A 72089-nucleotide genomic window follows, 5' to 3' on the forward strand; every position below is an offset into this window, starting at 1 on the left:
CGTAGTCTTCTATCTATGGTGATACTGAGTTGTATCAATGCATCCAGGGTTTTTGGCAGATCCGCTCGGGCGAGCTCGTCTTTAACGGCCTCTGATAGGCCAAGCCTAAATTGGGTTTTCAGAGATGCATCATTCCATTCTGAATCAAGGGTCCATCTCTTGAATTCTGCGACAAAGTCTTCTACAGGTCTCCCACCTTGTTTCAAGGATCTTAATTGAAGATCGGCAGTACTCTGCCTATTGGGATCATCATATAGGCTAGTGAGTTCTGCTAGGAACCAGGCATAGGAGTTGAGAAGCTGATCGCTTTTCTCAAAAAGAGAGTCTGCCCAGGCCCGAGGATCGCCTGTTAGGTAAGAAATAATAGTACAAACCTTAATGTGATCAGTAAGGCAGGTACGGGGTTTTAGCAAGAAAAGTAACTCACATGCGTTTTTAAATTCGCGAAATTTTTTGCGATCGCCTGTAAATACCAAAGGAGGATTTGTTTGGGTTCAGGGGACTGAGCAGTGGTAAGTTGTGTCAGTCTAATTACCTGCTGCGACAGAGCCTGATTGTCTTCTTTTAATTCAGCAAGTGCGTGTATTAACGCAGTTACTTGCTGTTTTAATTGTGTCATCTGAGTGGTTATTTCTGCTGAATCCATTTGTGGTTCGTTCAATCTGTAACGCTCCTGCGTTTTATGTATGATGTGGATTTTCAGCTGCAGAAATATTCCACTTCAGTAGTCATATAGAGAAACGCTGAGACACCAATCCCAACTCCCAATGACTCATCATGTGTGGATGATCTCAATTCAGCAAGTAAATACACACACTCAATAAGATGTTTCCTAGAGTGACTTATGTATATAGTAACACAGTGATGATAGGCTGAAGAGACAGGTTGGGTAGAGATGGTAGATGACAGACACTTGAAAGGAAATGTTCTTGAAAGTAAGATAGTAGCAGATGGGATGCAGATAGGTTTAGCAATCATGTATGGTAGCAGATGACAGAGTAGCAGGTGGACATACAAGAGAGATCAACCCAGTGCAAGAACAGGTGGTAGTAGGCTCAAGAGCTAGCAATCTTAGATAATGCAGATGTAGTAATAGTCCTTAGTATGCAGAGCTAGATAGTGTAAGCTTTAGTATGAAGGTTATAGAGGTTTCCCCTGTGGGGTACTTATCACTAATAGCAATGTAGCAGAGGAGAGGTTCGGCAAGAGCGGATGATCCGGTAGCGGGATACAGGGATCAGCGCAGCGTGGTTCCGACAGCGAGGTATGCTTGCAAGCATGAGAGCTTCAAGACAGGTTAGCATCAAGGCACAAAGCAGTTTGAACGAACACATGTGAGTGAGAGCCGGCGATCTAAATAGCCATCCAGTCTGGCGCTCAGTGATGACAGCATCAGTCTTAAAGGTGTATGCGCACCTTACCAAAAGAGAATGGGGGGGCGCATACACTTATGAAAGAGTAATTAGGGTACCCAAAGGTACTAGAACATTACAGCTTATCACATGCACTCAACTTCCTCAGCCGAACATTGCAAAGAATGTTTTGAGTGGAACCTGTCCTGTTACTCTGCTGTATGGTCTTGGCCACCATGCTGAAGCTCAATTTCAGGATCTTGACAATCTTCTTATAGCCTAGGCCATCTTTATGTAGAGCAACAATTCTAATTTTCAGATCCTCAGAGAGCTCTTTGCCATGTTGAACTTTCAGTGACCAGTATGAGAGAGTGAAAGCGATAACACCAAATTTAACACACCAGCTCCCCATTCACACCTGAGACCTTGTAACACAAATGAGTCACACAACACAGGGGAAAGAAAATGGCTAATTTGGCCCAGTTTGGACATTTTCATTTAGGGGTGTACTCACTTTTGTTGCCAGCGGTTTAGACAATAATGGCTGTGTATTGAGTTATTTTGAGGGGACAGCAAATTTATACTGTTATACAAGCTGTACATTTAATACTTTACATTGTAAAGTGTCATTTCTTCAGTGTTGTCATATGAAAATATATAATAAAATATTTGCAAAAAAATGAGGGGTGTACTTACTTTTGTGAGATACTGTGTGTGTGTGTGTGTGTGTATATATGTATGTATGTGTATATATATATATATATATGTATGTATATATATATATATATATATATATATATATATATATATATATATATGTGTGTGTGTGTGTATTGTTGATGGTATAACTTTAACGTAAACCAATATACACACCTTGGGATTTCTGTTTACTAAGGACATTTAGCAGATCAATTTTGGCCTAAATATATGAAGAAATTGGATTTGATTAGTTATGTTTAATAACAGAAAGTAGAAAATATTATTTTTTCAAAATGTTGATAACCTAGCACCAAAAGAAAACTCTTATTTATATGAAAAAATTATATAAATTTAATTTGGGTACAGTGTTGCGTGATGATGCAATTGCCAGGCAAAGGAGTACAGTGCTGAATGGCAAAAAAAATGGCTTGGTCATGAAGGGGGGGACCTTCCAGAGCTGAGGTGGTTAAGCACACCTTCCAGTTCAGTATTAGTTGACAATGACACCAAGGAAAGACTCCCTGTTCAAGCTGATAGGTAGTGTGCATGTACTCAACATAGTGCCTCAACACACAGTGACACACTGTTGCATTGCCATCACCCTCTTGGCTTTCCATGTTTGTCTGGTTCTTCTGCCAAATTATGAAGCCTGAATGGGCCCGTGACTACCTTGCTGAAAAACTAATACAGTCAAGCTAATTGAGGGATAGGACAAGATTAGGGCTAGCTAAGGTGGAACTTTAACTTTCCTAGTAGAAAATACTATTTTTTTTATTGCGGAAGAGACACTGGATGTCTCTTCTACTTGAAAAACGTATTTTATTCTTACTATGAAGTCATTAAAGATTTTACACTGGACCATGCATTCACAGCTCAATTATTGAAGAGATACATCATGAATTAACAATGAGCTATGTCATCTCAGTCTGTCAAATCAAGATGGTCCGTAATTAGTGTTGAGCGAACACGGACTGTATTATTCGTGTTCGTACCGAATAATTGGATTTTTTGTACCCGAACATGGACACGGACACTTTACTGTATGTTCGGGTAAAAATCTGTGTTCGGTCGTTTTATTTCCAGGTTTTGCATGCTTTGGCGCTCTTTTCATGGCGGGCTTTCAACAGCCAATCAACAATCATTTAACTGGTGTGCCTTAAGCCATCCCAGCCATGCCTGCAAATGTCTCAGTAGCTGTGATTGGCCGTCTGAAGTATGTGACCAAGTCTTTATAAGTTCCAGGCAGCCGCAGCGTCTTCATTCTGCTGCTTAGATCATGGACAGAGCACACATCAACGTGCTGGCTGCTGATTAGGGAAAGACAGGCAGGAAAAAACCATTTGTGTCCGGATAGAATTGAGGGACAGGTCGGAGTGTTTAGGCAGGGCGAGTTGTAGGCATTTTAGGGATAGAGTCTGCTGAATTATAGGGTCAGTGTCTTCTACAAAGTACAATCGATATTGCTGTGTGGGGGGTGGGGTGACTCTGCACTCAATCCTGATCTACGATCTCTTCTCAATCCTGTTAGGGAGAGGCTGCTGCTGCTGAATTTTAGGGAAACTGTGTTCTACAAACTACAATCTATATTGCTGTGTGGTGTGGGATAGGAGATAGGCAGGTGTCAGTGATCCACATCCATTTTTCTGTGTGTGAGCTGCAGTTAACACAATCTTTTTGGGCTGCAGTTAACACAATCTTTTTGGGCTGCAGTGAACACAATCTTTTTGGGGTGCAGTGAACAACGTCCTTTTTGGGGTGCAGTGAACAAAATCTTTTTGGGGTGCAGTGAACAAAATCCTTTTTGGGGTGCAGTGAACAACATCCTTTTTGGGGTGCAGTGAACACAATCTTTTTGGGGTGCAGTGAACAAAATCCTTTGTGGGGTGCAGTGAACACAATCTTTGTGGGGTGCAGTGAACACAATCTTTTTGGGGTGCAGTGAACAACATCCTTTTTGGGGTGCAGTGAACAACATCCTTTTTGGGGTGCAGTGAACAAAATCCTTTTAGGGTGCAGTGAACACAATCTTTTTGGGGTGCAGTGAACAAAATCCTTTGTGGGGTGCAGTGAACACAATCTTTGTGGGGTGCAGTGAACACAATCTTTTTGGGGTGCAGTGAACAAAATCCTTTGTGGGGTGCAGTGAACACAATCTTTGTGGGGTGAAGTGAACACAATCTTTTTGGGGTGCAGTGAACAAAATCCTTTTTGGGGTGCAGTGAACACAATCTTTGTGGGGTGCAGTGAACACAATCTTTTTGGGGTGGAGTGAACAAAATCCTTTTTGGGGTGCAGTGAACAACATCCTTTTTGGGGTGCAGTGAACAAAATCCTTTTTGGGGTGCAGTGAACACAATCTTTTTGGGGTGCAGTGAACAAAATCCTTTGTGGGGTGCAGTGAACACAATCTTTGTGGGGTGCAGTGAACACAATCTTTTTGAGGTGCAATGAACAAAATCCTTTTTGGGGTGCAGTGAACAACATCCTTTTTGGGGTGCAGTGAACAAAATCCTTTTTGGGGTGCAGTGAACACAATCTTTTTGGGGTGCAGTGAACAAAATCCTTTGTGGGGTGCAGTGAACACAATCTTTGTGGGGTACAGTGAACAGAATCTTTGTGGGGTGCAGTGAACACAATCTTTGGGGGGTACAGTGAACACAATCTTTTTGGTGTGCAGTGAACAAAATCCTTTGTGGGGTGCAGTGAACACAATCTTTGGGGGGTACAGTGAACACAATCTTTTTGGGGTGCAGTGAACAAAATCCTTTGTGGGGTGCAGTGAACACAATCTTTGTGGGGTGCAGTGAACACAATCTTTTTGGGGTGCAGTGAACAACATCCTTTTTGGGGTGCAGTGAACACAATCTTTTTGGGGTGCAGTGAACAAAATCCTTTGTGGGGTGCAGTGAACACAATCTTTGTGGGGTACAGTGAACAGAATCTTTGTGGGGTGCAGTGAACACAATCTTTGGGGGGTACAGTGAACACAATCTTTTTGGGGTGCAGTGAACAAAATCCTTTGTGGGGTGCAGTGAACACAATCTTTGGGGGGTACAGTGAACACAATCTTTTTGGGGTGCAGTGAACAAAATCCTTTGTGGGGTGCAGTGAACACAATCTTTGTGGGGTGCAGTGAACACAATCTTTTTGGGGTGCAGTGAACAAAATCCTTTTTGGGGTGCAGTGAACAACATCCTTTTTGGGGTGCAGTGAACACAATCTTTTTGGGGTGCAGTGAACAAAATCCTTTGTGGGGTGCAGTGAACACAATCTTTGTGGGGTACAGTGAACAGAATCTTTGTGGGGTGCAGTGAACACAATCTTTGGGGGGTACAGTGAACACAATCTTTTTGGGGTGCAGTGAACAAAATTCTTTGTGGGGTGCAGTGAACACAATCTTTGGGGGGTACAGTGAACACAATCTTTTTGGGGTGCAGTGAACAAAATCCTTTGTGGGGTGCAGTGAACACAATCTTTGTGGGGTGCAGTGAACAAAATCCTTTTTGGGGTGCAGTGAACTACATCCTTTTTGGGGTGCAGTGAACACAATCTTTTTGGGGTGCAGTGAACAAAATCCTTTGTGGGGTGCAGTGAACACAATCTTTGTGGGGTACAGGGAACAGAATCTTTGTGGGGTGCAGTGAACACAATCTTTGGGGGGTACAGTGAACACAATCTTTTTGGGGTGCAGTGAACAAAATCCTTTGTGGGGTGCAGTGAACACAATCTTTGTGGGGTACAGGGAACAGAATCTTTGTGGGGTGCAGTGAACACAATCTTTGTGGGGTGCAGTGAACAAAATCCTTTTTGAGGTGCAGTGAACACAATCTTTGTGGGGTGCAGTGAACACAATCTTTGTGGGGTACAGTGAACACAATCTCATACTTCTGAAGATTTGAGGGTGCTGCCTGTTCCATACTCCTCCTCCTACTGCTCAACCATCCTTTTAGGGGTACAAACAATAGTAATTGGGGCCTAGTGTGGTGGTGTACGTGTGAGATACATACACTTTCTTTTTGATCATATTTTCTATTCCGCTATTCAATTAAAACCTTTGGGGATCAATTAAATTGTGTGATACTCTGTGTCGGTACGTGTGAGATCCACCTTTCCAAGTTTTTGGGGTTCATCTCATACTTCTGAAGATTTGAGGGTGCTGCCTGTTCCATACTCCTCCTCCTACTCCTCAACCATCCTTTTAGGGGTACAAACAATAGTAATTGGGGCCTAGTGTGGTGGTGTACCTGTGAGATACATACACTTTCTTTTTGATCATATTTTCTATTCCGCTATTCAATTAAAACCTTTGGGGATCAATTAAATTGCGTTATAGTCTGTGTCGGTACGTGTGAGATCCACCTTTCCAAGTTTTTGGGGTTCATCTCATACTTCTGAAGATTTGAGGGTGCTGCCTGTTCCATACTCCTCCTCCTACTGCTCAACCATCCTTTTAGGGGTACAAACAATAGTAATTGGGGCCTAGTGTGGTGGTGTACGTGTGAGATACATACACTTTCTTTTTGATCATATTTTCTATTCCGCTATTCAATTAAAACCTTTGGGGATCAATTAAATTGCGTGATAGTCTGTGTCGGTACGTGTGAGATCCACCTTTCCAAGTTTTTGGGGTTCATCTCATACTTCTGAAGATTTGAGGGTGCTGCCTGTTCCATACTCCTCCTCCTACTGCTCAACCATCCTTTTAGGGGTACAAACAATAGTAATTGGGGCCTAGTGTGGTGGTGTACGTGCGAGATACATACACTTTTTTTGATCATATTTCCTATTCCGCTATTCAATAAAAACCTTTGAGGATCAATTGAATTGCGGGATAGTCTGTGTCGGTACGTGTGAGATCCACCTTTCCAAGTTTTTGAGGTTCATCTCATACTTCTGAAGATTTGAGGGTGCTGTCTGTTCCATACTCCTCCTACTCCTCATCCATCCTTTTAGGGGTAGAAACAATAGTAATTGGGGCCTAGTGTGGTTTTGTACGTGCGAGATACATACACTTTTTTGGATCATATTTCCTATTCCGCTATTCAATAAAAACCTTTCTAGGGCAAGATCTTAAATTACAGAAATATGAGGAGACCGTCAAATAAGGGCCGTGGCCTGGGTCGTGGTGCTGCTGGTAGAGTTCCTGTTGCAAGGAGAGGACGTGGTCGATCTGTGCCAGCTACACGCACAAGTGAAACACCTTCCTCAAGTGTGAGTAGGCGACAGAACCTGCATCAGTATTTGGTAGGGCATCATACGCCCCTAGAAGTGATGAGGCCAGAACAAGTGGAGGCGATAGTAGATTGGTTTGCTGCTGACAGTGCCTCCAGTTCCTTCACATTGTCTCCCACCCAGTCTACTGCAGAAAGGTCACAGTTGGCACCTGCAGCCGATGTCCAACCGTCTTTCACCTCACCCCCTTGCAAATCAGGCAAGCAGTCTGAGCCCCAAGCCATACAGCAGTCTCTTCTTCTTTTTGATGACTCTGTCAGCAGGGTTTCCCAGGGCCATCCACCTAGCCCTGCCCCAGAAGTGGAAGAGATTGAGTGCAGCGATGCCCAACCACTTATTTCTCAAGATGAGTACATGCAAGGATCATCGCAGCACGTTTCCGATGATGACGAAACGCAGGTGCCAACTGCTGCGGCGTTCAGCATTGTGGAGACCGACAAGGAGGGCAGGGGTGAAGACTGGGTGGAAGATGATGTGGAGGACGATGAGGTCCTCGACCCCACATGGAATGAACGTCATGCAGGTGACCTGAGTAGTTTGGAGGAAGAGGCGGTGGTCGCACAGAGCCACCAGCACAGCAGAAGAGGGAGCAGGGTGCAGAAGCGGAGCGGCCGTGCCCTAGACACTACGCCCGCTACTGCCCAACGCAGCAAGGGAACGAGCGCACCAAAGTCAGCTCAAAGGAGTTCTCTAGCGTGGAAGTTCTTTAGAAAATGTGCTGATGACAGGACACGAGTGGTTTGCACCCTGTGCAATCAGAGCTTGAAGCGAGGCATAAACCTTCTCAACCTGAGCACAACCTGCATGATCAGGCATCTAAGTGCAAAGCACGAGCTGCAGTGGAGTACACACCTTCAAAACCAAGAAACGTCTCTGGCTCATCCTGCTTCCTCTTCTGCTGCAGTCTCGGCCGCTCCAGCCACATCTGTAGTGATACCGGCACCTGCCACCCCGCAAACAGACGATCTGTCAGCAACACCACCACCTGGGTCACCAACAACCATCTCCACAATGTCCCGTGGAAGCGTTCAGCTTTCCATCTCCCAAACACTTGAGAGGAAGAGGAAGTACCCCCCTACCCACCCGTGATCCCTGGCCCTGAATGCCAGCATTTCAAAATTATTGGCGTTTGAAATGCTGTCATTCCGTCTGGTGGAGACGCACAGTTTTAAAAACCTTATGTCGGTGGCTGTCCCACAGTACGTCGTGCCCAGCCGCCACTACTTTTCCAGGCAAGCCATCCCTTCCCTGCACAACCAAGTGGGGGAAAAAATCAGGTGTGCACTGCGCAACGCCATCTGTGCCAAGGTCCACCTAACTACCGATACGTGGACCAGTAAGCACGGTCAGGGGCGTTATATCTCCCTAACGGCACACTGGGTAAATGCAGTGGCGGATGGGCCTGAGGCGGATAGCAATTTGGCGCATGTCCTTCCACCACCGAGGATTGCAGGGCGCTTCAGTTTGCCTCCTGTTCCTAACTCCTCCTACTCCGCTTCCTCATCCTCTACCGCCTCCTCATCCGGACAGCGTAACACCTTCACCACCAACTTCAGCACGGCCAGGGGTAAACGACAGCAGGCAGTTTTACAACTTGCCTGTTTGGGGGACAAACCACACACCGCGCAGGAGTTGTGGAGGAGCATGGAACAGCAGACAAATGAGTGGTTGCTGCCAGCGAGCCTCAAGCCCGGCCTGGTGGTGTGCGATAACGGGCGAAATCTCATAGCAGCTCTGGGCCTAGCCGGTTTGACGCACATCCCTTGCCTGGCGCATGTGCTGAATTTGGTGGTGCAGAGGTTCCTTAAAAACTACCCCGATATGTCAGAGCTGCTGCAGAAAGTGCGGGCCGTTTGTGCGCACTTTCGGCGTTCTCACCCTGCTGCTGCTCGCCTGGCAGCGCTGCAGCGTAACTTCGGCCTTCCCGCTCACCGCCTCATATGTGACGTGCCCACAAGGTGGAACTCCACCTTGCACATGCTGGAAAGACTGTACGAGCAGCAGCAGGCCATAGTGGAGTTTCAGCTGCAGCACGCACGCGTGAGTCGCTCTGCGGAACAGCACCACTTCACCACCAATAACTGGGCCTCCATGCGAGACCTGTGTGCCTTGTTGCGCTGTTTTGAGTACTCCACCAACATGGCCAGTGGCAATGACGCCGTTCTCAGCTTAACTATCCCACTTCTATGCCTCCTTGAAAAAACAATTCGGGCGATGATGGAAGAGGATGTGGCACAGGATGAGGAAGAGGAGGAGGATGAAGAGGTAACATTTCCAAGGCTTTCAGGGCAGTCATTCGCAAGGGGCTCCGAGGGTGGGTTCCTGCACACACAAACGCCAGGGACACAATTGTCCAGCAGGGGCACAGTTCTGGAGGATGAGGAGGATGAGGAGGAGGAGGAGCTGGAGGAGGAGATGGAACCATGTTCACAGCAGGGTGGCACCCAGGCCAGCTCATGGCCATCACTGGTGCGTGGCTGGGGGGATACAGAGGACACAGACGATACACCTCCCACAGAGGACAGCCTTTCGTTGCCTCTGGGCAGCCTGGCACACATGAGCGATTACATGCTGCAGTGTCTCCACAACGACCGCCGAGTTGCCCACATTCTAACTTGTGCTGATTACTGGGTGGCCACGCTGCTGGATCCCCGTTACAAGGACAACGTACCGTCCTTAATTCACTCACTGGAGCGCGATCGCAAGATGCGCGAGTACAAGCGCACGCTGGTAGACGCCATGCTGCTGGCATTCCCATCTGACAGCGGAGCCGCAGTGGAAGCACAAGGCAGAGGAGGAGGAGGAGGAGGAGGAGGTCGCCAACGCAACCAGGGCACCGCCAGCACCTCAGAAGGCAGGGTTAGCATGGCCGAAATGTGGAAAAGCTTTGTCAGCACGCCACAACAAACAGCAGCACCAGCAGCTCAGATGGAACGTCTTAGCAGGAGGCAGCATTTTACCAACATGGTGGAGCAGTATGTGTGCACACGCCTACATGTAGTGAATGAGGGGTCTGCCCCCTTCAACTTCTGGGTCTCCAAATTGGGCACATGGCCTGAGCTTGCCCTTTACGCCTTGGAGGTGCTGGCGTGCCCTGCAGCCAGTGTATTAACTGAACGGGTATTTAGCACGGCTGGGGGCGTTATAACAGACAAGCGCAGCCGCCTGTCCAGAGACAATGTGGACAAGCTCACGTTCATTAAAATGAACCAGGCATGGATCCCACGGGACTTTTCCATACCTTATGCAGAATAGCAATGGATACCGACCTTACCCACCCATTGTTCCATTTTTGCTCTTTCTCACTCTTTTGGGGTGTACCCTCATTTAAAATTTGTGAAAAGAAGCAGTGTTGGCTACCTCGTCCTCCTCCTCAGGGCCAGATTAACGTAGGGGCTATTGGAGCTGCAGCTCCAGGCCCCTACCTTTTATATAGGCCCCGGGTTGGCCATATTCACTGTTACCGCTCTTCTGTCTGGCTTCTATGCTTGCTTCCCCAGGCAGCACCCTCAGAACCTCCCCACACAGCGCGAAGGCCGGACAAGGAGGGACAGTTGCCGATGCATGGATGTGTTTATGGGCTTCAGAGACAGCATCCCATGTTGAATTAGGCATGCATGGCTGCACCCTTCCTCCTCTGGGTGCATGGCAAGGCACGGCCCTTAAGGCCCTTCAAAATCCCCATGATGCTCTTAATCCGGCCCTGGTCCTCCTCCACCGCCGCTTCCACCTACACCGCCCATAGGTGTGCGCAGCCTATTGCATTAAGGTGTGCACCCCAAAGTTGAAATACACATGCATGTGTTTGCCAGCAGGGAGAGTAATGTATCGGGGCCATGTACCTGTAGGCAAAGAGAAATAGAGCAGAGCAGGTCCGAGGGAGATCTTTCCCATCTCCTCACTGGCAATGCTATGTGCCCTAGGTGATTAGGGTGTGCCCAGGCACACCCGGCACACCCTATGCGCATGCCTATGTCACCGCCACATCCACCACCACCTCAACCTCCCTCCTACTCCATATGGGCCTCGTCCTTCAGAGATGAAGAAGAACATTGTTTTATTTTTCTGTTTTTTTTGTTGTTTTAAGTTATTTCCCTATCCACATTTGTTTGCAGAGCACTTGCCATGCTCTTAATTACGTTTTGCTGCCATTTGCAGCACTCTAGCCCTTTCCTTTGGTGTTTTAGAGCCATTTTAGTGCCTTAAAGTTCGGGTCCCCATTGACTTCAATGGGGTTCGGTGTCCGGGAAAAGTTCGGTAAAAGTCCGGGACACGGACCCGGACTTTTTTTTAAAGTTCGGCCGAACCCGTCGAACACGGACATCTAGGTGTCCGCTCAACCCTATCCGTAATATGAACATTGTACCTACTGTAAGTTACGATGTAACTTATAAACAGTCTTGTATTATTCCTCAAGGCAAATGTTCCCTTCACATCTTCTGATGCCGCTGCAAGTAATGGGAAAACTGGTGGAGTTTTTTGGGATAATGTGTTTCACCTCTGCTGCATGGGTACCTTGTGAACTGCCCTTATTAGTGTTTGATAACTGCAAATTATTTTTTTGACTTTATATTTTTTTCTGATGGATTCTGATGATGAGAACCTTGAAACAGACACAATGTGTATGGTTGGATTCTGTTTTTTATTTACAGCATGGTGGCTGTTGGTTTTAAGAGACTGCTTTTCAATCTGCATATATGTACATCCACTTAAAGAAGCTATCTTGATACACAGTATGCAAGCTTGGTTTGGCTACAGATTTTTCTGATGTCATAGGAGACTTGGCCATCTGCATTATACTTTTTTAAGCTATTTATCTGTGAACTGATAACTGTGTTTGGAGAATCATTTGTGTATTTAAAGATGCTTTCTTTCAATTTGCATCAATTAAAAAAGTTATCAGGATCATAGTATGCATGCCTGTTCTGCCTACAGTTGTATTTGTTATATGATATTTAGTCATCTGTATTGCCTTTAGACTGATAATAGTGTTTGGAGGAATCACTTGTGCATATATTCTCACACATTGAGGCAGGTTCCCTTCTACAAATAAGGGGAGCGTCTGCCACGTGACATTGGATGGATTATAACGTATATTCTTAACCAGGATTTGTTAATACTTTGTTCGTTATCATCTATGTTTTTTTCATTTATATTTTTTGTTGATGTTTATAACTATAACAAAAACTTAAGCCAAGATATGTGTGTGGCATCAATCATATGCAAATTATAGCACAAAAACTTGCATTCTTAAATTATTGTTATTATATATTATTGAGTGGTTCTTGCGTAATGTGAAAAAATATTTTTTTTTCTGATGTAATGTATGCAATACCCCCCTCCCTTTAAAAATAGAATCTCTAGTATGCGCATAAAGAGTGCGAAAAGCGTTTTTGTTTTTGTGTTTAGTGCTCCTTCTTGAGAAGCCACCGGATTGTTTGAGCCCTCCTGCCCTACTCAAATGAGGACCCTCTCTGTACCTGGACGCAAGTAACGCTGACATAGAAACACTGAATTTTCCGGGTTCACACTGCACTCCTGGGCACAAAGCAAAACTCTCTGGGCACACCTGGCTCGACTCCCCTCAGTTTAGGCAGTGGGCAGGTTTAGCTCTTGGCTACAGCGTATATTAACCACTTTACCACTAGAGGATTTTGCTGTCTTACGTCTGGGCCACTTTTTGCGATTCGGCGCTGTGCGAATTTAACTGACAATTGCCCAGTCGTGCGACGCCATACCCAAACTAAATTTATGTCCTTTTTTTCCCCACAAACAGAGCTTTCTTTTGGTGGTATTTGATCACCTGTGCGATTTTTACTTTTTGCGCTATAAACAAAAAAAGAGCGTAAATTTTGAAAAAACAACAATATTTTTCACATTTTTTTATATGAAATTCCCCCCAAAAAAATGTAAAAATCAAATTTTTTTAAATTTTTTGGCCAATTTGTTTTCTGCTACCTATGTTTGGTAAAAAAATTCACAATAAGCGTATTTTGGTTTGCGCAAAAGTTATTGCGTTTACTAACAAAGGGAAAGATTTCTGTCATTTTTGGTGGGTTTTTTTTTAACGCGTAATGGCAGCAATCTGCGTTTTTTTTGTGGGACTGCGACATTGCGGCGGACAGATCGGACCCTTGACTGACATTTTTGACACTTTTGGGGGTACCAGTGACATTACTACAGTAATCAGTGCTATATATATGCACTGTTACTGTAAAAATGACACTGGCAGGGAAGGGGTTAATTTTATTGGAGAGGGAGGGGTTAATGTATGCCTAGTGCTTACTGACGTGTGTGGGGGGAGGTGACTATGTGACACAAGGACAGATCCAGGGTTCAGCTATGCTGAACCCTGCAATCTGACCCTGCCTGTCACTTAGGAGATCCGCCCGCTTGTGTTTACACAAGCAGGCGGATCTCCACACTAGATCCCCGACGATCGGGGACGAGCAGCGGCGATCGCCACCGCTCCTCCCCTGGCCCGACTCCCGCTGTGACTGAATACAGCAGGAGCGAGCCTCCGGTGGCGTGCGCCGCCGAGAAAGGGGAGTGTCTGACGACGTAGTACTACGTCGTCAGACGATAACGAGCCACTTTGCCGCAGTAATATTACCGCAGGCAGACATAAAGTGGTTAATCCTCCCAGCCCTGTTGCTAGGGACCAGCTTCCTCTTTGGCTCCAACAGTTGTGAATTAAAGTCCTAGACTGCAAAAGCAACCAGTGTAAGACTTTCTGTGCACTCTTGTCTTCTTGCATTGTCCATCAAAGGCAGGTAGGAGAGCAACAAACTGCAGCCGGAGAAGCAATGTTCTGCCGGTTGGCTTAAAGGGGCCGCCAGCAGCCAGTGCTACATGTGTATTGATATACTTAGCAAGCGACTTCAAACCTAGGTAGGGAGTTTTGCAATCTCTCTTTCTGTATTTTATGTTATTTCCTTAAGGCAGTACAGAATCATCTCAAAATAATATCAATTGTTTCAATGGTGTTTTTAGCATGCAGCAGTCACCTGCTTAGCACAATGCTAGATTTTGTTTCTGATCTACAGTGATCACCCATAGGTGGACATATGTGTATAGAGTATAATATGTTGTTTAGATGTCCACATATACAGTCAAAACACAACTTTTTTTGGTATCTGCCCACACTGATACTTCTTCTGCAGGTATATGTTGCATTATACAAAAGTCATTGAGAACATATTGGTTAAGGTGAAAAGTGCTAGACTGTTAGGTGTGTTATAGGTTGTGATGGATGGTTGGTAGAGATGTGTAGGCAGTTTTACAATCCTAAGGACCTTTGGAGTGATCTTTATAAAGTTGTGAAAAAGAGTTTTAAGGATAAAAGCTCCTCTTCACTGGTAGATGTCCAGAAAAAGTTTTATTTGTATTTGCTAGAATAAATCAATATTTTTTTGGGGTTACAATGGTACCCCCTTTATCAGGTCTGAGAGGTTGACAAATTAAAGTGGATGTAAACATGATTCATGAAATTTGACCTGGGCACATATATCTGTAGTGTTTACCTATCTCTCTCCAAAGCCCTAATTCCAGTGTTTTTCTGCTGCTCCGTTCCTCTGTTATCAGCCTGATAACTTCTGGCAAGTTCTTCCACACAGGAGATAAAAGCAGCTGGAAATTTGTGTCTGGTGGGTGCATAGAGACAGATAAGCAGAGAGCTGTTCTATTTACAGCACAGCTCTGCATGTTTCTTCCTTCCTCTGCCTATGTGGAGGGGGTGGTGTGTGCTTTTCCTCCAATCAGCTGTCACACAGTGTATGCCAAGACTCCACACTCAGTGCTGGAACAGGAAGAAAAAATTCTAACACAATGTTCCCTTTCTAAACAGTGTATAAAGCTGAAGACAGCAGATATACAAATTAAACTTACGTAGGGAGATTTGTTTCATCTCTGTGTATCATTTGGGGCTGTTAATTTCACTGGGTATATGTGGGGTTTACATCCACTTAAAGCTATTGGGGATGGACTAGTGTGAATTCATTCCAACCCTAGTTTGAAAGCCAAACCATAATTGGAACAGGTGCTACTCTGGTGTAAAGCCTATTTCAGCTTCTGTTTTGCAGTTAGTTATTTAATTTTCTGACTTTTAAGCTTATACAATGTCAAGAAGAAACAATGTATATCTTCTGAATTTTTCTGCCCTGATGAAGGGGGTCCTTGTAGCCCCTGAGACATGGTGGCTTATCCAGTTGAATACAGATAAAACTTATTGTGCACATCAACCAGTGGAGTGGAACTTTCTTTCTTGACAATATACAGCCTATATACATCTCACACATATGCCCATTAGTGATGCTGTTGTATATGACTGATTACATAAATGTTTTCCTGTTTCAATCATTTTTATTAGTATTTTGTCAGTATAAAAGTAACAAAAATACAGAAAATATAGAGCATTGAACAATCCTCGAGTGCCCTCTTAAAAGAAAGTAATGATCCATTGGTGGAAAACCTCAACAGAGAAACTCGGAAGAGGATTACATCTACTTATAGGTCGAGGATGTTTTATTGGTTGTCGAGTGTATTATAATGAACCAGTAAAGGATGCAATTTGTAGAAACATGAATATGAAAAAGAACTTGATAATCTAGTCAACAACAGTAGCTAACTGCATATCCGTCGTTTTAAGGATTCTATGTGGAGCACAAGAGCTCTAGACCCTGAGTTCAAAATTGACTCGGAATGACCCCACTGGCCTAGGGCCTCCCTAATTGAGGAGCCCATGTTCGGCGAGTCTGGCCCTTAGCAAAAACTAAACTTTTCCAAGTATTGTAGGAAACCCATCAATTGCGTAATGAAATTCCAATGTAACATTTATACCTCAAAGTAAAAGAGAGGAAGCATAGAAAATACAATACCAACATGTATCAGAAGGTTAGTAGAAGGGAATAGGGAAAGAGAGAGGACAGGGAGGAAAGTAGAAGGGTATGTCCATCTGGTGTTTCGCACACAGCAAGTAAGGTGTTTAAGCTTGTTCTTTTGGAACCTGTAGGTAGGCGAGCCAAGGGGACCATACTTTGTCGAAAATGGTTTTGTTGTCCCGCAGGATGCACACAATTTTTTCATTCAGCATAATCCAACTAAGTTTGCATGTTCACTAATGTGATATCTATGACCAGACTTTTCCATGTTGTTGCTACAGTGATTTTGGCTGACAAAAACATGAAACAAATTAAGATTTGAGTATGTCTCGGAATATTTATTAGGGCGATACTCGCATCCTTTGTAATATTGACCTGTGTAACTGTGAAGATAAAAGAATGGATATGGATCTTCATCCAGAAACGGCAAACCTTGGGGCACGTCCACAACATATGTAACAGTGTACCCATCTGTCCACAGCCCCAGAAGCAGCAGGCCAAAGCATCCGGAAACATCTCAACCAGACGCTCCGGGACTAGATACCATCTAGCCTGGACTTTGTATCCTGCTTCTCCCAAGAGAATGCCTCTGTGGATTCTGGTGCTCCATTTGCGCCAGTCCTCCACCTCAGGGGCAATAGACAGATCCATCTCCCATGCAGACTGGAAGAATAGTTTAGAGGCAGGGTTCACCTGTAGTTTGTATAGCATGGAAATACCCCCATGTTGAGAAGCATCTTGCATGCATCTATTTTCACACATCATTCGAACTGCCATGTCCGTATTTTCCTTTTGTAGAGGTTCAAGAACATGGTAAATTTGCTGTAGGTGGAAATTCTCTTTTTGGGGCATCTCTAAGCTACCTGTGTAGTAAGATGGGGAGCGTATGCCTCTATGATCAAGGAAGTCGCCTATGCGATATAGACCCTTGTTCACCAACCAGCCAAATCTATCGGGTTGCATACCCAGTGGGAACATGAGATTTCCGAAAAGAGGAGCAACAGGGGTGTGTGCAAAACACAAGGGCCACTTTCTGCAACTCATATCCCATAATTGTAATGAATGGAAAATATAGTGTTATATCATGTTGTAATGTAGGGCAGAGAATAGGGCAGAGAATAGCCTTTTGGTATATCCTTGGGATCTACAGAACCAAATGAATTGTAAGGGAGAAGCACGCTTGTGCCTCTATGGAAACCCATTCAGGGCGATAGTGTCGGCTATGGAGTTGGCGTAATTGGTTGTGACATAGTATTTCCTAAAATTGGGCACGCCTAGTCCACCAGAATCTTTGGGAGCATACATCGTGGCTTGGACTATCCTGGGGCCTTTGGGGCCCCAAATTTATTGGAAAATTTCAGATTGAAACTGTCGCATGGCAAAAGTAGGGACTTGGATAGGTAAAGTGCAAAATAATAGAGCAGAGGGTAGTACTGTCATTTTTACTGATGCAATTCTGCCCAACCAGGACAGACCCGCTTCAGACCACATTTGTACGTTCTTCAGTAGTGTGTTAAACAGTTTCGGATAAATGGCTTTGTATAGAGAGGAAATGTTTGTGGTCATTCGGATCCCTAAGTAAGGGAGGAATGTCTGCCGCCACTGAAAAGGGAACTGTGTTTAAATACTCTGCAGTTATCTGTTTTGGTAAGTTGAAATTCAACGCCTTGGATTTGTCCTGATTGACCCTGAGTCCCGAAATTTTTTCGAAACATTGCAGTTGGGACATCAGGTTTGGTAATGTGGTGTGGGGGGAGGAGATAAACAACAACAGGTCGTCTGCGAAAAGTACGCATTTATGATTCTTACCTCCACTCTCTACCCCCTGAATATCTGGATTATGGCGTATTGCAATTGCGAGGGTTTCAATAGCTATAGCAAATAAGATGGGGGATAGTGGGCATCCTTGCCGAGTACCCAATAGGATTTGTATTGGGTCCGACCTGTGTCCTCGCATGACTATCTGGGCAGTAGGTGAACTGTATAATGAGTGAAGCGAGCCAAAAAACTAGGACAAAAATTCCATCTTGACAATACTTGGAAAAGGAAGGACCATGATAGGGAATCAAAAGCTTTGCAAATGTCTAAAGACAGCAGCATTCCTGTCCTATTAGTCCCACTGTTCCAAGAAGAGTGGAGTATGGACACCAGGTCAATTGCTCTACGGACCTGGTCAGCTGCCTGCCTATGAGACAGAAAGCCCACCTGATCTGAGTGTATATAGTCTGTAATGAACATCGATAAGCGGTTTCGTTTCAGGTCGGTACTGATTAGAGATATGGATCGATAGTTACATCGCTATGGTCTTTGTGTGGTTTAGGAATGAGGGTAATAAATGTTCTGTTTGAGTCCGTGTCTAGTGCGTCGCCTTGTTGGATAGTTTTAAAAAATCTTGTTGAGGTAGGGGCCAGTAAGGGAGCGAAATTTTGTAGTAGAGGATTGTAAATCCGCCCCGTACAGGGGTTTTGCCTAAAGGATCTTGCTTGATGGTGGTCAGAATGTATCCACTGTGATTTTTCTATCTAGAATATCCCTGTGCTCGTCAGTGAGGGTTGAGATAGGAAGCTGGTCTACAAAATCGTCGAACTCAATTGGGCAAAGTTGCCCTTGCCGCTATATAGGTTTTTGTAATGTGTCTGGAATGCTTGCAGCACCAATTTAGTGTTTTTGGTATAGGAGCCATACGGTTTCCTAGGTTGTTTTTCAGCCTTTGTAGTGAGACATACATTTAATTCTATTCGGGCAGCTTTGATCTGACTATGTAAGTTTGTTGGTTGCATTTGTGTTCTTTGAGGAGAGCTGTAGGTTATCCTCTTTTTGTAAAGTGTTATAATGTTTTGTTTTGGCTAGCAGCCAATTGAATTAGAATACCCCTGATCGTGGCCTAAGTATATAGGGGGGATGTTTGTGCTGGATCGTTCAGGGAGTCTCTAAAATCTTTGAAGATGTTCATAGAGGTAAAGACCTGGTGTCCATAAGGACGTGGTCTATCCGGGAGTATGTCAAATGGACGTGAGAATAGTAAGTAAAATCGCGTTCTGTGGTATTATGTTCTCTCCAGATGTACACTAAATCATTATCGTGCAACAGCTTCACAAATCTGGTGCCCAAACTTGTGGGCTTCAAGATTTGGGACCCTGGAGGAAGCATTTTGTCTAATGATGAGTCCAAAGTATTGTTAGAGCCTCCTCCTATTATTAACTTTTGAAAAAAGGGGAGCTGATCCTTATTTGGAGCGTAAAAAGTAAGTGGTGTCACTAAACTGCCCTTTGGATCCCCCTTGACCATAAGATACCGGCCTTCCGGGTCATTGATTGTCTGTGAAGGAGAGAAAGCCAGGTTCCTTGCCAGACAGATAGCCACTCCCCTTTTCTTGTCCGGTGCAATTTGCTAAGAAAAAGGTAGCATCGTGTTTGTGAAGGAATTTAGGCTTATAGGAAGATAAAACGTGTGTTTTTTGTAGGCTCCTACCGAATGGTAATAGTAAAAGGCTTTTCGCCGCTTTATGGGTGAATTAAAGCCCTGTACATTGTGTGTTATGAGCTTGGTAGGTCTTTGTGTGTGTACATTAGCTATGATGTGTTTTGGGATGAGGATCGCTTACCTTACCTATCGAAACCATGTTAATAGTGCGTACCCGTGAATTTTGAGCATTGTTGACACCCAGACAGATCACCAGAAGAAAAAAGAGAAGGGGAGGAGGAAAAATAAGATTGTAAGCCCAAGAGGGGGCAAGGACCTGAGACAAGGACCAAAAAAGAAAAACTTTAATGCAATTCAATGAGAACAATATCAAACACATTACGTAGAAAACAGTTATTGTATCAAAAATATATATCAAATAGGCAACAGTCGGTTGCAGGCAACAAAAAGGGGGCCTAAGATTTCCAAAGCCACCACCCCCCCCGTAATAAGATATCAGAGGAGGGGGGTCCGGAATAGAGGTGAGGCATTTGGCTCACCCACTCAAACCAAGCTAAGCCTCAAGTGTATCGACAACGAAGAACGAATGCTTGATAGTATATGTTATACCTGAATTGTTAGAAATACAAAACTTATGTAAGTGACAGTGGTAGACTGGTGACCTCTAGTGGATAAGGTAAATACAGCCCCTATATAGTTATGTAGGTACAGTTTACCGTAAACTTTGATGCAAAATTGTTGAAAGAAGATGCTTGCCAACTAAAGTCTGGAATGAAAAGAACAAAAAAACAAACGTTCATCAATCGTGTATGAGGAACCCAGGATGTAAGGAGAGAACCATGGAGGAGCTCCTCTAAAAAGTGAATCAAAGATGTTGACTCTACAGTTTTTCATGGCGGTCTGGATTGGCGGCGTGTGCAACTTCTTGTATTGCAAGGAGATTGCCACAGCGGTGAGACTGGAGGACTTCTGCCATTCCTGCCGTGGCCAGAAGTAGAGGAAGTATGCGAGCCTGGGGATGGGGGAGGTGAAGTGGAGATGAGTCCTAGACGTTTGAGTAGAGCTTCTCCATCTGAGAAGTTGGAAAACGAATAGGACTTGCCCTTATAATTAAGTGTGAGGCAAATTGGAAATGACCATCGATACCGGATGCCCTTTCGTTGTGGGGGTTGAAGCAGTGATTTAAAGGATCAATGCTTTTGAACAGTTGCAGGTGAAATGTCAGCAAATATTTGAACCTCATAGCCAAGTAATTGGATTGAGGGTAGCTCTCTGGCCTTTTGCATGACGCTTTTCCTTTTCCTGGGGCTTTACTATAATGTCCATAGGAGGCCCATCCGGACGCAGGGCTGTAAGGGCTCTGTAAACGAGATCCAGCTCTAATTTGCTGGAAAGGGTATCTGAAAGCAGTGAGGTCATTAATGTAGCCATAGCTTCTTGGATGTCTGTTATTGATTCTGGTAACCCTCTGATGCGGAAATTGTATCTGCGGGATCTATTCTCCAAATCATCAATTTTAAATAGTGCTTCTTCCAGGTGTGCAAATGCGATCCTTGTTCTGGTTTGTTCTGTCCACTGTGACGTCAAGTTTATTCTCAATAGCATTTATCCTAGCCCCCAATTCCTGCTTCAGATCCCCTTTCATTCTCTTGCTAGCTTTTTCCAGGCCTTGCTCTAGTAATGCAGAGAATCTTGCCAGAATTACAGGATCCCCCGAATAGACAGGCTGGTGGGCTATGGGCTGGGGGCTGATGAGTTCCCTCGGAGGTCCGCAGACTTTTCTGGCTGGTGATGTCTCCCATGGCTCTGTCTAGGGAGGAGGTTGATGAAAACAGGGGCTCGCCGCTGGATAGATTGCCATCCCTTTAAGTAGGAAGGAGTTCTGGAGTGGCAGAGCAATCCTCCGTACCTGGAGAGTGACCTGGTGGCTGCGGTCCATCAGGAGAGTCATCCTGATGCAAGGCCTCGTGTGCATATTGGTGGATCCAGGCGTCTGCTGTACAAATTCCTGTGCTGCTCCTGGGGTTTTATCCTCCCTTTTGCAATATAAATGTGGCTAGGGAGTCAATGCAGAACTCTGGGTGGTTTTGGAAGGTCCTGGGCCCTAAGATTAGCTGAATGCCGCTGGATTGAGTGGGTAGCGACAGAGCCAGCTCAGGAAGCATCCTGCATGCTCAGCTGCGGGAATGCTCCTTATATAAATGTTTTTCAATCACATTCATGGCTTATTGGCATAATGCCTTAATGTAGTACCGCTGTGCAGATTTTTTGACTGCATGCCTTTAGTTCATATTGATCCACAATACTGCAGAAAATCACATTAATGTATTGTTTATACAGAATATAAAAAAATATCTGCCCGCATTGTAGCACACGTCATAACAAATAAGCACTGACCAAGTATTACTTACCTTATACAATGCTGAATGGAGTTGAGAATCCAAAATGTCTTAGAAGTGCTATTGTTGCACAGCCTGTCTATTACACAATTGAATGTCCTGCAAGAGCAGACTGCAATCCCTGCAGGTTTAGACAGTCATGCTGCCTGCAGGTTAAGGTTTATTATGCCTATTCTTCCTAGTAGTGAAATGTTTCAGCAGGGTTGGAGATGTTAGCAGCCCATAATCACAAACAACCTTCCTAGAAGACCTTTGAGCTTCGTTTAGATGCACCTAAAGTGTACCTATATGCAACAATGTTTTTTTTTTATTTATTTTTTATTTAGGTCAAATAGGGAAGGATTAGAACCTATGTCAACCTATGTCAGGTTTTTATTGTAGTCTGTCATAAAGTGATTCACCATCTCTATTAGTCTTATTGACTATACTGCTTGTAAGTGACAGGAGATCAAAAATCACTTGACCTCTGAAAGATTTACCCCCCCAGGATATTTTTTGCGATACGGCACTGCATTAATTTAACTTACTATTGCCTGGTCATGCGATACTGTACCCAAATATAATTTATGTCCCTTTTTTCCCATAAATAGACCTTTCTGTTGGTTGTATTTGAGAACCTCTGCGTTTTTCATTTTTTGCACTATAAACAAAAAAAAAGACTGACATTTTTGAAAAATAAAACTATATTTTTTACTTTCTGCTATAAAACATATCCAATAAAAAAATTTAAAAAAAGTCTCCTCTTTTCCTATCACCTTTTTCCCACTACTTCTATCCTGCTCCCCGTTAAGTTTATATGCAAGGCATATGTGGTTTTTCTTACAGTCACTGTTTTGGTAGTTCTTGGCTAATACACATTTATTTCATATGTCTGATGGAAAATGATTACCCTCCCTTTAGGTTATCAGTGACCAAGGCTGTTTTCCTCCATGTTCTCACTTCACCTCCTTTCGCCGCTTCTCTCTGGGGCACAGTATGAGCCCATAAGGGGTGCCCCGGTGCGATCGCCTTCCATTTTTTCTCGGATTACAGCCATGCTTGGCTTATTTTTTTTTTTATTTTTTTTTTAGTGCCTTATTTCACATCCGTTGGACTTGTTTACCTGCTAAGACTATATTTCCTGTATTGTCTTGAACAACAATTCCTATGTATGCTTGCTATTCAATTCCTTGTTTGTTATTGTTCTTTTATCTTTTTGCAAAATTTCAAAAAAAACTATTGAACAGAAAAAAATTGAACAAAAATCGAATTTCTTCATAAATGTAGCCCAATGTGTAATTTGCTACATATTTTTGGTAAAAAACAAAAATCACAATGAGCGCATATTGATTAGTTTGCCCAAAAGTTATAACCTCTATAAACTGTGGGATATTTTTATTTATTTATATTTATTTTTTTACTACTAATGGCAGCGATCAGTGACTTATAGCGGGACTGCGATATTGCGGCAGACATTTGAAAACTGACACTTTTGGGGACCAGTGACACTAATACAGGGATTAGTGCTAAAAAAATATGCACTGTCACTGTACTAATGACACTGGCTGGGAAGAGGTTAACATCAAGGGCAATCAAAGGATTACCTGTGTGCCAATCCTGTGTTTTTCTAAACTGTGGGAGGTGCTGTTACTAGGGGAAGACATGGATCCTTGTTCCTGCTTTGCAGTGACACAGGATCCACGCCTTCCCTCCTGACAGAACGTCGATCTGCCTTGTTTACTTAGGCAGACCACCGTTCTGCTTCTCTGCGCGATCATCGGCAAGTGCCAGCGGACATCCAGTCCATGGTACCTGCCGCTGGGCTCCCGCTGTGTGTGGTCACAGCAGAAGTGAGCCGCCATAAATATATACGTGATCCGTCGCACAGGTGCCACTCTGTAGCAGTAAAACTATGCTATGGGGTGGACCTGGAGTAGGTAAATGGAAACATCTGTCTAAGAGGGAAATTCCCCTCAGTTTGTAGAGATAGCCTCTCATATTTAAGTTGCGTCATTGGGACAAGATGCAAAGTAAAGTCTCCTGAACTTAAAACTCACAGCATTTATTTATTATATGCACTTGAAGAGACAGGTTGATGTACTATGCTTCTGCCACAGGTGTTCTGGGACAGACCAGAAAATACCAGTGCTGGGAACATGAAGACATTATCCTGACCGTACCATGGTGAACACTGGCCGCAAACATGGTAAGATGTTCAGGGATGTGTGTTTGCTCAGCCCTCCTCTGCCCCCTCACTGCTCTGCACAGCAAAGCATAAAAAAGCCAACATATTAGCGAATTTAAAGCATAGATCTCACCGCCCTGACAAACACCAGTAGGAAATAACTCAGTAGAAACAGAACAGTGATAATAATAGTGTGTGAGCCATTTTAAGGCCATAAGGAAATTGATTCCCACACACACTGGCTGCCACAATGTTTGAAAAAGTAGTGATTATAATTAAGGAAAACAGCAGGATCCATTTATATTTATGTTATTAAAACTAAAAAATAATCCTTTAAAATGCAAAATTAAATAATTTAAAATCAAACAGTGATTGGGCAACTAGAGGCTCTTGAGAAATAAGGTATGAAGACAAGTACGCTCAGAAGCTGTAAAGTTTTCCATAGATTGACAGATATCTTCCCAAGATTGATGTAAGTAGATATTTGCCCATCCTCGTGTACCTACCAAGAGCTACCACAAACCTTGTCAAAGGTTGACTGTGGTATATGTGCCGCATACACTTTTTCTTCATGAAAAAGAGAAAAAGATTGTAACCCGCTCTTGGGTTGGACAATGTTCCTGTAGAATAACGAAGTGTCTCTAACTGCCAGGCATATTGATCTTCTTGGCATTTCTATTTCAGAACATGGATTTTTTTTTTTTTTTTTTTGAGAATGATCAGAGGGGTAGCAGAGATTGCAGTGTGCATTGGCTTCTGATTATTTCTAGGTTAAATCATTACCAAAAAAATAAGGTGACATCATCTCTTGTTTATGGGTAGCCTGGGGCATGCATAATCACGATCCTTGTTTTATATCTCACATTAGCAAGGCCCTACATTTCATTAAGAGCTCAATGTGTTGTGCTGGAACATACTAAGTCTTTTGTGGGACCTGATGCCACGTGTAAACCAGGGTTCCTTGACATCTTCTCAATATTAGCAACACCTTCCATGCCTCACAGAATGGGACATATCAGTGTTTCCCAAAGCTTGGGACAATAATCATGTCCTCAGTATAGGTGGAACACAGCAGTTTAACTGTTATTGTGGGGGAATGTAATCATTCTAGAGTCAGACATTAAAGGAAGATTGTATATGTAGCTATCAAACTGGATGCAGCTCAGAAATGCATGACTACAGAAGGAAGTGTGATCCTTACAGTGAGTACCAGTATTCAGAAAAGTGTCTCAGACTCCTTTCTGAATACTAATTTGGCTTGGAGGTGTGCTAATTGAAAGCTTACATCTATAATTAATGGAAATGAAATGGTTTGTGATGGACGCCGTACTCAGGAAGAGTATGTCCCCCGTATAAGCTTCTCTTGCCTGGTACCAGCACGATCCAAGATCCCTTAGCCCACCCAGTCACTTGTCGAGACATCAATGTAGGATGGTAAGAAGCATACTGTAAGACTGTTTATTCAAACACAGGCACAAAGAAATATACACTCTGGGACAATCCCCCCTCCCCTTTAGAAGCTAATCCACATACACATATACATCCCATAATAGCTTGATCCCAAGGCAGACAGAAACAATAGAACAATGGGATACAGGCACTTAACAAAAACAAATCCCACCCACCTCAAACTTCTAGAATTCTGAAAAGTGAAATTGTTTCTCTTCATATATTTCTTGAGTAATATTGTTCAGAAATATTATTGTCCCAAGTGAAAGAGGCCCTTCATACTTTCAACAGAAATCACACATATAGAACCCAGGATAACCAGGGTAACATGAAATGCTGAGTTCGGTGTGGTTGTACAGCAAGTCTGATTAGTGCAGACCCGACTGGGGTTCTTGGTCACCCTGTGCCCCTAATAGACACAGGGTGACTTACCCATAAGAGGGGCCGGGGAACAGTAGCGGCCCGTGCATAGCGGGCGCCAGGGCGCCACCCCCCTACCCCTAAAAAAAAGAGAAAAAAAAGAAAAAAAAATGACAAAGCGAACAAATAAAGTTTTACAAAAAAAAAATTGGGTTCGCCGGCCTTTGTAATGGAAGTGGTGGCTGGGGGGGGGTGAGGTTACGTCCCAGAAGAGGCGCCGATCGGCAGCCTTCTGGGGGCGTAACCCGATCGCAAGTCCTTGCGATTGGACACCCCCACTTTCGGATATCCTGGCTGTGATTGGTCCAGTCTCCAGCCTGGACCAATCATCATCCAGGACATCCGATCCCTGACGTCACAATGGGGGCGGTGCCGGTGCGTGAGTCAGTCACTCACCGTCACCGCCGCTCGGAGGACGAGGGAGAAGCCGCTCTCCTTCCCGCCGCCGCCGCCGCAGAGAGGACCGACTGGATCGAGGAGGGAAGAACCCGCCGCCGCCGCCGCCAGGTAAGTGCATTAAATTGAAGGGAGCACGCACGCTGCACTCTGCATTGATTGGGGGACAATGCTGTGGGCACTCTGCATTTATTGGGGTACATTGCTGTGGCACTCTGCATTTATTGGGGTACAATGCTGTGGGCACTCTGCATTTATTGGGGGACAATGCTGTGGGCACTCTGCATTTATTGGGGGACAATGCTGTGGGCACTCTGCATTTATTGGGGTACAATGCTGTGGGCACTCTGCATTGATTGGGGGACAATGCTGTGGGCACTCTGCATTTATTGGGGGACAATGCTGTGGGCACTCTGCATTTATTGGGGGACAATGCTGTGGGCACTCTGCATTTATTGGGGTACAATGCTGTGGCGCTCTGCATTTATTGGGATACAATGCTGTGGGCACTCTGCATTTATTGGGGTACAATGCTGTGGGCACTCTGCATTTATTGGGGTACAATGCTGTGGCACTCTGCAATCATTGGGGTACAATTCTGTGGCGCTCTGCAATCATTGGGGTACAATTCTGTGGCGCTCTGCATTTATTGGGGTACAATGCTGAGGCGCTCTGTATATATTGGGGTACAATGCTGTGGCGCTCTGCATTTATTGGGGTACAATGCTGTGGGCACTCTGCATTTATTGGGGTACAATGCTGTGGGCACTCTGCAATCATTGGGGTACAATGCTGTGGCACTCTGCAATCATTGGGGTACAATTCTGTGGCACTCTGCAATCATTGGGGTACAATGCTGTGGCACTCTGCAATCATTGGGGTACAATTCTGTGGCACTCTGTAATCATTGGGGTACAATTCTGTGGCACTCTGCAATCATTGGGGTACAATGCTGTGGGCACTCTGCAATCATTGGGGACAATGCTGTGGCGCTCTGCAGTGATTGGGGACAATGCTGTGGCGCTCTGAATTGAAAGGGGCATGCACGCTGAACTCTGCATTGTGGGGGCACAGCACAGTGTTCATTGCATTGAAGGGGGCACAGCACAGTGTTCATTGCATTGAAGGGGGCACAGCACAGTGTTCATTGCATTGAAGGGGGCACAGCTTCAAAGTCACGCAAATTTTTTACTGCGTTTTTTGGCGCGAAGCAATACCTATTACATTTTTCTTTTTGCGCCCCCCCAAAAATTTTGAGCACCAGCCGCCACTGCCGGGGAAGCTGGACAAGGAGTTTCCCGACCTCTCTAAGGTAATCTGGGTTCCATGAGTCCCCCCGCCCAAACTCCAGTCCCATGGTTATTGAGTATTGTTCTGGTCCTCTTTTCCTAGAAAAATAAAATCTAAATGCGTTCATGACATGAGACATACTATGATTAAAATGACCCAAAATTCCCCACTGTCAGCTGCCCTTAAAGCAAAACTCTGGCAGGTTTGTTTACACTTCTGCTACTTCAAAAAGCATTCCACTGCTTCAGTCACTGGGAACAAGGGAAAATACTTAGTACTTATAAGTATGGAGTTGCATGCCACTCACGTTTTTTTTTTTTTCTCATGTGAGAGAGTTAGTGCTGAATGATTTACCCTGAATTTAGTAGCTTAGTGGTTCCCACTTCAACCTTGCAACACTAAGGTTATTGGTTCACAACCCTACCAGCATAATGTTTGCATGCTGTCCCTGTGCTTGCACGGGTTTCTTCTATGCACTCTAGTTTCCTCCTACACTTCAAATGTGACGAGCCAGAACCGCAGGGGCGACATGTGAGGTGCACGGTGGGCTGACGAGAGACAGCAATAATACAGTTCATCGGTTTACTCACGGTTAGCAGAAAGCCTCCCTGGGCCGGTCGCACAGTGAAGATGAAGACAGCACAAAATCCTCCGGGGCATGCTCTGTGATAGGGAAACACCAGCCAAGGTTGTGGTTGAGGTGCCCATGATGACAGGGGTGTTTAGAGTGCTTGTGGCAGCTGGGTCCCTTGATGGTATTTGTCGTGACGCCAGTACCGTTAATGGTGGTACAACCAGTTGTTGTAGCAATATTGAAGAATGAGGTAGACAGTGGTAGGATACAACTCACAACTTTTACTGTTACTGGTTTTGGTTGCAGTATAAACATCCAGATAGAATACAGTCTCTGGGTAAATGGAGGAATTCTGCTGATCCACTGTTAACCACTTAAGCCCCGGAAGATTTTACCCCCTTCCTGACCAGGGGGTATTTTGCGATTCGGCACTGCGTGACTTTAACGGACAATTGCGCAGTCGTGCGACGCTGTACCTAAACAAATTTGATGTCCTTTTTTTCCCACAAACAGAGCTTTCTTTTGGTGGTATTTGATCACCTGTGCGATTTTTTGATCATGCGCTATAAACAAAAAAAAGAGCGTCAATTTTGCAAAAATAACAATATTTTCACATTTTTTTTATATGAAATTCCCCCAAAAAAATGTAAAAATCTAATTTCTCTGTCGCTCATTGACAGACGTAGTCCTCTTTGATTAATATCAAATTGGGTTATACTGCCCTCTACAGGAGTAGGATACTAGGCAGAAGAAAACGTTCTGGCCACACCTTAGGGGCAGTCCCAGAGGGTATATCCTCTTCCTCTCTGCTACAGGAAATCAGGTTTTTTCTGTCTAGTCAGGAGTAAGGACCTAAGTTCCTTGCTGGGATCTTTGGTCCTGGCAAGATTTTTTTTTTTAGATAAATACTTTTTTTTAGCTAGCTTTTTTCTCCAGTTTCCTGTGAGATCTTCAAGCAAATTATGCCGGATCTGGGCGACGGGCTGGATGTTGAGATCCAGTGGTCACCCCAGCCGGCCTACGAGCGCGTGCAGGCCATAGCTCCGCGCTGGGTCGGCCGCGACACATTCAAGCAAGTATGCTGGAACTGGGCGACGGGCTGGATGTTGAGATCCAGTGGTCACCCCAGTTCAGCCCACGAACCCGTGCAGGCCATAGCTCTGCGCTGGGTCGGCCGCGACATAGTCCCACTGGACGGGGACTGGCCTTGCGAGTGAAACATCTCGCCAGAACGCCTACGAACAGTCGGAAATTGATTTATGGCGTCCGCATTGGTCGACAGCCCCCCCACCTCGGTGGAGAGGGGTTCTGTTAAGAGGGGGTGCCCGTTGGTTCCGGTATGGTGAGTAGATGTTCCCCCTTCCCCCGTGTCGGGTTTTTGGGATGGATACGGGCCCCTCTGTGGATGGTCGGACCTTTTTTCCTAAAGTTCCCCCTCTATCCTATGACATGTTCATAGATCTTCCTTGTGAGAGTGTGAGTTGGTGTATAGGAGTTACACTCAAGCAGGCTTGGTTTGGGAGCTGACGCTCCATGAGGCTTGGTTTGGGAGCTGACGCTCCATGAGGCTTGGTTTGGGAGCTGACTATTTGGAAAATACTGGCATGTAGGTAAAGGCAAGCACCTACCCTATGCAGAGGGATACAGGGATTACCTCCATCCTCCCGCAGGCCGCACTTGCAGGCCACCGCCAGCCTTCTATAAGCCGTCCGCAGGCGCCGCCAATCCTCCGGTAGGAGCCACACAGGATCGGCAGCCCGCCGCCATCTTGTTGTAGACCGCAGGGATCCCGACAGGACCACAGATGCATGGTCTACACAGGCCGCCCGCAGGTCACGCAGGCTGCCATTTTGCCGTAGCCTGGTGTCTCCTGCATGGGGGCGGCCATGTTTGATGCACCCAGCTACCTCGAGGAGTAGCTGAGAGCGCCGGAAGATGTGTAAAGGGGGCGGAGCCACTTCCCTTACCCGGGAAAGCTATCACAGGACTTCCTAGTCTGAATAGGACAACGCTGGGAGCAGTTTGGAAACTTCTCTGCATCAGGTGGTGAGCCCTTGGGGTCTCTCTCTCTCTGTGGGGGTCCAGAGCAGGTACGCTGAGGGGCGCTGTTGCGCTGGGGGGATTACATATAAAAAAAAAAATATATATATATATATATATTTTTATTTTTCAAATTTTTTACTGGCAAAGTGTCCTGGATTAGCATGGACCCTGTCACACATATATCTCCACCTGATCCCCTCGAGGTGGCTGCAGGACCCTCCAGTTCCCCACTTACTATTGATGCATTTTTCAGCGGTTTTGGAGTCTTTTGTATCCCGGGTGGAAGTGGCCTGTCAGGGACGGGGCGCAAGGAAGCGACCCCCGCCTACCCCGTATTCATCTGAAACTTCAGATTCAGAGTCTGAGCCTCTCACTGCAGGTGCAGGTCCCTCATCTGGGGCTGGTATCTCGGGTACGGTCTCCTCAGACAGTGAGAAGGATGTTTCGGCATCCACCATAGCCCAAGAGGAAGCGTTGGTGAACGCACTAATTGTATCTGTCCGGGAAACCTTAAGACTGCAGGTTACACCGTCGGAAGTAGCTGAGACTGAGATCCCTTTTGCTACTAATAAACGGACCAAAATGGCGAAAGTATTTCCCTTGCCCAAATGTTTTGGTAATATAATTAAGGAAGAATGGGGTCATCCAAAACGAACCCCTGCTATTTCCAAACGCATTATTAGGCGTTATCCGTTCGAGGAATCCCTCCTCAAGAAATGGACAGTACCACCGGTGGTGGATTCACCAATTTCCAGATTGATCAAAGCTACGGTTATCCCATTGGAGGACGCTCCGTCCTTTAAGGATCCAGTGGATCGTAAGGTGGAAGCTGTGTCTCGCGCCATCTTTTCCCTGATTGGGTCAGCTTTTTAGACCAGTGATTGCAATTGGTTTGGTTTCACAAACATTGACAGAATGGACCAAGTTGTTACTCCGGGACTTAGAGGGGAGAAGCATCCCCCCGGCGGTATCAGATCTGCTGGAGCAGATGATACAAGGACTACAGTTTGTCTGTGACGCTGCTCTGGACGCCACTCCATTGTTGGGGCGGGCTTCAATTTCAGCAGTGGTCCTCAGGCGTACACTGTGGCTAAAGTGTTGGTCGGCGGACCAAGGTTCCAAAAAAGCTTTGGCTAATCTCCCCTTTCAGGGGGAGCGCCTATTTGGGGCCAACTTAGATGAGATTATCAAGGATCTCACTGGAGGCAAGAGCACTTTTTTGCCACAAAGTACTAAGGGTAAAGGACCTCGTCAGAGACGGGGGCCTTCCTTTTCCGCTCATAAGAAATTTTTTCGCTCCGCGGGCGATAAAGCAAAACCCTCCAAAACTCCTTCAGGAGGTTTCAAGGGGCGCTGGTCGGGCAATCAAAAGTCCGGCTCTTCCAGACCTGAAGATAAGACTACTAAAGTCTGAAGGTGCGCCCCCACCCATAGCTGGGGTGGGGGGACGTCTTCGCCGGTTTCCGGATCCATGGCTTTCCAGAATCCCGGACAAGTGGGTTCGCGAAGTCATACGGTCAGGTTACAAGATCGAGTTTCAATCACTCCCACCGGTGCGATTCTTCCCTTCCAATATCCAACTATCCCCCAGATCGCCTAGAAGCTTAGCGTGGCACCGGTCACGGTTTTAATGCAACAAGGAGTGGTGGTCCACGTTCCTTGGACAGAACGTTTTCAAGGGTTTTATTCGAACCTTTTCACAATACCCAGGAAAGAGGGCAAGGTGCGTCCAATTCTGGACTTAAGAGCACTCAATTTTTTTGTCAAGATACAAAAATTCAAAATGGAGTCCATTCGCACAGGAGCGGCCTCCCTGCATCAGGGGGATTTTCTAGCTTCCATAGACATCAAGGATGCCTATCTTCACATTCCCATTTACGCAGGACATCAGCGTTTCCTGCGTTTTTCCGTAGAAGAGAACCATTAACAGTTTGCGGTGTTACCCGTTGGTCTCACCTCGGCTCCCCGGGTCTTCACAAAGGTGTTGGCCCCAGTGTTGGCGTTGTTGCGACAACGAGGCATATCGATTCTAGGTTACCTAGACGATCTTCTACTCCGTGCGGAGTCTACGCAGACTCTGTTACTAAACTTAGAGATCACCATGATCTCTTTGCAAGAGTTCGGGTGGCTGGTGAACCTGCAGAAGTCATCTCTGGTTCCCACCAGGAGGCTGGGGTATCTGGGTCTAATTTTAGACACATCCAGGGCAAAAGTATTTTTTCCGGCGGGGAAACTCCGGAAGATTCAATCGACAATTCAGTTGTTACTATCCGACAACTGGCCTTCTCTTCGGACTTGCATGAGGGTCCTGGGGTTGATGGTGGCTTCCTTTGAGGCAGTACCATTTTCCCAGTCCCATACTCGAATTCTTCAAAAAGAGATTCTTCTTAATTGGAATCGGAATCCAGATTCCATGGACAATCGGATCCGACTGAAGCGAGCGGACCAGGAAGTTTCTCGTCTGGTGGCTTCGGTCTCCGATGCTCAGCAGGGGAAGTAATTTCTTCCAATATATTGGACATTTGTCACCACGGATGCCAGTCTATCCGGGTGGGGAGAAATTCTCGGCAGATTATCTGCTCAGGGGCTTTGGTCCCTGGAAGAGTCCAGGTTACCGATTAATTTATTGGAACTGAGAGCGATCAGACTTTGTTTGATTCACTGGACCGAGCAGCTCCAGGGCAGCCCGGTTCGGATCCAGTCGGACAATGCCTCAGCTGTGGCTTATGTCAATCATCAAGGGGGCACCAAGAGTGTCCTGGCGGCCATAGAAGTGGCCAGCATTTTTTGTTGGGCGGAACGATTTGTTCCAGCTCTCTCCGCGGTATTCATTCCGGGGGTGGAGAATTGGCAGGCTGATTATCTCAGCCGTCAGATTCTGGATCAAGGGGAATGGTCTCTTCATCCAGAGGTATTCCACCAATTGTGCCTTCGTTGGGGCACCCCAAATGTGGATCTGTTGGCATCTCGGCTCAACAGGTAAGTGCGGAAGTCTTGTGGCTCGCTCCCGCGATCCTCTAGCAGACGCCGCAGACGCGCTGATCGCCCCGTGGGGGCAGTATCAGCTACTGTATGCCTTCCCTCCTCTCAAGTTGCTGCCGAAGCTTCTTTGCAGGATAGAGGTGGAGGGAATCCCAGTTATCCTGGTAGCTCCGGACTGGCCTAGTCGGGGCTGGTACGCCGACCTGGTCAGGCTGGTCGCAGACGTTCCTTGGCGACTTCCTCTCAGGGAGGATCTGCTGTCGCAGGGACCGATCTTCCATCCTGCTTTACGATCGCTGGCTTTAACGGCCTGGCTATTGAGACCCAGGTGCTGAAGGACAAGGGATTGTCAGCTTCAGTTATTCCTACTCTGGTTAAAGCAAGGAAAGCGACTTCCAGAAAGGGCTATCATCGCACATGGAAGTCTTATATTGCGTGGTGTGAATCCCTTGGGTTCCCTCCACGTTCTTATTCGGTGGCCCGAATATTGGCCTTTCTGCAACAGGGGGTTGAGCAGAAGCTGGCCTTGAGTGCTATCAAGGGTCAGGTTTCAGCATTATCAATCTTCTTTCAGAAGCTTTTAGCTACTCATTCCTTGGTGCGGAATTTCTTCCAGGGGGTGCGACACCTGGCTCCACCAGTGCGCGCACCCTTACCGTCCTGGGATCTTAATTTGGTGCTGTCGGTTCTTCAGAAACCTCCCTTTGAAGATATTAGGGAGATTCCCTTGCTTACATTATCCCAGAAGGTGGCCTTCTTGGTGGCCATCACTTCTGCACGCAGGGTGTCAGAACTGGCCGCATTATCCTGTCGTTCCCCATATCTGGTGGTTAATAGGGATAAGGTTGTTCTTCGTCCGAATCCATCCTTCCTTCCTAAGGTGGTTTCAGAGTTTCATTTGTATGAGGACATTGTATTGTCTTCCCTGTGTCCTAAGCCCAGTCATCCTCGAGAATTCGCGTTACATTCCTTGGATGTAGTTCGGGCGATCAGGGTATATTTGAATACTACGGATTCATTTCGTAAGACGGATTCACTGTTTGTGATCACGGATGGCCCTAAGAAGGGGTTGCCTGTTTCTGCCGTGACCATCTCTAGATGGATCAGACAGACGGTGGTATAGGCTTATTCTATCTAAGGGTCGGGATCCCACGTTCCCTGTTAAGGCGCACTCTACTTGGGCGCTGCTTCCTGGGCCTTCCGCCATCAGGCGTCAGTGGTTCAGGGTTTTAGGCGACTACTTGGTCGTCGGTTCATACCTTTACAAAGTTGTATAAGGTTGATGTGATGGCATCGTCAGATGCCTCTTTTGGCCGCAAGGTTCCTGCAGGCCGCTGTTTGAGGAGACTGTGGTCTACCTCGAGGGTTGTTGGGTTTCTCGCTTAGATCTCATCTGTTTGTTCGATGAGTCCCTTGAATACTTCTGGTTGGCTCCGGTTGGGCCTTCTGGATTTGATTTCTGTTCCCACCCCTCATTTGTGGCACTGCTTTGGGACGTCCCAATTTGATATTAATCAAAGAGGACTACGTCTGTCAATGAGCGACAGAGAAAAATGGATTTTTGTAAAATCTTACCGTAAAATCCTTTTCTCTTAGCTCATTGACAGACGTAGTACCCGCCCCTCTATCATTGAGTTGGGTTGGGTTAAATTCTCTGACACTGCTTTGTGACATAACTGATTTCCTGTAGCAGAGAGGAAGAGGATATACCCTCTGGGACTGCCCCTAAGGTGTGGCCAGAACGTTTTATTCTGCCTAGTGTCCTACTCCTGTAGAGGGCAGTATAACCCAATTTGATATTAACCACTCTACTACCGCTCACAGTAATACTACTGCGGCAGAGTGGCTCGTTCCCGTCCAGCCACGTAGTATTAACGTGACTGGACTCCTCCCCTTCTGGGCGGCGCTTGCGCGCCGCCGGAGGCTCGCTCCCGCTGTTTTCATTCACAGCGGGAGTCGGGCCAGGGGAGGAGCAGCGGCGATCGCCGCTGCTCTTACCCGATCGTCGGGGATCGAGTCTGGAGATCCGCCCGCTGTGTGTAAACACAGCGGGCGGATCTCCATAGTGACAGGGAGTGACAGATCGGACTGTTCAGCATAGCTGGACATCCGATCTGTCCATGAATCACATAGTCACCTCCCCCCCTACACGTCAGTAAGCACCAGGCATACATTAACCCCTCCCTCTCCAATAAAATTAACCCCTTCCCTGCCAGTGTCATTTTTACAGTAACAGTGCATATATATAGCACTGATTACTGCAGTAATGTCACTGGTACCCCCAAAAGTGTCAAAAATGTCAGTCAGGGGTCCGGTCTGTCCGCCGCAATGTCGCAGTCCCGCAAAAAAAATCGCAGATCGCCGCCATTACGCGTTAAAAAAAAAACACCAAAAATGACAGAAATCTTTCCCTTTGTTAGTAAACGCAATAACTTTTGCGCAAACCAATCAAAATACGCTTATTGCGATTTTTTTTACCAAACATATGTAGCATAAAACAAATTGGCCAAAAACTTTTAAAAAAATTGGTTTTTACATCTTTTTTGGGGGGAATTTCATATAAAAAAATGTGAAAAATATTGTTATTTTTTCAAAATAAACGCTCTTTTTTTGTTTATAGCGCAAAAAGTAAAAATCGCACAGGTGATCAAATACCACCAAAAGAAAGCTCTGTTTGTGGGAAAAAAAGGACGTAAATTTCGTTTGGGTACGGCGTCGCACGACCGCGCAATTGTCAGTTGAAGTCGCACAGCGCCGAATCGCAAAAAGTGGCCTGGACGGAAGACAGCAAAATCCTCCGGTTGTAAAGTGGTTAATCAAAGAGGACTACGTCTGTCAATGAGCTAAGAGAAAGGGATTTTACGGTAAGATTTTACAAAAATCCATTTTTTTTAACATTATAGGCCAATTAGTTTTATGATACATATTTTTGGTAAAAAAAATCACAAAAAGCGTATTTTGATTGGTTTGCGCAAAAGTTATTGCGTTTACTAACTAAGGGAAAGATTTTTGTCATTTTTGTTGTTTTTTTTTTTAACGCGTAATGGCGGCGATCTGCGATTTTTTTTGCGGGACTGCGACATTGCGGCGGACAGATCGGACCCTTGACTGACATTTTTGACACTTTTGGGGTTACCAGTGACATTACTACAGTAATCAGTGCTATACATATGCACTGTTACTGTAAAATGACACTGGTAGTGAAGGGGTTAACTTTTTTTGAGAGGGAGGGGTGGTGTGTGTCCCTAGGGGCGTGATTCTTACTGTGATTGGCTGTGGCTTGAGGTGTAGGAACAGTGATCAACGGTCCTACATAGTAGAACTGTATGATCACTGTTCTTACACAGGGGAGAATGACAGGTGGCTTGTTTACATCAGCCGCCTGCCTTTCTCCCGCTGTCATGGACGATCACGAGTGCCCGGCGGACATCGGGTCCACCGGGCACACGCGCAGGGGAGTCCGTGACCGAGCGGGAGCTCGCCTCCGGCGATGCGTGCTCGCTCCCCAGAGCCTCACAGGATAGTGACGTACCCATACGTCACTTTGCTTGTGAGGGGCTGACCACTGCAGTATATGTACTTGCGGCGGTCGGCAAGTAGTTAATAGGCTTTGGTAATCCTGGACTCAGGCTGTGGTTCAGTATAATGCTTACTGGTAAGTGACTCGGTTTCTGGTCCCTTTTGAATCCAGTGACATTCGGTGAGGTTGCCGGTGGCTAAGAAATCCTTCACCTTTATTCTCAAAGGTCTTTGCTGCCGGTTGGTGGCTATTACCCTTTGGTTTGAGCACTTTCAATTTGTCCCCTCTTTGAACTGAACTTCACTCCACCTTGCGCTTACTCTGCACACTGACTTCCTGAACTGAACAACTGAACAACTGACCACAGATAGGGCCTGAGCTGGGATAGATATCCCAGAGTGGTGCTATCCCCATCTAGTGGTGGGAAGTATTAAGCACACTTGACCAGCCTATGAACAGGGATGCAACAGGTGTAGCAATGCAAAATGACATGCAATACAGCAATGACAAAGAAGTAATACATTTGCAGTACCCACGTGTCCTGAGTGGGACGCTGCACAAAGACATCCTGTTTTTTTTTTTATTGGCTCCTGTCTAAATTGGATTTACTGTAGTACAGTATGTATATACATGTGAGGTGGATTGTAAGTGCCTTTAAGGCATGGACTGATGTAACTGTACAATACATATAAAGCACTGTGTAAATTGTTGGTGCTATATACATACCTAGAATAAATCCATACATATGCTATATTGTCAAAAGTATTGGGACACCTACTTTTACACACACATGAAATTTAATGGCACCCTAGTCTTAGTTCGTAGGATTCAATATTGGGTTTAACCACCCTTTGCAGCTATAACAGCTTCAATCCCTCTGGGAAGGCTGTCCACAAGGTTTAGTAGTGTGTCTATGGGAATGTTGGACCATTCTTCCAGAAGTGCATTTGTGAGGTCAGGCACTGATGTTGGATGAGAAGGCTTGGTTCGCAATCTCCGCTCTAATTCATCCCAAAGGTATTCTATCAAGTTTAGATCAGGACTCTGTGCAGGCCAGTCATGTTCCTCCGCCCCAAACTTGCTCATCCATGTCTTTTATGGACCTAACCTAATTTTACTGCAGGGCAGAATTAACAATGATTAAATAGTTGACAATCTTTACTAAGTTATGCCGTGATAAAAGTGACTGTGTTTACTCATAACTAGCTGATACTAAATCATTATTTGCCCTGTTCCTGGAAGGACATTCAAATTTCTACAGACATGAATTACATTGCCAGCTCCTTAATTATTACTTCCACCCTTAGCTCCTATTTAAGCTAAAGGAATGTAAAAGAATATGATCTTTAATAATTAATTGGCATAAAAGACTTTTACCACAGAAGGACAATGTAGCCATTGTTTAAAGCATCATACTGAAGTCTATTGTGTCGCTTGACAGGAAATTGGTTTAACTGCTGAACAAATTATGGCTGAGTAGATGTAATCAAAATCCATCAAGTGCAGCGGGAGCTTCGAGTGCTTACCATGAAATGGGGAGCTTGCACCTGCAAAGCCTTTCAATTTTTTAATTTAACGTAGCATTCAACGCATTAAGGTTGAAGAAAATCATCTAAACTGTAAGTGGTTTCGTTTACTTTACAGAAAAAAAGGTTGTATTTATATAATAGATTCCCAAAGGTCTACAAATTCAATACAAAATATACTTTAATGCCTAGTCTACTGTATAATGAAGTACATACAGGGCTCAGCAAAATGCAAGCATCAGTGTCTCCAACTATGGAACTCAACTGTCTGCTATGTCTCTACCTGCCTGAGCTAACTGAATTTGTTGTCCAGCGCCTGGTTGTATGCTAGGCCACCTAGGCCATGGCTTAGCAGAGCAGGCAAGGGTGGCAGTTAATCATGCAGACAAGTGTGAAATCTGGACATTAGTAATGTATTGTGTTTTATTTGAAGGCTCTTTTGCTGCTGAGGCATTGGTGCTCAATGTGGGCAGGCGCAATGACAAAGTATGTTAGCTGGACGCCTGCACACCTTTTCCCCAGGGCCTGACACACAGTACAAAATAACAGGTTCACTTTAACCACTTTACCACTAGAGCATTTTGCTGTCTTACGTCTGGGCCACTTTTTGCGATTCGGCGCTGTGCGACTTTAACTGACAATTGCACGGTCATGCGACGCCGTACCCAAACGAAATTTACGTCCTTTTTTTCCCACAAACAGAGCTTTCTTTTGGTGGTATTTGATCACCTGTGCGATTTTTACTTTTTGCGCTATAAACAAAAAAAGAGCGTTTATTTTGAAAAAATAACAATATTTTTAAATTTTTTTTATATGAAATTCCCCCCAAAAAAGATGTAAAAACCAATTTTTTAAAAAAATTTTGGCCAATTTGTTTTCTGCTACCCATGTTTGGTAAAAAAAAAATCGCAATAAGCGTATTTTGATTGGTTTGCACAAAAGTTATTTAGTTTACTAACAAAGGGAAAGATTTCTGTCATTTTTGGTGTTTTTTTTTTTTTTAACGAGTAATGGTGGCGATCTGCGATTTTTTTTGCGGGACTGCGACATTGCGGCGGACAGATCGGACCCTTGACTGACATTTTTGACACTTTTGGGGGTACCAGTGACATTACTGCAGTAATCAGTGCTATATATGCACTGTTACTGTAAAAATGACACTGGCAGGGAAGGGGTTAATTTTATTGGAGAGGGAGGGGTTAATGTATGCCTGGTGCTTACTGACGTGTGGGGGGGGAGGTGACTGTGTGAGACAGGGACAGAGCGGATGTCCAGCTATGCTGAACACTCCGATCTGTCACTCCCTGTCACTGAGGAGATCCGCCGGCTCTGTTTACACAGGCGGGCGGATCTCCAAACTAGATTCCCCGACGATCGGGGCAGAGCAGCGGCGATCGCCGCTGCTCCTCCCCTGGCCCGACTCCCGCTGTGAATGAAAACAGCGGGAGCGCGCCTCCGGCGGCGCGCGAGCGCCGCCTATAGGGGGAGGAGTCTGGTGACGTAGGTCTACGTCGTCAGACGGGAACGAGCCACTTTGCCGCAGTAGTACTCCGGTACATAGCGGTAAAGTGGTTAAAGTGGTTCTAAAGGAACACATTTTTTTACCTTTATGCATTTCCTTCATTAAGATAAAAATATGTCAGTAAGTGTATCACCCCCTCATCTTGCTATATACCTTGCTATATCAATCCAGCATGGTGCCTGTCTGCAGCCAGTGCTGCTCTCGCTCCCTCCTCACACAGGCACAGAGGCAGGAACCCTTGGCTCTTGCTGCTGTCCATTGAATCCTGTGAGGAGGGAGAGGGGGGTCAATCTGCACTGTGTGTGCCAATAAATGTGCACAGTCCAGTTTAGGCAAGATTCTATGATGGTACACCAAGAGGAGGTGGAGCCTAGCACACTGCCGGGGACAACAGAAGGGAAGGATCCGGCTGCTCTGTGCAATACATTGCACAGAGCAGGTAAGTATAACATGTTTAATATTTAAAAAAATAGAAGCCTTTACAATCAAGGTATTTCCCCCCCCCCCCCCCTTCCTCACACGGCTGCACAACAGCACATGCTTACCTTCCTTAGTATCAGTATGATACTGGCAGTGTATCTGCGGACATGATTCTGCTTGCGTCAGTACAGTACTAATTGTTTCTAGACATATTACTGGTTGTGTCAGTATGGTACGGATCCTGTTTCTGTAGACATGTTTCTAGTTGTATGGTGCTGATTATGTCTGTGGACATGTTTCTGGTTTTGTCAGTACAGTACTTAATGTGTCTATAAGCATGTCTCTGGCTGTGTCTGTACGAGGTATGAAATGTAAAAAAAAAATGTTTGCTTACCTACACAATAGTGGCTGTTGTCACCTTTAACATACAAGGTGTGACAATTTAAATCCTGGAAGGCCCGGGTGTAGCACTATGGTGTTGAGTCACACATCCATTCACACTCAAGTGTGTTCTGACAAGTTGACTCAGTCTTTATGGAGTAGTAAAATAAATAACACGCATGTACATTGCGCTGTTGGCAGAACATGAATGGCAGGAATCTGGAGCAGAGAATTAAATTCAGTTTTGAAGAAAACAGAGGTGTTTGATAGGCTTCTTACTGGTGATGAAACTCCGTGTTTCCTATATGATCCGAAAGCAAAACGCCAGTGCATGCAGTGAAAAACAATAAATTCACCTTGCCCAAAGAAACCAAGCATGTCTCGTTCTCAGTTCAAAACCATACTGGTGTGTTTTTTTTAATCACAAGAGGGTAGCTCACTACAAGTTCATAGAACATGGTACAATGGTCAACCAACATTGTTACTGAAAAAGGTTACGGAATCTGTTTGAAGGAAAAGGTCTTAACTCTGGCCTGACAAGTGGATTCTCCACCACAGCAATGCTCCTGTACATGACGCGTTAAGTGTTAGCGAGTTCACGGTCACGGAGTGGCACGGTCATCTAGAAAAGTGTGTTGCTTCACACAGGGATTACTTTGAAGGTGACAACAGCCACTAATATACAGTATAGGTAAGCAAACATATTTTTTTTTGTTTGTTTTAGAGCCGGTTCACATTAGCGCGACTTGTCAGCCTGACAAGTCGCGCTCCCTCGCCGTCCATTGACCGCTACAGGACCCGTTCTAATAGAAAAAGGGTCCTGTATTATTTTGGGGCGACCTCGGAGCGACTTGCATAGACTTCCATTATGTGAAGTCCCTGCAAGTCGCTCCGAAGTCGTGGTGCAATGCAATGCACAAGTCGCCCCCGAAGTAGTAAGGAGTCGTGTCGCGCTAATGTGAACCGGCTCTTAGTCCATTCCTGAAATTAAATTGTTACACCAGGGAAGTTGTGGAGATTCTCTGGGGATCCTCTGCCTGCCCGGGAACCAGACCACCTACCGTACATCATTATATTAGGATAGGATAGCAATACGAATAAGATAACCCCATGGGTCCAGCACATCTTTTCTGGTTGTTTCAGTATGGTGATGATTGTTTGTCTGCACACACAGTTCAGGTTGTAACAGTACTGTATTGATTGTGTCTGCAGGCATATTACTGGTTGTGACAGTATTGTGTCTCTGCAGACATGTTTCTGGTTGTGTCAGTACTGTACTGATTACATCTGTGTCAGTACATGCTGATTGTCTCTGTGGACGTGTTACTAATTGTATTATTTTGGCACTGATTGTGTTTGCTGAGATGAGTTTGGGTTAAAGTAGCTTCTTGGATTCTTCTTTTATTGGCTGAAATAAATATCCAACAACGGATGACTCTGCAGCTGTGGCTATTGTATTTTGACAGCTGGCCCCTCTGGGAGCGGTGGGAGGGGGCCAACAAGGCCATCCATTAAGCATATTTTGTCTGGTACGTCAGGAACTGTCTAATATTCAAACAATGTATATTGGCAATTTTAGTAATGGTGTGTTAGGCCCCTTTCACACACAGTCCGTTCAGATCCACCTGTCAGTTTTTTTGGTGGATCTGAACAGACGCCCCATGCATCTCTATGGGGCATCAGATGTCAGCGGAAACATGTCCGCTGACATCCGATCCGATTCGATCCATCAAAACCGGACGGATGGAAACCCTATTTTCCGTCTGGCAGATCTGATCAGATGAGAACGGACAGACGGTCCGTTCCCATCTGATTCCCCCATAGAGAAGAATGGGGACCTGACAGCTGTGTCTCCGCACACAGCGCGGAGACACAGCTGTCATCCACCTGCTCAGCCGGGGATCGGCGGATCGATCCCCCGCTGAGAAAAACGGAGTCCGCCTGACGGACTCTGTGTGTGAAAGGGGCATTATAGTATGTTCCAGCATCATTAACAGGTGTGTTCCTAGATGATAAAATTACTGACAAAAAGTAGAGAGTTGGACTAGTCCACTACACCATTGCCTGAATACCTCAAGTACTGGTCAAAAGGTTCCTTTTCCATATACAGTATGTATCTCTAACATATGGTTTTGAACTGATGAGTCCCTAAAATTCGAATGCAGTCTTAATTTCACAGGTGCATTTAAAGGCAATTACTCCCGCTCTGATTATTTTTTTTTTTTTTTTTTATCTCATAGTGTATTATAAAGTGTTTGGTGTATTTTTAGGTAATTAACAGAAATAAACTGTGAGGCAAGCCCCACCTTCCTTTTAACAAAATGCTACTTATCTATCAGGGTTGCCAAAACCTGTCTTTTAAAACTCGCCCATAGGTTACCAAGGTTCTTTGGCCAAATAAAGCCACATTCTGAGCCTATTAACCAAAGAATTTGTTTAGCACAAATGCGCACATTCACATTAGCCCCTCTTGCCAGTAGGTCAGTGTGATAAACAGTAGAGCAGATACAGTATCAGTGTTGTAAGGCCCACTGTCAGTAGGTCAGCCTGATTTATATGTGGTGTGGGGTGCGCTAAACAACAAATAAATAATGAATATATAATATATATCTATGTGTGAACCAAATCAACAAAAGTAAATATATATAACATATATCAATCTGTGAAGCCAATTGATAATGCAAATCAATTGGTGCATAAACATAAAAATTCATAAGTGTCCATAAATATTGTGCAGGTGAGTAGAATTGTATTCTATCCAAATAATACGTGTATCCACCACCGAGTGAAATTCATCCTTACCAAACGGAAATAAATAAGGTGCAACTATATTTTCTTGTGCTGAAAAAATATCCAATCTCCTTGTGAACAAACACCACGTGTAAATCACCAAGAATTAGCCTCTTACCAGATGGTAATAGGTATGCACTTGTTCAATGAAACCACCGCCTTGCTTCCTCTTTAAAATCCTGAAGTGGGATGTAGAACCGCTCTACCTTTCTCTCTCCACTAGATGGCAACGAGTACCAGCAAGAAACACAGCCTCATCCTTCTTTACAAGCTCACAAAACCACCGTGTATTAAAGCGGTTGTAAACCCTATTAAAAAAAAAAAAAAAAAAAAACCTGCAAGACAAAGGCATAATGAGCTAGTATGCATCGCATACTAGCCCATTATGTTTAACTTACCTTAAAACGAATCCCCGACACGGACCCCCGGACATCGATGCGGGCGCTGCCATGATCCCTCGTCGTCTCTTCCGGGTTCGGCGGCTCCAGCGCGCTGATTGGCCGAAAGAGACGGCTCCAGCGCGCTGATTGGCCGGAGCCGCGATGACGTCACTCCCGCGCATGCGCGCGGGAGTGATTTTTCCGGCAAGCTCCCGGCAAGTTAATTGAAGGTCCCCCCGGACCTTCAGAGCGCATGCGCCGCTCGCGCGAGCGGCTGCATGCACTGTAAATACCTCCTAAACCGTGCCGGTTTAGGAGATATTATTTGTACCTACAGGTAAGCCTTATTATAGGCTTACCTGTAGGTAAAAGTGACAAAAAGCGGGATACAACCGCTTTAAAGGAAAAAAGAGGACTAATAGTGTATTACCCTTCAAAAAACAGTTGATAATGCACTTACAATTAGATGTCTTGTATTCAGCATAAACATAGGCATACGAATTCCTGCAAAGGCTTGCGGCCGGCTGCAGCACGGACCGCAAGTTGTGTGTGACGTGTGCGCCTCCTAATCTGACCGGTTTCTTCCCATAGGACACTCCTGTCTCAGTAGAAGTCCTATGGGAAGAAACCGGTCAGATTAGGAGGCGCACACGTCACACACAACTGCAGCTGGTAAGAGGCTAATTCTTGGTGATTTACACGTGGTGTTTGTTCACAAGGAGATTGGATATTTTTTCAGCACATGAAAATATAGTTGCACCTTATTTATTTCCGTTTGGTAAGGATGGATTTCACTCGGTGGTGGATACACGTATTATTTGGATAGAATACAATTCTACTCACCTGCACAATATTTATGGACACTTATGAACTTTTATGTTTATGCACCAATTGATTTGCATTATCAATTGGCTTCACAGATTGATATATGTTATATATATTTACTTTTGTTGATTTGGTTCACACATAGATATATGTTATATATTCATTATTTATTTGTTGTTTAGCGCACCCCACACCACATATACATTTATCTATATTCAAAAGCACTGAATACCGGGAGCAGCTTCAACACACTATCAGCACACCCATCCCCCCTTACAACAGCCTGATTTATAGTACAACAATAATCTGTGTTGTAAGGTACACTGTCAGTAGATAAGTATGATCTATTATATATAGGTCAGTCTGATTTATTTTTATTTTAATCGTTTTATTAAGTTTCACATTGTACACATTTTACAAAATAGAAATACTTTATTTAAAATTTTTAGGCATGCTCACTCTCGTAATTTCCTAAAATCAGTTGTATCCCTTCTTGCCAAAATGTCTGTATTTTTAGACACTCCCACCATATACCGTATGTGTCATTGTTCCTCTCTTCCCACAACCTCTCCAGCAAAGCGGTGATTTCTCCATTGATATTTGTGTGCTTTAACAGGTATTATATACCATCATGACAGACACATAAAATTCATTTCTATTGTGTTTATATCTATTGCTGTTCCATCTGCTAATTTCAATATTTTCTCTTTCTCTTGCTCACTCCAGTGTGCACCAAGTTCAGTTTCCCATTTTTCTAGGAAGGGCAGTACCATTGGCTCCTTCATTAGAGTTAGAATCTTATAGATTTGGGAAATACAATGCTTTGGTGCCTCCTGTAAACTGAGCAATTTTTCAAATGGCAGTAGGCTTTCACCTGATCTTATTGGGTGTGGCAGTGTCTTTGTAAAGTATCTTTACTAATAGTATCTTAATTCATCTATTAACAGTAATTCCCTACTCCCTCTCTGCTTATGACACTAATAAATAATCATACTTCACAATCACACTGTTCAATGTTGTCTCTTCTCACTTTTTTATTCTCACATCACAGTCACAGTGCAATTGATGAACTGCAGTGTTAACCGGAGCTGTCAAAAGTTCTTAGCAACTTCTTCATAAATTATTTTCGGTCATTTCTGGAGGAGCATGTAAAAAATAACAAGAGTTTAACATAACTAACTTGGCAGATTGTTTATTGTCACAGTCTATGCTTTGTGAAAAATCTACCGCTTTGACTTTGAGGTATTATATATGTTGCTCAATCCATTAAAGCACTGTTCCTCTTAGTACACATTTATCATCATCTCACTCTCTACCAATTTATAGATGTACTGCTTCTCTTGTATGTCACAGTAGCACTGATGCTGGCAGCTAGTGGCCTTTTCCAAATCCAAGCAAGGCATAGTTGATGAGCAGAGGTATAAAACTCTGAACCCCTGCAGTGTGACAAGGTAGAAGAATGTGGTGAACTGGACGCATTAAAAGTCCAGGTTTCAGGTGGTCATGGTGCCCATAGCATCTTTTCTTATGTTTTCTAGCAATAATATATACGACTCATCTGACAAAGGAGACAATGATGTAATACTGGATAGTGTTGATATAATCTTATGAGGTAAGTAGCACTGGAATTACGAAATCATATGGTCAGACAGTGGCTTATCTTCTCCACTTGGCCAGCATCACCGCCAACAACTGGTCTCCCGGTCTAAATTCATACAATGCCACCACTACTGTACCAGGCAGCCAATATGTGCTGATTTGGAACTGAGTAAGGTGCATTTAAAGAACCTTGAGGTTTCTATTAGTCTAAAAAAGCATGCTTTGCTGTGTTTCTTCCATGCCCGAGGAAAGAAATAAAAAAAAAAAAAAAGCTTAAAATCCTTACCATATCCCCCCGTTCCAGGTTACTTACCTTGCTCCGAGGGACTGACAGGCAGCGGCAGCGGCAGCTTCCCCCTCAGTCCATGTTCCCTCTCGGCGGCCATTTCCTCCCTCCTTCTTGGCCAAAAGGATGCCTTCTACTTTCAGCCAATTGGGAAACAGGTCTCAGGACAAACTTTCTGATTGGCTGGGAGGAGAATCAGTGTGATAATAGTGAATATTCATTCATTATTGTCACTCAACTGGGTGGGCTCTGTGCCCCGAGCCCACCCTTTTTTTGAAGCCTATTAGAGCCTCTGGCCCTAATCACGTGCTTAAAAAAAAAAAATCCCCCACTGGAATCCGTGCATCCGGCGCCCTGCGTGTAGATGAGGTGCCAGACGCATGGATGGGGGGGGGCGTCCCTGCGCCCCTAATGGACGGGCTGCCACTGGTCACTGTTACCAGAAAGTAAAGGATAACAGTCAATTACTGTATACTGTGAGGAATTACACTCACTCACACAACCTTAGAATCCCATGTATCTGCTCCCCTAAAATCAGGATCAACTAAACTACAAACTCACCTACAAACCCTCTGGGGATCATAACCAGGCACTATATGAACACAATCATCCACACTTAGGCTTGGTATCACACTTACCATTCAGCTGCAACCACCTCCAGCTCCTAACCACACTCATATCAAATGTATGTCCCCTGGAACTTATCAGCCTCATCCTTTTTCACAGAATGACAACTGCATTCCCAATTCACTGCTCTGGATATACACATTCCATATATTCTCTTAACCACACAAATTATTTTCCTATTGCAATATTTGGGGGTGTTTAGCTTGAGTGCAGAGCCTACCAGTGAGCTTAGTCCACACAGTTGTGCCGTTTAAGGGCTTGTTGGCCCACTTTTATTAAAGGAAAATATAAAGAAACAGAAGTCAAATAACATAACAGTTGCCCATGCAGGGGTTTCAGCTTTCCACAGCAATAATGTAAATGAAAAATCCAAAGACACCTGGCTCTCTAGAAGCACCGCTGCTCAGGCTTTAAGCCTCGACTCTCTTGGCCATCTAACAGAGTTCCTGTACAAACACTGTACCTCAGTTAGCACACTTTCTCCAGCTTCCTTGCTGTTCCAGCCCAAAGGCTCACCATCTACTCATACCGTGCAGACATGCACCTTTCTCCCTTGCATGCCAGGACTCCTCGGGAGGGTGGAGCCCAGAACCCTGGTCCTGTCTGTCTTAAAAGGCCCAGATCCACCTGCACAATCAGTATGCTGGCTGTTCCTAAGACCTGGTCCCAGTATTGGAGATTTCCTCCCACCCAGATCGCTTGGACATCTCCAGACTCCAGTCTGAAAACCCAGTCTTCTCCCAGTAAAACAGTCCTCCTGGAGCCTCTCACCCTGCTTGGTTGATGACCCTGGGAGAAATACCTGCTTACCACTAGTTGCACTGCCACACTATCCATAACTGATCACCATTGCTATACTAAAGGTCATACCTCTTTGAACTAATGACCAATTGCACCAATTGCCCTTAGCAAATTTCTCTTACTAAAGAACACTGCATACCCTAGACCAAGGATCTTCAAACTATGGCCCTCCAGTTGTTCAGGAACTACAATTCCCATCATGCCTAGTCATGTCTGTGAATGTCAGAGTTTTACAATGCCTCATGGGGTGTGTAGTTCCGCAACAGCTGGAGGGCCGTAGTTTGAGGATCCCTGCAGACTGATGACAACTTTCTGCCTTCCCATCTCCACCCTAGAATGACAGTCAAAGACAACAAGCAACAAAGATAGTTGTTATTTTGAACACTGTAAAATAAGGCCCAGTATATGTTTGCCACTTTTTAAATGCAGAGTGCAATTTTGGGGTGCTGTCAACCAAATAATAAGATTTCTATGAAAAGAGGAATAAAAAAGGGCGCTGGTTTACTCAATGCTGCTTACTTTTTGTTTAGCTTGTACAAATTCTGCTTGAAGAACTAATTAATATAGATGTTGCGATTACACAAATAATCATGGGTGAAGGTGTGCAGCAATCACTTGGGAAATACCTTATTAAAGCAATTAAACATGTAAGACAGTAATGGTTTTAATTGATTTGAAAATGAAATGTACAAATGACAATTATATGAGCCTAAATCACAAACAAGAAAAGAAAAAGTGGAAGCATTGCTTCAATGAGTACTTAATTTTCTTAGCATGTACAGTACCCATGTCAGACAGAGAAAATAGCAAAAAGGGAATTGGGTCTCTTGGTTCCTCTTTAACAGGGGTTCTTAACCAAGGGTATTTATACCACTTGGGAACCAATGGCAACCAAATAATAGAGGTGTGAGACTGAAAGAGGAATTATTTCTATTATTGAACCCCAAAGCACAGTGAATAATTTGACTGTATTAATAATTTGATTTGACATCTAATTGTGTCAGATGAATCTAAATAACACTGTCAGTAGGGATGGGCGAACGGTTCATCCCGAGCATGAGTTTGGGCTGAACATTGGGTGTTCGCTCGTTCGACAAACATCCGAGTTATCGTGGCCCGCTGAATAACCACAATGCACTGTGCCCCTGCACAGTGCATTGAAAGCGCTGATTGGCTGAAGCAATGGAAGCTTTGCCCAATCAGGGCACAGAGTACTGTCAGAGTCATTATTGGAGAAAGTAATGATGACTATCCAATCATAGCTCATTGCTCTTAGTTCCGCCCCACACTATAAAAGTATTCTTTCAAAAGCGGCCATTTATAGTGTGATAACTGGCGTGGAGAGAGATAGAACAAGGCTCTGTTCAGGTCACTTGAGAGTTAGTGTGCTATAGTGTGCTATTCTGATTCTATTGTCAGTGTAGAATATCAGTTTAGTGTGAATCTAGTGATAGTTCAGTCAGTGTGAGTGTAGTGCGACCATTCATTTTTACTTTAGTGTGAATCTAGTGATAGTTCAGTCAGTGTGAGTGTAGTGTCAGTTTAATTTCTCAGGACAGGTTTACTGCATTTTAGTTCAGTGCGTTAGTGCATGTTTAACTAAGTATATTTCTGTGCGTTACTGCATGTTAAATGCAGTATATTTCAGTGCGTTATATGCTGTTTAATGCAGTATATTTCTGTGCGTTAGTGCATGTTTAATGCAGTATCTTTCAGTGCATTACTGCACATTTAATGCAGTGTATTTCTGTGTGTGTTAGTGCATGTTTAATGTAGGGATGCACCGATCCGATATTCGGATTGGATATCGGCGCCGATATGGCCATTATAGCTGGATCGGGGGATCGGTAACATTGACCGATCCACTGGCCGATCTGGTTTTTGCTTAGTAATGGCTCAGCCATCCCTTACTTAGTGCAGTAGTAGTATGGGATGGGAGCCGCTACTTCCTGTATAGTCCCGGCTCACAGGCAGAGTGATATCAGATGCACTCCGCCTGTGAATGGAGGAGCCGTACATATGAAGCAGCGGCTTTGCTCTGTATTGCAGCTGCTTGCTTTGTGTGTAGCTCCAGATCGGTTCCGGTATCGGTATCGGCGATTTCACAACGCCAGATATCGGTATCGGGTTCAAAAAAGTCGGATCGGTGCATCCCTAGATTAATGCAGTATATTTCTGTGCGTTAGTGCACGTTTAACACAGTATATTTTAGTGCATTACGTGCCATTTAACGCTATAAATTTCAGTGCGTTAGTGCATGTTTAACACAGTATATTTCTGTGCGTTAGTGCACGTTTAATGCAGTATATTTCAGTGCGTTACGTGCCGCTTAACGCAGTATATTTCAGTGCAATAGTGCACGTTTAACATGGCATATTTCAGTATGATAATGCACGTTTAACACAGTATATGTCAGTGCGTTAGTGCACGTTTAACGCAGTATATTTCAGTGCGTTATGTGCCATTTCAGTGCAATAGTGCACGTTTAGCGTGGCATATTTCAGTACGATACTGCACGTTTAATGCAGTATATTTCAGTGCGTTACGTTCTATTTAATGCCGTATATTTCTGTGCATTAGTGAACGTTTAACGCAGTATATTTGAGTGTGTTTCTGCATGTTTATTTCAGTGTATTTCTGCAGTATATTTCAGTGTGTTTCTGCATGTTTAACGCAGTATTTTTCTGTGCGTTAGTGCATGTTTAATGCAGTATATTTTTAGTGCGTTACTGCACATTTAATGCAGTATATTTCAGTGCGTGATGTGCCATTTAACAAAGTATATTTCAGTGTGTTAGTGATGTATATTTCAGTGCGTTACAAGCCATTTAACGCAGTATATTTCTGTGCGTTAGTGAACATTTAACGCAGTATATTTCAGTGCGTTTCTGAATGTTTAACGCAGTATTTTTCTGTGTGTTAGTGCACATTTAATGCAGAATATTTCAGTGCGTCACGTGCCGTTTAACGCAGTATATTTCAGTGCGTTACGTGCCATTTAAAGCAGTATATTTCAGTGTGATAGTAATGTTTAACACAGTATATTTCAGTGCGTTACAAGCCATTTAACGCAGTATATTTCTGTGTGTTAGTGAACATTTAACGCAGTATATTTCAGTGCGTTTCTGAATGTTTAACGCAGTATTTTTCTGTGTGTTAGTGCACATTTAACGCAGAATATTTCAGTGCGTTACGTGCCGTTTAACACAGTATATTTCAATAGTGCACTTTTAACGTAACACATTTCAGTATGATAATGCATGTTTAACACAGTATATTTCAGAGCGTTAGTGCACGTTTAACGCAGTATATTTCAGTGCGTTACGTGCCATTTAACGCAGTATATTTCAGTGTGTTAGTGATGTTTAACGCAGTATATTTACTGCACATTTAACGCAGTGTATTTCTGTGTGTTAGTGCATGTTTAATGCAGTATATTTTTGTGCATTAGTGCACGTTTAACACAGTATATTTTAGTGCGTTACGTGCCATTTAACGCTATAAATCTCAGTGCGTTAGTGCATGTTTAACACAGTATAGTTCTGTGCATTAGTGAACGTTTAATGCACTATATTTCAGTAGGTTACTGCACATTTACCGCAGTATATTTCTGCGTGTTAGTGCATGTTCAATGCAGTATATTTCAGTGCACTATGAATAGGGGCAGAGGACACTGCTTTGGGGGGGGTACAGAACACTACTGTGGGGGGAGGGTGGCAAAGGACACTGCTATGGGGGGATGGGGGCAGAAGACACTGCTATGGGGGAAAGAAGACACTACAGTGGGGGGGGGGGTAATGTGAAGGGCGCAGAGGACAAAGGGTTAATTGTTATCAATGCCTATAAACTCATTCATGTATTGTTTAACTTGCCTTGCTATAATACAGCTAATTAATGTACCGCCAGGTTGCTTGTGGCCTGCTTGTTGCCGGCAACGGCACTGTCCGAATCGGTGCAACGACGACTTTGCGGTGCCGCACCGATTTCCAAAAGTAGTTCCTGCACTACTTTTGGCGACTTTGGGGGCGATTTCTATAGACATCTGTGCATGAACCCGCACAGATGTCTTTAAAATCGCCCCTGAACTGGCAATGAAATGCGGGTTTGAAATCGTGCAAGTTCAGCTGAACTCGCACGATTTCAAACCTGCCTCCAATGTGAATGAGGGCTTATTATAGAGTGGTAGCATACTAATGCTTAGGTTACACAGCAGTGAGTGGCCTCCAACTATAACCAGGTAAGTTAGTGGGAACTAGGGTTTGCTTAACACCCCCCTGTTTGGTTCGCAACAGAACATCTCGAACAGGAAAAAAGTTCTAGCGAACATGTAAACTCTATCAAAGTCTATGGGACACGAACATGAAAAATCAAAAGTCCTAATTTTAAAGCCTTATATACAAGTTATTGCCATAAAAAGTGTATGGGGACCTGGGTACTGCCCTGGGGGACATGTATCAATGCAAAAATATTTTTTTAAAAGGATCAGTGATTTTAATGATGCTTAAAGGGAAACAATAAAAATGAAAAATTTGTTTGAATATCATGCCTGGAGGTCCCCTCGGTTCACATTGGTGTGATGCGGGAACCCTGCGAATCCACTGCGGTTTCCCGCTTCCCACCCGACTCACAGGCAGTTCACACTGCCATATGCAAACCGCTGGGGGTGTCAATGCAAAGGTAATGACACCCCCAGATCAGTTTGCATATTGTAGTGCGAACTGTCGAAGCAGACAGGAATCGGATCGCATAGGTGTGAACACCTTTCTTATACGATTCTGGTGCGGACCAAAAAAAAAGGGTTCTACACGAATTTTGTTTCCGAACGCAATGCAAATTCAGGCATGCAATCTGTATGGCTGAATTCGCATCGCACAGACATCGCATGTGATATGCACAGCAGTGTGGCAGATGTGTGACATCGCTACAGTGTGAACTGGCACTTAATGTTCCTGTAAAATGGCGCATATGTACAATGTATTGCTCGTGGCTGTAATGTATTACTGGCTCCCGGCAATATAGATAAAAAAAAAATGAAAAAAAAACAAATGTCATGGAGTCCCCCACCTGTCTCCCCGTCCCCCTTCCGTCCCCCCGTCCATAACAGGCCATCTGAGTCTGGTATGGATTTTAAGGGGAACTCCACGCCAACATAAATAAAAACGGCGTAGGGTTCCCCCCAAACTCTGTACTATACCCTTGGCAGGTTAGGAAAGTGGGGGGGGGGGGACAAGCACCCCCCTCCTGAATCATACCAGGCCACATTCCCTCAAAATAGGGGTGTTGGTGCTTTGGAGCAGGGGGGACTCTGCCCCCCACCCCAAAGCACCTTGTCCCCATGGGGACAAGGGCCTCTTCCCGAAAACCCTGGGCTGTGGTTGTCGGGGTCTGCAGGTGGGGGGCTTATTGGAATCTGAAAGCCCACTTTAACAAGGGGGCCCCCAGATCCCGCCCCCCCATATGTGAATGGGTATTGGGTACATTGTACCCCTACCCATTCACCTAAAAATAAAAAATAAAATGATATAAAAAAAATAAATAAAAAATAAAAAAATGTGTCACTCGATGTAAATCCCTCATCAATCATGATGAGGACCAGAACAAAAAAAACACACACTTAAGCCTCTTGGGAGGCCCCCTGCCTTCTATTCGCTTTGACAGCTCTTATACAGGCTAGGGGCAGGGCCACCCGACTATGTAATCTGGTGGCACTACCCCTTCTGACGTCACGTGATATCAGAAGGTGACGTCACCTATATAAGAGCCAGCAGACGGCGGTAGCATAGATCTTTTTTTTCGGTCCGGTGTGCATTGTAATTGACAGTGGGTACGGAAAGTATTCAGACCCCCTTAAATTTTTCACTCTTTGTTATATTGCAGCCATTTGCTAAAATCATTTAAGTTCATTCTTTGATCTTTGGGTTCTTCTTTACCTCTCTCACCAAGGCTCTTCTCCCCCGATAGCTCAGTTTGGCCGGACGGCCAGCTCTAGGAAGGGTTCTGGTCGTCCCAAACGTCTTCCATTTGAGGATTATGGAGGCCACTGTGCTCTTAGGAACCTTAAGTGCAGCAGAAATCTTTTTGTAACCTTGGCCAGATCTGTGCCTTGCCACAATTCTGTCTCTGAGCTCTTCAGGCAGTTCCTTTGACCTCATGATTCTCATTTGCTCTGACATGCATTGTGATCTGGAAGGTCTTATATAGACAGGTGTGTGGCTTTCCTAATCAAGTCCAATCAGTATAATCAAACACAGCTAGACTCAAATGAAGGTGTAGAACCATCTCAAGGATGATCAGAAGAAATGAAAAGCACCTGAGTTAAATATATGAGTGTCACAGCAAAGGGTCTGAATATTTAGGACCATGTGATATTTCAGTTTTTCTTTTTTAATAAATCTGCAACAATGTCAACAATTCTGTGTTTTTCTGTCAGTATGGGGTGCTATGTGTGCATTCATGAGGAAGAAGAATGAACCTAAATGATTTTAGCAAATGGCTGCAATATAACAAAGAGTGAAAAATTTAAGGGGGTCTGAATACTTTCCGTACCCACTGTACATCGTGGGACCCTTTTTTTTTAATAACGGACTTGGCAAAAACTGTCTCCTTTGGTTCTTTTTTTTTTACACTTACCAATTCATGTTCGACTTAAACACACAGCCCATCCCTAGTGGGAACCGAGTAGCTTAAAGAGTCATGGCAGAACAGAGAACCCATCTTCTCAAGCGGCTCCTGCAGGGGTAAGAACTATATTTGCATGTCTCCAAGTGCCACACAGCTGTCAGTGCTGAAAGGGTGCATTATTCTGATTGCGTCAATAGTTATGGGCATTTAGCGCATCAGAATTAATTTAGAACTAAAGCTAAAAACATTTAAAAAAAAAACCCTTTCTTTTACAGTACATTTATCACACAGAAATAGAATAACAGAACTGCAGCTCATCAGACAGGAAAAAAAATTCATTCAGATGAAAAAGTTAATTTCCTACCCGGAGTTATACCTTGTAACCCCACAGATTGTAGCTCATTACAGTTACAGCTGAATGATCTAGTTAGAATTTGCAGACCTGTCAAAGTAGATTAGAAAAAGAATTGTCTAGTAGGATAAAAGCTAAAAGGTGTTGATATACAGGCCTTCATGGAAATGAAATGCACTGGAGTGCGCTGGAAATGATATATTAATTGATTTGAGTAATATTCGAGTCTGTAGCTGCAGACCTGTAAAATTAGCAATTTACGATGCAGTTAAACAGAAGTGTTGGTGTACACATTTCCTTGGGCCTTTAATAAAAAAAAAGACTTAATTTCTTGGCCATAGTTGGGTGCATTTTTATAAGTGTGGCAAAAGTTCTAGTAACTGGTCTGTCTCCAGAAATCTGCAGACCTGTTTTAATCCTTGTGCTTGTACCCAGAAAGGCCTAACGAAAGGGAAGGTGAAGTTTTGAGTAAGCTCCCCTATCCCACCCGCCATCAGCTTTCTCACCAAAGGGTAGACTGTCTAGAACTGGACATTATTTAACCATTTGACCTCCAGAAGATTTACCCTCCTTCATGACCAGGTCACTTTTTGCGATACCGCACTGCGTTACTCTAACTGACTATTTGTGAGGAATACATATAAATTCTTGCGCCTTGGACAAACCAGTACCATAGACACTTTGTGTCTTAAAACCACAAGAAAAACAAGGGTAGGGCCCCTTTCACACGGGCTTTCCGATCAGGTCTGCCTGTCAGTTTTTTCAGGCAGACCTGATCGGATGCTCCATGCACCTTTATGAAGCAGCGGAAGTCAGCGGTGACATCTCCGCTGACACCCACTGCTCTCTGATCCAATGTGGTCCGTGAAATCCAGACAGATGGAAACCCTATTTTACATCCGTCTGGAGGATCGGAGCAAAACGGACAGGCGGGATACTTTGCCTATTGATGGATCTTGGCAGTAGTGCATCTCGCTTGGAAGACGGCACTTCTTCAGCCTATGAGTAACTTTTTCTCTGGACTTGGGTGTATCTTTTATGGACTGGTTCAGCTATGACTGTTTGGAGCGTCTTGAGGCCAATCCTTAGAGGGGCGGTACTGTCAGGAAAGGGCTCACCTCCTGGTGCACTGTGGCTACCCGATCCATAGACTGCTGTTCCAGCATTCACCAGCAGGTGTCTCCCAGCAGCTAGAAGCTTATATCATTAGTCATCACCTGATGCTCTTTCCAGGAAGTATATTTAAGTCCTGTCTGTCCTGCTTTGGTTGCTTTTGTGTTTTGGTCTCCATTTGCCCCTGTCCTGCGATCCTGAGATTCTGTATCCTATTCCTGGACCCGGCCCCCTGCCCTGCAGCCAGATCCCTTCCCACCTGCTCTCTCCATCTCCTGTTACCCTTTCCCTGTCCTGTCTTGCTCCCAGCTCCTTCTGCTTGATCTCCTGTGTATGTCCCTGGCTCTGCTACGATTATGATTTAACATTCCCTACTTGCTGTATATACTTAGTTTAGTCAGTTGTTCATCATGTGTCACTATTTGTTTGGTTATCTGGTTTCTTTTACACAGTTTGGTATGTTGGAGGTGCATTTACATCTATGTTATTCATCTTTTAAATAAATTATATTATTTCATACTGTACTTGTGCCTGGTATTTTCTGTGGCAGTCCACACCTTTCTGGTCACACCTGATTTTGACAGACGGCCTATACATTTCTTGAGACACTAACAAGCCAGGACAGTACAAATACCACCACATAGAAAGTTATTTAGTAAGAGGCATGGTGGGTTTTTTGAAGTTGTAATTTTTTTCCCACAATTCTTTAAAGAAAAAATATTATTTTTTCCCCCCCAAATTGTCATTATTAACGGGTTATTTCTCTCATATGGCATATGTATACTTGCAACTACACCCCAAAACCCATTCTGCTACTCCTCCTGAGTATGACAATACCACATATGTGAGACTTTTTAACAGTCTGGCAACATAGAGAGGCCCAACGTGCTGGGAGCACCATCCGCTGTTCTAGGGACATAAATTACACATCTAATTTCTTGACTATCTATTACACTTATGATGCCCCTGGAGCACAAGGACAATGGAAACGCCCCCATAATGACTCTATTTTGGAAAGCAAACACCCCAACGTATACTTTTAAACGTGAAAGTTTCTTCCACAAGTTTTCGGAAAATGTGGAAAGAAAATGCATTTTTTTTAACAAATTTGTTACAAATTTTTACAGCACTGAGTGCTGATGAGGATCCACTGACAGGGTGGCACTGATGAGCACTCACTGATCAGCACTAATAGGACACTGTAGTGGCACTTTTGAGAACTGTAGTGACACTGATAAGCACTCACTGATGGCACTGTAGGTTGCTGATGAGCACTAATAAGCACTCACTGATGGCACTGATATGCACTGTAGGGCACTGATGAACACTGTAGTGGCACCTTAGGGCACTGATAAGCACTGCAGTGGCACTGATGAGCAGTGTAGTGGCACTGTAGGGCACTGATGAGCACTGTATTGACACCATAGTTTACTGATGAGTAGAGTTGAGCGAACACCTGGATGTCCCAGGTCGGTGGGTTTGGCCGAACTTGAAAAAAAAGTCCGGGTTCGTGACCCGAACTTAGCCCGAACTTTACCCCGATCCCGAACCCCATTGAAGTCAATGGTGACTTGAACTTTTGAGCACTAAAATGGCTCTAAAAAAAACATGGAAAGGGCTAGAGGGCTGCAAATGGCAGCAAAATCTTCTTAAGAGCATGGCAAGTGCTCTGCAAACAAATGTGGATAGGGAAATAACTTAAAATAACATTAAAAAAAATAAAAAATAATCATCTTGATCTAGGAGGACGAGGCCCATATGGAGTAGGAGGTTGAGGTGGCGATGGATGTGGCGGTGTAGGTGGAAGTGGCGATGGAGGAGGACGAGGTAGCCAACACTGGTTTTTGTTTTTAATTTTAAATTTCTTTTTAAATTAGGGTACACCCAAAAAGAGTGAGAAAGATTAAAAATACAACAATGGCTGGGTAAGGCCGGTATACATGTCTATTCTGCACAAGGTACGGACAGGTCCTGTGGGATCCATGCCTGGTTAATTTTAATGAACGTGAGCTTGTCCACATTGGCTCTGGACAGGCGGCTGCGCTTGTCTGTGATAACGCCCCCAGCCATGCTAAATACACGTTCAGATAATACACTGGCTGCAGGGCAGGCCAGCACCTCCAAGGTGTAAAGGGCAAGATCAGGCCATGTGCCCAATTTGGAGACCCAGAAGTTGAAGGGGGCAGACCCATCATTCAGTACGTGTATAGTACGTAAGGAACTGTATATGGTATATGGCAAGGAACGGTTATGGCGGCAGGGTTTTTTTCCCCCTTCTGGGTTGAGTCTGGCCTTGGAAAAGGTATGTGTCCCTGGTTGGGGGCCGGGCTCTCCCAAAGCTGTCTAAGTTCTGAGGCCTTCTGGTAGGGACAGGGCTGCACTGGTCTTGCCAGGGACCAGGATTCTGAAAAGCCTGTGGTGTATGTGCCCCTGGAGTGGCAGTCCATAATTCACGGTGGATGGCAACACTATGAGTATGGCACCAAGGACACTGCACTTCCTACACACGTTTTTCACACCTGCCTCTAGGGCCGGGCCTTTTGGTCAGGAGAGTTTTTATTCCCGGTCAAACGGCCTGCCATAGTATTGCAATGTGGCACTAACCTTGCACTTCTCCACTATCCCTTTCCCCACTCTTATGTGTTGTGTGTCTCACGTTTTGTGTTTTTTATTGTGGCGGTACACTTTATTTTGCACAGCGTGATTAGTAGGGCCTGATGACGCACAGATGCGAAATGCATTGTGGTTACTGACAAACCCGGAAGCAAAACACACAGGCATTCGTAGCAGAGGCAGGGACGCTCGCCGACCGCCGCACACAGCACAGTGAGAGGAAAACTAAGAGGAAGCTGCAGATCCTCGGATACGATTCCCCACTACTGAAAGATTTTGTGTACTGCCGAATTGCCCAGTGCCAGGAGGGCACAACTAATAGTAAGGGACCAACTGTATACCTTTTTAGTAATTTTCAAATAAAGCATACAATATTTCACTATTGGAGGCTTTTTTTGTTTATCTTTATGCGGACTATATGGTCCATACATGCCTAATGTAGGAGCAGATATCCATCCCAAAAGATATCGAGGAGAGGTCTGATCCACCCAATTAAAGGGATCACAGGCGTTGGGAGTCATTGTGACTCATTGGAAGCTGGTAAGAGGCCACGTGTGTCACACCCCACCACCTGAAGCACTTTAAGGAGCATATTTTTTGCACGAATTGCAGAGACACTTGCTATATAATTATTTCTCACTGGAGAGCACGAATATATCCGTTTATATTTGATGAGTTTTTTATGCACGCACTATTAAGCACTTTTATTTGCTTGCTGCACGGAATATTATATATTTATATAATTGATTTGCTTGTTGCATGTACAATATATTTATTTATCTATTTATTTATATATAACTATTTATATATTTATTTACCAATAAGCAACAGAAATATTTTTTAATTTTGAGTTGTGCACTTTAAAATATATCTATTATCTTTAATTATAATAATTTATTCACTAATAAGCACTTTTAATACATATTTAATACACGTGCTACCCTGAACAAGTTTTATTCCAGTAAATATAAAAGATCACCAGCGCCTTTTTCATCTACGTCCCATATTTTATATTGTTTTCACAATTAAAAGGGCAGCAGGTTCAGATATATCTTTAAAAAGAGCCAGGCGCCTTCCTATAATTTGCTAGTGATTAGTAGGGTGTAGGTTCTTGGGCCTGTCCCTGAAAGTCTTGGGAGGGGGTGGATATGGCCTTCTGGCTTGGTTCGCCCTCTCTCATGGGGTCTCTCTTCGGGAGAGCCCCACCTAGTACTTGGGGTGGTCTGTTTCAGCAGACCTCCTAAAGAATGGGGCTGCCTGGTTTCGTCCAGGTTAGTCAGTGTAAGTACCCCAGTCCCTGTCAGGAGCTATGCGCCCTGGGGATCAGGGTCAGGGACCATGTGTACACCCTGTGCACTTTTTGTGTTTCACTTTTTTGGTGTGCACTTTTTTATGCACCCATCGGGTAACAGTCTGAGTTATGCACCCCACTGGCTTAAAAAAAAAAAAAAACAGTTGGTGGTACTGGTTGTTGTGGCGTGCCGACAAAGCTTTTCCACATTTCATACATGCTAACCCTGCCTTCTGAGGTGCTGGCGGTGCCCTGGCTGTGTTGGCGACCTCCTCCTCCTCTGCCTTCGCCTTGTGCTTCCACTGTGCCCCCTCTGTCAGGTGGGAATGCCACCAGCATTGCTTCTGGACCTTTTGGCTAACATCAAGTGTAGTATCTGTTGTTATCTGTTATCTGGGTGCCACCCCGCTGTGAACATGGTTCCTCCTCCTCCATCTCCTCCTCCTCATCTTCCACCTCGTCATCCTCCAGAACTGTGCCCTTGCTGGACAATTGTGTACCTTGCATTTGTGAGTGCAGGAACCCACCCTCGGAGCCACTTGTGAATGACTGCCCTGAAAGCCTTGGAAATGATCACTGCTCCGGATGCGGAGGCGGTAGAGGATGAGTATGAGGAAGCGGAGTAGAAGGAGTTAGCAACAGGAGGCAAACTGAAGCGCCCTGCAATCCTCAGTGGTGCAAGGAGATGCCCCAAGCAAATTTAAAGGGTGTTTCTTACAGTAACATAATAAGCAAACGCTGCAAAATTATTAATTTTCCCCTAAATGGGTGTTTATTGAATAGCAGAATAAAAGAACAGTATCTAAAAGGGTGTATCTCACACGTACAGATACAGACTAAGCCACAATTTAATATCTTTCTTTCCCCTAAATGGGTTTTTATTGAAAAGCGGAATAGAACAACAGTATCCAACAGGTGTATCTCACAGTAACATATGCAGACTAGGCCGCAATTTAATTTTTTTTCCCTAAATGGGTTTTTATTGAAAATCGGAATAGAACAACAGTATCCAACGGGTGTATCTTACAGTAACATATGCAGACTAGGCCGCAATTTAATTTTTTTCCCCTAAATGGGTGTTTATTGAATAGCGGAATAGAACAACAGTATACAACAGGTGTATCTCACAGTAACATATGCAGACTAGGCCGTAATTTTTTTTTCCCCTAAATGGGTGTTTATTGAATAGCGGAATAGAACAACAGTTTCCAAAGGGTGTATCTCACAGTAACGTATGAATGAAAAAAATTTATTTTTCCTTTTAATTGGTGAGTTTTGAAGAGCAGATTATAACACAGCAGTGTCTAAAGGCTTTATCTCACAGTAACATATAAAGGAAAAAATGAAAAAAAAAAAATGTTTCCCTTTAAATTGGTGATTTTTGAATAGCAGATTATAACAGCAGTGTCTAAACGCTGTATGTCACAGTAAAATATGATGAAAAAAACGTTTTGTTTTTTTTAAATCCAGATTAAGCAGGCACATATGCACTGAGCTTGCATTACATGGCCGCTGCACACCGCACGCCACCAACCTAACAGACTGATAAAAGTTTTTTTTTCTCCCTCCACCTCACTGGGCTCAGGTTAGGGCGAAAAGATCGTGCACTGCACCCCCATACAATAAAATCAATGTAGATCGCTGTCTGATTAAAGAAGATTCTTCCTATTCTTTCCCTGAAAGCAATCTCCAGCCTGCCCCTACAATAATCTCCTATCTCTCCCTCAGCACTATCAGGAACCTCTCCCTACAGTAGTTAGAGCAGAGTGACGTGCGGCGCTACATGACTCCAGCTTATATAGAGGCTGGGTCACATGCTTCACTGGCCAATCACAGCCATGCCATTAGTAGGCATGGCTGTGATGGCTTCTAAGGGCACACTAGTTAAACGCTTGTTGATTGGCTGCCCTGCAGCTGTTGAAACCGCAACATTAAAACCGCGCCATTAAAACCGCGCCAAAACATGAAATAAATTACCGAACAACGGACTGTATCCCGAACATACAGTAAAATGTTTGGGTCTGTGTCCGGGTACCGAACACCCAAAAGTCCGGTACGATCCCGAACAATACAGTCCCTGTTCGCTCAACCCTACTGATGAGCACTGTAGGTCAATGTTGATCACTGTAATGGCACTGATTAGCATTGTGATGACACTGTTGTCACTCAGGGTCATGCCAACTCACGCTGCTGAGTTGTTTCTATGTCCTCTCCTCACACTGATACAGCGTGTGGGGAGAGGAGAGAGAAACACTACAGCAGCGTGAGCTGAACCCGGCATGATCCCCGTTTGTTCACAAAGTGATCACTCTATTATTGGACAGAGCGATGACGTGGTAAAGGGCCACTGTGATTGGCCTTTTACCCTGTTCTGTGATGCACTGGGTCCTGCGGACCCAGCAATCACTGACATTTGCGGGTGTGCTCGAGAAGCGTGAGTGCATCAAAAGTGTCCCAGAACTAGCCGGGTGCGCTGTAGCTGTCATTTGGATATAGCGCAGTTGGCAAGTGATTAATTGCTTATCTGTGGCTCAGGATGATGGCCCATATCGTTGCATGAAGCTTCCCCATCCATGACCTGCAATGGGGGTAGGAATTAAGAGATTTATTACAGTTACTGATACAGCACTGTCAATTTACACAGCACTTTACACATATATGTATGTGTAATGTGTATGTATTGTACATTCACTACAGTCCCTGCCCTCAACAAACTTACATTCAAAGGTAGCAAACTCACATACATACGCATACTAGGGCCAATTTAGCCAGGAACCAATTACCGTACAAACGTGTCTTTGGAGAGTGGGAGGAAACCCATGTGGGCACAGGGAAAGCATGCAAAGAACAGGCAGATAGTGCAGGGGCTGGGAATCAAACCAACGACCCTAGTGCTGTTAGGCGAAAGTGCTAAACACTGCCACTGTGCTGCCTGAATAATACAAATACTTTATTTATTTTTTTATTTATTTATTAATTTTCTATATTTTTCAGCCATAATTTTTAATTTTTGTTTAAAAGACACCCGAGATGTTCTTACTAAACGTTAAAAAAGCTAATTATATGAATGGTCACTGTAATATTGCAGTATTCTTTTAAAATTGAACATTTATATTCCACCGGCAGCGCGCTCCCACCCTTATTGAGGGGATGTGAAGCCAACAAGTGTTTTCTTCCAGGAATAGGTGCTGCTGGTTAACCAGCATGCATCTCCCGGTCTCACGCATGCGCATAAGACACAAGGTGCAGTGCACAATTGTGTCTCTGGTTGCCATCACAACACAATGACATGTCCCCAATAGGGATGATCGAACGGTTCGGGTCGACCATCGGTTCGGCCCGAACATTGGGTGTTCGAGGTTCGGCCGAATTTAGAACTTTTTGCCCAAAAAGTTCGGAATTCGGCAACCAGAACCTCCCAAAATGCAATGCTTCAGGAAATGGGCTTTAAAAGCCCGTGATTGGACCAGAACCATTAGCAAAAGCCAATTGAGGGGGCAGGAGAATGCTAGTAATGTGATTGGAGTGACTAGGGGGTCCCTAGACCAATCATTAGTGAATACGCCCCCCAGTATATAAGATCGCCCCCGCCATATTCCTAGCATTGTTATACTGGACATGGAAGAGAGTGGAAGCAGTTCTGTTAATTTTACTTTAAAAGTGTCATTTAGCTATTTTTAGTGTGAGGAAAGGGATATCTAGTGTAGTTAGAGTGCTCCTTTACACTTTAGTTAGCTTCAAAAAATTGAGTTTCTGTAGGGAAAGTGTTAAGTGTAAGGGGACCGTAGTGTAGTGTAGGGTTAACTGGCAGTGACTGCTATGGCAGGGTGACAAAACCCTTCCATAGCAGGGTGACCGCTATAGAGAAAAGATCATTTTTCTGAATAGCTTCGGCACACCCATATGGCTTCTCACCAGCCAAGCATTTTTTATGCTGCAGGGGCTGCCACTGCCAGTGCTTTTTTGAGGACATGTTTGATGGGGGTATTTATAGACATATATGTCTGAATATATACCCCTAGACATATATAGGTGTGATAGTAGCAGAAATAAATGCTTGCGCTAATGAAATCATTTACAGTAATATATTTCTGCTACTATCACACCTATATATGTCTAGGGGTATATATTCAGACATATATGTGTATATATACCCCCTATACACATGTTCAGATGTTTTGCCTGTCTCAAAAGAACCCAAAAAAATGCCAAAAAAACGCTAGTGTCAAAAAAAAAAAATGCCCAGGTGTGTTTTTGCTGGCATTTTTTGGGGGGTTTTGGAGGCAGGCAAAACATCTGAACTTGTGCACAGTACCACTATACACAAGTTCAGATGTTTTTCCTGACTGCAAAGATCCCAAAAAAATGCCTTCTATTAAATCGGCAAGGTGTTACAGGAGAGGAGCCAACCCCCTGTCAGAAAGTTTTCTAATACAAACAATCCTTTTTTTTTCTGGTTCTGGACATGCTACAGAGCTGAAACTTCACAGGTACACCTTTTAGACCCCCAGACACAAAATCACACAAAAAAAGTTCTTAAAAATTGTCATTTTTGATAAAAAAGCCAATTATTGAAAAAAAATTTTAAAAAAAGAGATTTTTTGATTTTTTTGGATTTCAGATCTGGGGGGTCTAAAAAGTGTACATGTGAAGTTTCAGCTCTGTAGCATGTCCAGAACCAGAAAAAAAAAAGATCGTTTGTATTAGAAAACTTTCGGACAGGGGGTTTGCTTCGCTCCTGTAACACCTTGCCGGTTTAATAGAAGGCATTTTTTTGGGATCTTTGCAGTCAGGAAAAACATCTGAACTTGTGTATAGTGGTACTGTGCACAAGTTCTGATGTTTTGCCTGCCTCCAAAAACCCCCAAAAAATGCCAGCAAAAACACACCTGGGCATTTTTTTTTTGACGCTAGTGTTTTTTTGGCATATTTTGGGGTTCTTTTGAGGCAGGCAAAACATCTGAACTTGTGTATAGTGGTATATATACACACATACATATATTTATATACACACCTAGACATATATAGGTGTGATAGTAGCAGAAATATATTACTGTAAATGATTTCATTAGCGCAAGCATATATTTCTGCTACTATCAAAGGTGTACCTGTGAAGTTTCAGCTCTGTAGCATGTCCAGAACCAGAAAAAAAGATCATATAGGTGTTAAAGTTAAAGGAGGGTCCCAACCCACATCCCTGTTCTACTGAAAAAGTATCTTTTTTTTTTTCATGGTTCTGGACATGCTACAGAGCTGAAACTTCACATGCACACCTTTTAGACCCCCCAGATACTAAATCCAAAGTAAAAATCAAAAAATCTCTCTCTTTTTTTTTTAATTTTTTCAATAATTGGCTTTTTTTATCAAAAATGACAATTTTTAAGAACTTTTTTTTGTGTGATTAATAGTTAATGGGGCATGACCAGAACCCTAGGCACTTTTTAGGGGCATTTATTGGGTTTTAGGGCTTCAAAATGGTGTTTTTTGATTACCGAAGTTCAGGTCCCATTGATTTCAATGGGGTTCTGAAATCCGAACCGAACTTTTTGGAAAATTCGGGTGTTCTGGTCGAACCGAACTTTTCAAAAGTTCGATCATCCTTAGTCCCCAGCACATCACAATGCTCAATCCTACATGGTCGGATGTCCTTGTGGATATTTACATGTAAAAGTGCAGTAATCCTCTTGTAAATATGCACATATATCGCCACTCTAGCCGCTTCCGCCACCGCCACCACTGCTGCCTCTTCTATAGACAAAAGAATGACAATAGCAACAAGAACCTGGTTGCCCTTTTTAAAAATGATGCTTAGCACCGCCTTGCATTGCGTCATTTCCTGTTTGGAAATAACGCAACGCTAACAGGCGACATCGCCCACTGACACCTGGGAATGATGACACTCATCTTCCAGGAGACAATGCGCCGCCGCCGCAGGATATGATGTACCTCGTCACGGCACCCTAAACAGGAAGAAAGAAGAATACACCATGGAAACAAGGTAAACAAAGCTAGAAAAAAAAAAACGCCCAATGTTGTTTTAACTTTCTGGATTAAAGCAATTGATGCAAAGATGCAAATGTGGGTGGAACTCTGCTTTAAATACAATTCGCTGTTCTCCATCTTGTGTACAGGTGGATGCAGATCATAGGCGGCTCTCTAATTAGGCAAATTAGGCGGTCGCCTAAGGCCTCGCACCTACAGGGGCCACAACATTTAGAAGGACGATGTCAGGGAAATTTTCTAAGTAAAAGATTGCTTTAAATCCTCGGATATAAAATTTGCAGCAGTGTGCTACAGTCCCTTCACTGCGGCTTCCAAGTGTCTGTTGTCCGCTGACACTTACCCTGCCTTCTCAGCCTGGGGATTGGCCGTCTGATCATGTAATCCTAAGATGTGGAGGAATCGGTGGGCGTGTACCTGCATCAGTAGGAAGTAACTGCCCGGTCAGCTCACTCTGCTATCATCGGTTGTTGCTCTGGGAGGAGAGCTCTGCCCTGGCCCGGGAATATAAAGGTAACCAGGCCTCGACTTGTCACTCTGCAGACTGGTCATAGATTTGTGGTGTCTACTACGCAAAGGGGGTGAGGAGCCCCAGGGAAGTTGGAAGAGTCTTAAAATGGTTGGTGGAGGAGGAGGAATAGAAGAAGGTGGCTGTAAGAGAAGGAGAGGGTCCCTGGGTGGCTAGGGGAAAAGGATATGGCCCCTGGGTGGTTGGGGGAAAAGGAGATGGCCCCTGGGTGGCTGGGGGAGAAGGAGATGGTCCCTGGGTGGCTGGGGGAGAAGGAGATGGCCCCTGGGGGGCTGAGGAAGAAGGAGAGGGCCCCTGGGTGGCAGAGGGAGAAGGAGAGGGCCCCTAGGTGGCTGAGGGAGAAGGAGAGGGCCCCTTGGTTGGCTGGAGAAGAAGGATAGGGACCCTGGGTGCCTGGAGGAGGAGAAGGAGAGGGACCCTGGGTGGCTGGAGGAGGAGAAGGACAGGGACCCTGGGTGGCTGGAGGAGAAGAAGGAGAGGGCCCCTGGGTGGCTGGAGGAGAAGGACAGGGCCCCTGGGTGGCCAAGGGAGAAGAAAGGGCCCCTGGGTGGCTGAGGGAGAAGAAGAGGGCCCCTGGGTGGCTGAGGAAGAAGGATAGAGCCCCTGGGTGGCTGGGGGAGAAGGAGAGGGCCCCTGGGTGGCTGGGGGAGAAGGAGAGGGCCCCTGGGTGGCTGGGGGAGAAGATGAGGGTCTGTGGGTGGCTGGAGAAGAAGGAGAGGGACCCTGGGTGGCTGGAGGAGGAGAAGGAGAGGGACCCTGGGTGGCTGGAGGAGGAGAAGGAGAGGGACCCTGGGTGGCTGGTGGAGAAGAAGGAGAGGGCCCCTGAGTTTTTGGAGGAGAAGAAGGAGAGGGCCCCTGAGTGGCTGGAGGAGAAGGAGAGGGCCCCTGGTTGGCTGGAGGAAAAGGAGAGGGACCCATGGGTGGCTGGGGAAGAAGCAGAGGGCCCCTGGGTGGCTGGGGGAGAAGGGGAGGGCCCCTGGGTGGCTGGGGGAGGAGGAGAGGGCACCCATGACGCCAGAGTCAGTTGCCAGGGAAGAAAATGGAGCTGAGCCAGTCCTGCATATCTGACATCAAAGCCAAACATGGTGGAGCTGGAGCCCTTTGCCCTACACAATGACAGACATTATATAGCATATGGACTCTGTACATTATTGGTAGTTTTGGTTAGAGTTGCCCTTTAGATGTTTAACTCTGTGTTGTTTTTCCCCCCAGCTGTGAGGGACTGAGGAATGACAGCCCACTATGCTGGGACTTATAGTGCCCTAGAATGTGGAGGACCGAGGAATTCTCAGTTCCTCACAGAGGGCACTACAAGTTCCAGAATAGCAGGCTGCCATGCCTTAGTCCCCACAGAGGGCACTGCAAGTCTTAGCATAGCAGGCAGTAGTTCCTCAGTCCCCTACAGAGAGCAGTACAAGTCCAAGCATAGCAGGCTTCCATTCCTCAGGGAGGAATGGCAGTGCACTATACTGTAATTTACAGTGCCCTCTGTGGGAGGTATGGCAGCCTTCTGCAGTGGGACTTGTGGTGCCCTAGACTGTGGCAGACTGAGGAAGGGAAGTGTAAGGGGGACTCTGAAAACTCTGATGCAAGGGGGAGCTTTGGTGACCACAGAGTTCCCTTTTACACCATAGTCCCCAGCTTTCCCCCTCAAATCAGGGTTCCTAGAGCTATCCTTACATCAGAGTCTCCAGCATTCCCCCTTAAATCAGGGTTCCCAGAACTCCCCTTACATCAGAGTCTTCAGAGTTCCCTCTTACAGTGTTATGTTAAAGTGTGATGTAAAGGGGGCTCTGTGAAATTTGATTTAAGAGGGGGACTCTAATGTAAATAGGAATTCTGTGGACTCTGATGTATGGAGGAGATGCTGGGGGGAATCTGATTTAAAGGAGAACTCTTATGTAAGGGGGGGACACTGAACTCTGATGTAAGGAGGGACTAAGGGAATCATGACCTATAGGGAAATGCTGGGGACTGTGATGTAAGAGCAGACATATATATATAAATATATATATATATATATATACATATATATACATACATACATACATACCGGATGTTTAATGATCTTTGATTAACCTCCCTGGCGGTATGATTATGTCAGGAATTACATACCAAAAGCGGTACAATTGTTTTCATGGAAATTTGGCGTTATGTATTATAGGCCTACAATTCTTAGTAATTACTGGCTTAAACCTGACCAAAACAAGAGTCTAGTAGACATCCCAGATGTGATAAATTTGAAACACAAACGCGTGAATTATAATCGAATCAATAATATTATTTTATTATTTAATATATAATATATATAATAAAATTATATTATTGATTAGATTATAATTCATGCAGTTATTTTCCAACCCTGTAAGTACTCGTTATTGCTATTATAATTACTATGTAAAACTCAAAAGAGTCGTGTTGGAATTTTTTCTTTCTTAAAAAACCTTCAAAAATTCATGGTTTTTGCATTGTCTATATTCTCTTATTCACTAGAGTACCGTTTGAACCCTTCCCCTGAAGAAGAAGCAAAATTTTCCCTTTGGCTTCGAAACATGTTGGGTTTCAGTTCAGACTACTACGGTTGATTTATCTGTCTCTCCTTTGCCTGTACTGCTTTTAATCATTATTTGTGTTTATAATAAAATTTATATTTTTTCCAATACCTTTTTCATATAATTTCATACACAGTATATATTTTATGTGCCTATAAAGTCCCACAAGGGGAACCCCATTTTTTGTCTAAACATTAGGGATGTGGCACACATAAAGCGCTAGGCTGAAGCACCCCATTCATTCATTTTTGGTAGTAGATACCGCCCCCGCCGCTTTCTTTAGCCTACCGTTTATTTTAGGTTTTGCTTTTGTAGTTTATCCTAGAGTTCATTCTCTAAAAAACTAAATATTTGTTTATTAATTTGATTATCTGATTTCCTGTTCTGATTTTCATAATGACACAGGACACCATTTTGTCAGGTTTCATCGGGGATAGTTGGAACAATCTCATGCAACAATATCAACAAGATTTCGAGGACAACGAATTCATAGAGACAGAATTGTCATCTATGTTTTTTCAGTTGTCCAAAATGTTAGAGAAAAAATCGATGTTCTTTTGGAACATAAGATCCTTCCAGGAACACATAAAAGAAAATGTCAGCCCGTTTGGCCTAAGAGCCCAAGTTTTTCCGATACTGGAGGATCCAACTCCTGGTTTCAAAATCAAATGGGAACAGGCCTTACAACAATGCTCTGTGGCTCTTATGAACCTCCTCATTGAGGAGTATTCTTTAAGAACCACAGAGCTGGATAAACACATAGCTTCTACATGTGAAAGACTAAAAAGATATAAAAGCCACATTACTTTTTCCCATCGGGAAGCCAAATTAAAACAACAACTAGACACCTTCAACAAAAATACCCTTGTGAAGAAACAAAAAATTCTTAACAAAGACAAAAACACCTATATACAAGGGAAGGCTTTTCATTGGACAAATAATCAACACTATACTCGATCACTTAATAGGGACTCCAATGCCCCAGCACCCAAACCGACTACTAAGTTACCACCCTTTGTGAAGAATCACAAGACACCAATGGAACGTACCAAACGTCCCCATGCCTTCGGCCCAGACCCAATATCTAAAAAGTCTAACACTCAACCCCAAAACAAGGAGGGTCTATCCCTTTTTCCCACATCATCAATACCTTCACTGTCCAATATCCCTCCCTCACAACAAACACTACCCCCTATCAATTTATCTAATCTACCTACACATCACTCCTCTATCACTCATTTAGACGACCAAACTTTTTTAGATGTGGTTCACCAACGAGCTTCACAACTCACACTTGCACTCCCATCACCTCTCCCCCTCACTTAACCTCCCCCACTGTAACCCCCCTTTCCCCCACTAATCTGGCACAAGATAATGTGGACTTCTCTATTATTAATCTGTCCAGTTATAAGTTATCCGAATCTGAACTATCCATATTACAAAAAGGCCTCAATTTTTGCCCCACGAATAACATCAACAAATTTGATTTTGTCAAGGATCTCCATCTATTTGCCCGTAAATTAAATTTTAAATATATTTACCACAAAGGCAAACAAAAACCACATGAACAGGACCCCATTTTAGACACTTTAATCACTCTCCTCGAAGAAAACGAGGACCTTATAGATCGTGTGGACCTCCCCTCTTTACTCGCTGGTATCCCGCCTGAACCCAGAGAACACAAGACAGTAGGCACTGATTTTCGCAAAAAATCTGATGCCTACCCTCCCATTCAGAATGCGAATATCAACGCCTTCTTAAAAATAGTGTCAAAGGAAGTTGAAAAACTCAACACACGTCCGCTATCCCAACCTAACATCTCTCAAGCCCAAAGAGAGGCAATTAACAATTTGGCAACTAATAAATCTATTACTATTAAGCAGGCTGATAAAGGAGGGAACATTGTGATAATGGACAATTCTCAATACATCAAAATGTGCACCAACATTTTAAATAACACCAATTGGTACAGGCGTATCACACCAGATATAGTTACCAAGTATAACTTGTGTTTACATTTAATGGTTCCCACTACCTCCAGGTGCAGGGGGTAGCGATGGGCACTTGTTGTGCCCCATCATATGCCAACCTGTACCTGGGGGAGTGGGAACATTTTCTCTTGGATGATGACGCGTTGTCGATGTACACTGGTCACATCTTTTTTTGGACCAGGTACATCGACGACATGTTCCTCATCTGGGACGGCCCCACGGAATCCCTCCAAGCCTTCTTAGTTCATTTGAACAAGAACGACTTTAACCTTTCATTCACAATGAACATGGACCCCGATCGGATCACCTTCCTCGATGTCGAGATTATGCGTAGTGAAAATGAAACCCTACAGAGTAACCTTTACCGCAAACCCACCGCGGGAAACACAATATTGCACGGATCAAGCTTCCATCCTACCCCTCTACTTAGATCAATTCCCACCAGTCAGTACTTGAGGCTAAGACGAAATTGTTCAGACCTCAAACTATTCCAAGCGGCTGCTGACGCCCTCCAAAAACGTCTATTACGTAGGGGTTATTCTAAGAAATCGCTTAAACAAGCTTACCAACGTGCCCTTAATAGTGACAGAGACATACTACTAGCCCCAAAAACATCAGTGGGTTCTAATAAGGAAGACATCATAAGGATTATAACACCTTATAATCAGCAACATCAAAAAATTAGACGTATTGTCTCCAAACACTGGCACCTACTGGCCTCGGATCCTATATTGGGCCAATATGTGTCAGATACACCTAACTTTACTTATAAAAGGGCCCCAGCATTAAGAGACAAAATAGTCCGCAGCGAGTTCCGCGACACTGTCACGTCCACTTGTTGCAAATATAGAGGGACATACATGTGCGGCAGTTGTAAATACTGTGGCTACATGTTTACACAAAAATCCCCCATATTGCCGAATGGAGATGTTCATCGACCTAAGCATTTTGCCAATTGCCGCACGATAGGCGTGGTTTATCTCCTGCTTTGTTCTTGCCAGTGTTTTTACATTGGTAAGACCAAGCAGGAGTTCTGGCAACGCGCATA

This window comes from Pelophylax lessonae (genome assembly GCF_965119305.1).
Source record: "Pelophylax lessonae genome assembly, chromosome: 13".
NCBI classification, from domain to species: domain Eukaryota; kingdom Metazoa; phylum Chordata; class Amphibia; order Anura; family Ranidae; genus Pelophylax; species Pelophylax lessonae.